At 38.2% G+C, this 72,089-nt stretch overlaps 3 protein-coding genes and 2 pseudogenes across 3 annotated transcripts; 2 read left to right on the forward strand and 3 right to left on the reverse strand.

Moving 5' to 3' along the window:
- On the reverse strand, positions 866–1,801 carry LOC102177871 (olfactory receptor 6C68-like). The gene has a single exon (XM_005680448.2). It carries the CDS (start codon positions 1,799–1,801, stop codon positions 866–868), a length of 936 nt encoding a protein of 311 aa, XP_005680505.2.
- Positions 26,434–27,365, forward strand: LOC102182950 (annotated as a pseudogene).
- LOC102174815 lies at positions 43,256–44,036 on the forward strand (annotated as a pseudogene).
- Positions 55,812–56,750, reverse strand: LOC102183214 (olfactory receptor 6C2-like). Its single transcript, XM_005680408.2, has one exon. It carries the CDS (start codon positions 56,748–56,750, stop codon positions 55,812–55,814), a length of 939 nt encoding a protein of 312 aa, XP_005680465.2.
- Positions 65,570–66,508, reverse strand: LOC102175099 (olfactory receptor 6C2-like). The gene has a single exon (XM_005680444.2). The coding sequence runs from the start codon at positions 66,506–66,508 to the stop codon at positions 65,570–65,572; it is 939 nt and encodes a 312-aa protein (XP_005680501.2).

A 72,089-nucleotide genomic window follows, 5' to 3' on the forward strand; every position in this document is an offset into this window, starting at 1 on the left:
TTTTATTTCTTTGAGCTTTGGTAATAAATTGTTAAGGATGTTTGCATGTGTGATCATGAAGGGTGTTGGCCTACAATTTTATTCTTATAATTTCTTTGCCTAGTATTTGTATCAGGTTTATATCAACTTCACAAAAGACTAAAAATGTATAATTTCTTCATGTGTTCTGAAACAATATTCATAGAATGCATTATTTATCCTTTTGATGGATTTCATCAACATCATTTTGAGGCAATATGGTTTTGATGTTTTCTTTGGGAAAAGATTTTTAGATATTAATTCAATTTCTAAAACTGAAAAGTACCCATATTTTCTGTTTCCTTTTGGGTCACTTCTCAAATTTTATCTTTTAACTAACTATTCTATTTCATCTAAGTTTTTGACTATATTGGTTTAACATTCCTTATAATCTTCCCTTATTAATATGTTGATATCTGGAGAATCAACAGATGGATTGTAGCTAGACATAATGTGGTGATCATTTTAGCGTGTATAAAAATATCAAATCATTCTGTTGTACACTTAAAAGTAATAAATACTGTACATCAATTATAATTCAATAAAAATGGCTTCCCTATACCAATATTATGAAATATCTGGGAAAATCACTTAAAGAAGTAAAAGGAATGACTTGATGATGGTAGGTTCTCATTAAAGAATTATGAGTGATGTATTTTGTTCCTCATAAAGCAATATTCAATAGTTAGTTGTTTAGTATATGAATGGAAGGGAAAATTAAAGATTAAATGGTTCTGAAGTCAATCTGCTTGGTTACAAGCTAAGAAGTTACAATATAGTTTCTTGGCTTTATGTAAATGATTAGATAGATGTGTATCCTTTCAGTTGATTTATCAACATGTTTATTTTACTTTCTTAAGAGAAATGCAGTTTTTTTCAGTGAGTCTTTAAAGGCTTGTTTAACTTGCTTATTCCTCAAAGTATATATAAAAGGATTCAGCATTGGTGATATGGAAGAAATGAGCAGTGACACCCCTTTGTTAACATTTCCCTCTTTTGCAGATGGTTTGACATAGATGAAGATGCAACTGCCATAAGAGATGGAAAGTACAATCATGTGGGAAGAACAGGTAGAAAAGGCTTTTTTTCTTTGCTGAAGAGAAGGGAATTTTAAAATTGTCCTTATGATGTATATATAGGAGAAAACTACACATATGAGAGTGATGATGAAGATCAGTACAGAACAGGCTATTACCATCTGCTCAATTAACCATGTGTCTGAGCATGAGATCTTCAGGAGAGGTGATGCATCACAGCCAAAATGATCAATGACGTTAGAGTCACAGAATTCCAGATGAAAACCTAAGCTGAGTGGTGGGAGGATAGTCATAAGTGCCGCCATCCAGCAGCAGATGATCATTGTTTTGCACAGTTTGTTGCTCATGATCGTCATATAATGCAAGGGTTTGCAGATGGCCACGTAGCGATCATATGACATGGTTGCCAAGAGAAAAAATTCAGTTACCCCAAAAAGATATGTAAAAAATAATTGAATCCCGCATGCATTATAAGTAATGGTTCTGTCCCCAGTTGATATACTGTATAGGAATCTTGGAATACAGGAGGTTGTAAATGAGATTTCTAAGAAAGAGAAATTTTGGAGGAAAAAATACATGGGTGTTTTAAGGTGAGGATCTACCAATGTTAGGGTAATGATGGTCAGATTTCCCATTATACTCAAAATGTAGGTGAGAAATAGAAAAATAAAAAGCAAAACTTGCAACTGAGGATCTTCTGTTAGTCCTAGAAGAATGAATACTGTTACAGTGGTGTGATTTCTCATTATTGACTCCTGGATTTTGCCAAACCTACCTGTAAATGTCAGAGAGATTTGAATTGCAGAATTCAATGACATCAGCCAATAATGAACACTCTCTTGCTTATTTGGCTCATCCAGCATCCATGGTTTTTACTTACTGAGTGAGCTGAGCCACCCAGTCTATTTATACATAATGACCAAAGGAAATTATTTTATAAATGTTAATTTGGAGATCCAACCAGTCCATCCTAAAGGAGATCAGTCCTGGGTATTCATTGCAAAGGCTGATGTTGAAGCTGAAACTCCAATACTTAGGTCACCTGATGCGAAGAGCTGACTCATTGGAAAAGACCCTGATGCTGGGAAAGATTGAGGGCAGGAGGAGAACTGGATGACAGAGGATGAAATGGTTGGATGGCATCACAGACTCAATGGACATGAGGGTGGGTAAACTCTGGGAGTTGGTGATGGACAGGGAGGCCTGGAGTGCTGTGGTTCATGGGGTCACAAAGAGTTGGACACGACTGAACTACTGAACTGAACTGAATTTTTGAATTACAGTCCAATTTTATATTTTTAGAAGTTTTTTTTATTTTAGATTCCACATATAGTTGATACCATAGGGTGTTTTTCTTTCTCTGTTTAACTTATTTTACAAAGCTTTGAACAATGTCTTTCCCTCTTTTCTCTAAGCAAGTAAATCCTGTCTTTTTCTACTATTGGTCTAGTCGACTGGGTGAAATGTCCACAGCTGACAGACCCCCATCACAGACAAGAATATTAATTGAGGCTCAGGGTAGATAAAATTTGATGGAAGACTGATACCCTCTTGGACAGTGCATTGTCATCTGTTGGTGACCATAACTCACAATGAGAATCTCTGCCTTTTTAAAGTCCTTTTTCACCACCAGTAGTTCCCTTCATATTTGATTCAGTTTTGCTTGGGTCTTAAAACAATTTCATCTTTAAAAATCAATCTTTTGCTTTTATCTGCATTCAGTCTAACATAAGTATTAAATGTTTATTAATGATCATGTATTCAAATTAACTAAAATCTGCTTTAAGAATTTAACTTTCACAAAATATTTTAATTTTGCAAAAGATCAAAAATGTATAAAATCTCTGCTGTTGATCTGCACAGGTGTGCAATGGATTTTATTTTTTGTGTGTCTGTGTTTTTTTTTTGGGGATTTTATTTCTGAATATTCAACAAAACTCCTATTAATGGTTTCTAAGAGCCATCATTCTAGCAAAATGACTGGGTTATTCCTGTCAAATGCTAATATTAGTGTTCATTGCAGTGTTTGGCTATTTGAGTATTACATGGAAGAGAGGGGTAAATTGGAAGATTGGGACTGACATAAATATACCACTATATATAAAATAGATGATGAGCTTGTGCTTGGTTGTGTCCAACTCTTTGCAACCCCATGGACTGTAGCCTGCCAGGGTCCTCTGTCTATGGGGATTATCCAGGCAAGAATACTGGAGTGGGTTGCCATGCCTTCCTCCAGGGGATCTGCCCAACCCAGGGATCAAAGTCAGATTTCCCGCACTGCAGGCAGATTCTTTACCAACTGAGCCACTAGGGAAGCCCAAGAATACTGGAGTTATACTGGAGTTGGTAGACTATCTCTTCTCCAGGTGATCTTCCTGACCCAGGAACTGACCTGGGGTCTTTTTCATTGCAGGTGGATTCTTTACCAGCTGAGCTACCAGGGAAGCCCAGATAAGTAGTCAGGATTTATTGTATAGCACAGGACTCTACTAAATACTCTGCAATGGCCTATAAAGAGAAAATAATCTTAAAAAGTGTGGATATATGTATATGTATAACTGATTCACCTTGCTGTACAGCAGGAACTAACACAACAATGTAAATCAACTATACTCTAATAAAAGTTTTTAAAAAATGAATTAAAAATTCTAACACTTTGCTTAGAGAAATCTATCATAACATTCCTCATCCACCTTCCACTTTCTGCCAGAGTATACATGTACATACTGTGTATATAAAGGAAGCAGCAAACAATTTCATACTTACCCTTTAAGCAATAAATTATTTCATGGCACCTGTTGGTAGTTTATTTGAAGATACACACGCTGAACAGGAATATGCTAGAGGAGATGTGTGACTGCTAAGTTTTCTCAGGGAACCACATTCAGCTAGAAAATCTCTGAAAATACTCAGAGCCCTCCTATACCACACAGAGCATCCTCTGTGAGAGGCCCTATGCCATTTTACTCCAAGAATATACGTTCTTCTCTTGCTAGCTAAAAGGAAAGAATGTCTTGTTTACAGGGCTACGTGTACCATAGGTGACTAAATAATTAGGGGTAATTGATCTGCTGAACTTATTAATCAGGAAAATGTATTTGGCACCAAATATTATGGCTAGTTAATTTATGTATCCCACTTATAGCAATAGTCAATAGAATCAACAAACAAAAGAGTCCTTAGAGACCCAGGTTTAAAAGTCACTAAGGGATAAAAATTTTGGCATCCAACCTCACACAGGCAGCAGTGAGGGCAGTGTCTTTGAGAACAAAAAAATGCAACAATTGCATTAGACACACCAAGATGGTGCAGGATAATAGAAGTCAAGTGATATAATATTTGATGTTTTCCTTGCAGTAGTAAGGCAATGCAATTAGCATAAGAAGCCTTTTGCCACTTTCTTAAGTATCTCATGGATATTATGAAAAATATGAAGGTAGAAAGGAAAAAAGAGTGACATAGAGATTACCATCACAGATAATTTTATAAAAGTAATGTCAGAGATATTCCAACTCAAGCAAAAGTACATAAGTAAATTTGTGAAAATTATTGTGATTTACCATTTACATGCAATCTATCTTTAATTATCCTCATATAGATATTTTATAGTAATTTTTCATGACAGAATTTATGTAATTTTAATGTTTTTGATAATAAGTACCATGAGTTTGGAAACTTCTATTGTTTCTATTTCTTCTTTTTATAATAAAAATGTTGCTCTAAGTTTTTATATATCTTTATACATGTGATTGCTTATGTATCCAAGACCAAAGGAAGCATTCTTAGTTTTAGGTAGAAAAGCTTTTATATTTGCATAGTTTTTGATGTATATTTCACACTAGATGTATTAAAAATATACTTGATCTCAACCTAGGAGAAGAAATCATTAGAATTAATGTGATTGGATAGATGATCTTCATAGTCTTTTTTTTTTTTTAAGTCTTAGCATCTTTGTACTAGAAAGAGTTCTCTGCAACTACACAAAAATAGATGACTGATAGAGAGTTCAGTTCATAATTTTGTTTTCCTTAGTCTAATTAGACTTCCTTAGTCTAATATCTATAGAGGACCGTGGGAAGAATTGCTTCCAACAATGATTATAGGAATCAGAGAATCAAAAACCAATACTGCTATAGCAATAGACTATTGAGAGGGTGTGTGACTTTAAGAAAAAAGCTAGCAATGTGCACTTATCTCATTGAATGCTTTCTTATTTGTATACTCCAGCTACTATCACTTCTTCTTCCTTTTCTTTTTTTTACATTTTGTAAAACACACTGTTAATTTATTATCAATATTTATTGAGAAGCTACTCTATATTCTCGGAGAAGGCAATGGCACCCCACTTCAGTACTCTTGCCTGGAAAATCCACGGATGGAGGAGCCTGGTAGGCTGCAGTCCATGGGGTAGCTAAGAGTTGGACACGACTGAGAGACTTCACTTTCACTTTTTACTTTCATGCATTGGAAAAGGAAATGGCAACCCACTCTAGTGTTCTTGCCTGGAGAATCCCAGGGACGGGGAAGCCTAGTGGGCTGCCATCTATGGGGTCGCACAGAGTCGGACACGACTGAAGCGACTTAGCAGCAGCAGCAGCACGCTATATTCTGTGCCCTGTGTCTCTTCAGTTTGAGGTGACTTTGGCTGAAAATGAAAGGCTACTTTTATGCAAATGCAGGGCATACTGCATTGTGATGACTCAGCTAAATGGCACCGGCGAGACATTGTCCAGCTGTGGGGACAACAGCTTACATTTATGGCACATGAAAGAATTTAGTCAAATGATGGGCAGATGATGCAGGTGCCTTAACTAGGAATAGTGGACATAGGGTGTATACTCCTGTGACTTGACTCTGAATTACACATATATAACCATGAGAGTTGTAAATAAATCCATTTTTCTCAGGAAAGGTTGAAGTGAAATTCAATATTTATAGGAATTTATGTGCTAAACAAAATTTTCTATTAAGTGGCAAAGCAATTTAGTTCTCCATATGTGATAAAACATGGAAGTGGTTCTAACTTTAGATGCCAGGGGGAGTGTGTAATTTCCTCAGTTCTGTCTCATCACAACAAAAATTTGAAGCGATGGACCAGCCTTACAGCCCTTGGACAGACTGTCACAACTCTCAGACAGATCAGTGTTACAGCTCCGTGTTACAGCTCAGTTTAATTTAGAAAATGAAGGAAAATACATCCTCAAGGCATTAGGGCATGCCGACCCAAAAGATGTGAAGAAGAGAGGGAGAGCACTCCCCTGTAATAGAGTGTGTGAGAGAGAGAGAGCGCCCACGTGGGAAAGAGCAGAAGAGAGCGGGAGAGAGACCCCTGGCCCTTTGGCTCCTCTTTTTATATGTTTTTTCCTCCTCCCCTGGGCCTGCCCTATGTAAATTGTGCTAGCCAGGAGTGCTGTTTGTTCTACCTGAGGTCCTCACTCCAGTCCTCAGATCTTCTTTTTTTCTATTTTGGTGGTCTTTTCCCTTCCTTGTCTTTTAGCCACTGCCATTCTGGACTGTTTTTTTCCTATTCTCACTAGCTAACATTCCCCCCTCAAGAGATGAGAGGCCCAATTCTTTGGGATTAGGGGTGTCGAGGTCTTTCTGGCTACTTCCTGCTGAACTGGTATGGTGAGGGGCATTGGGCCTCCCCCTCTTGCTAGTCTCAGGCCTCAGAGTCCTTGTAGCAGTGTCTTTCTAAGGGTGAGTGATATTTTATGTGGTCAGCTGTAGTTTTATATTTCCTTGTTAAGTGACACTGCATGTTGTAGCCTGTTGACCTGGGCAGAAACAAAACAGGTTAGACAATTGATAGTACATGGAGCAATCATTAGCAGCATCAATATGATGGTAACAAGGACTAGTAGGGGAATTGGCCAACTCCAAATTTCCATCACCAGGAGGATCCCCCAAAGAGAGCTTGTAGCCACCCTGAGAACTCTCCAGCTCATTCTTTGAGGTCCTGAGGGTCTGAATGTTTTTCTTGAGGACTGTGAGACTTTCTTTAACTTAGCTGGAGGTATTTACCCAGAAACAACATGTCTCATTCAAGATGGCTTAAGTTCCTCCTAGTTCAGGGATCAGAAGATTTATCTCCTGTCTGTTTCAGAGTGCAACCCCTGCCAAGCTGCGTTGGCTCTTTAGAGCTGCCCTGAGAAATCTTATCGCCAGAAACTTGATTTTGGGTGTGTTCATTAAAATGGCACTCATCTGTAGTTCTGAATAGGTATCTGAGATCTCCCAGGGGCTCACAGGTGTATTGAGTGTCCTCTTCTGTTTTCTTCCACAGCTTGACTTGTGAGTACTGAATCCAGGAGTCATGTCCTGGTACATTGACTCCTGTGGGGGTAGAAAGTATTACAGAGTAGGGGCCCTTCCATGTGGGCTGGAGTTGAGCCTTTGGGGACCCATCTTTCCAGACTTTAATTCGGACTTGGGTCCCTGGAGCATATAGTGGTGACTCTTTAGAATCTTTTGGGTCCTGGTTGACACTCCACAAGCGTATATCCTGTTGGAATTGCCCAATGGCCATGGTATAAGACTAGAAGGTCTGAGCCTCTGTATCTAGGAAGAGGTCATTGACATAAACAAAAGGTCTCCCATATAGCATCTATAAGGACTAAGACCAACCTGTTCCTTAGGGGCTATATGGGTGTGGAGGACAGCTATTGGTAAAGCCTCCTTCCATCCCAGGGAGGTCTCCTGAGTTATCTTTTTTATTTACTGATTTCAAAGAATTGGTTGTCTCTTTCTACTTTTCCTGAATACTGAGGCCTCTGGCACAATGGAGATAATAAGTAATGCCTAATGCTTTAGAAATAAAGCAGAAATAGATGTTTTTCTGGAACTGTCTTGCTTTTTCCATGATCAGTGGATGTTGGCAATTTGATCTCTGGTTCCTCTGCTTTTTCTAAATCCAACTTGAACATCTGGAAGTTCATGGTTCACATATTGCTGAAGCCTGGCTTGGAGAGTTTTGAGCATTACTTTACTAGCATGTGAGATGAGTGCAATTGTGCAGTAGTTTGAGAATTCTTTGGCATTGCCTTTCTTTGGGATTGGAATGAAAACTAACCTTTTCCAGTCCTGTGGCCACTGCTGAGTTTTCCAAATTTGCTGGCATATTGAGTGCACCACTTTCACAGCATCATCTTTCAGGGTTTGAAATAGCTCAACTGGAATGCCATCACCTCCACTAGCTTTGTTCATAGTGATGCTTTCTATGGTGCACTTGACTTCACATTCCAGGATGTCTGGCCCTAGGTGAGTGATCACCCTGTCGTAATTATCTGGGTCATGAAGATCTTTTTTGTACAATTCTTCCGTGTATTCTTGCTACCTGTTCTTAATATCTTCTGCTTCTGTAAGGTCCATACCATTTCTGTCCTTTATCAAGCCCATCTTGCCATGAAATGTTCCCTTGGTATCTCTAATTTTCTTGAAGAGATCTCTAGTCTTTCCCATTCTGTTGTTTTCCTCTATTTCTTTGCATTGATCACTGAAGAAGGCTTTCTTATCTCTTCTTGCTATTTTTTGGAACTCTGCATTCAGATGCTTATATCTTTCCTTTTCTCCTTTGCTTTTCACTTCTCTTCTTTTCACAGCTATTTGTAAGACCTCCCCAGACAGCCATTTTGCTTTCTTGCATTTCTTTTCCATGCTTTATTGACTATGCCAAAGACTTTGACTGTGTGGATCACAGTAAACTGTGGAAGATTCTGAGAGAGATGGGAATACCACACCACTTCACCTGCCTCTTGAGAAATCTGTATGCAGGTCAGGAAGCAACAGTTAGAACCGAACATGGAACAACAGACTGGTTCCAAATAGGAAAAGGAGTACATCAAGGCTGTATATTGTCACCCTGCTCATTTAACTTCTATGCAGAGTACATCATGAGAAACGCTGGAATGGAAGAAACACAAGCTGGAATCAAGATTGCCGGGAGAAATATCAATAACCTCAGATATGCAGATGACACCACCCTTCTGGCAGAAAGTGAAGAGGAACTAAAAAGCCTCTTGATGAAAGTGAAAGAGGAGAGTGAAAAAGTTGGCTTAAAGCTGAACATTCAGAAAATGAAGATCATGGCATCCAGTCTCATCACTTCATGGGAAATAGATGTGGAAACAGTGGAAACAGTGTCAGACTTTATTTTTTTGGGCTCCAAAATCATTGCATATGGTGACTACAGCCAAGAAATTAAAAGACACTTACTCCTTGGAAGAAAAGTTATGACTAACCTAGATAACATATTCAAAAGCAGAGACATTACTTTGCCGACTAAGGTCCGTCTAGTCAAGGTTATGGTTTTTCCGGTAGTCATGTATGGATGTGAGAGTTGGACTGTGAAGAAGGCTGAGTGCCGAAGAATTGATGCTTTTGAAGTGTGGTGTTGGAGAAGACTCTTGAGAGTCCCTTGGACTGCAAGGAGATCCAACCAATCCATTCTGAAGGAGATCAGCCCTGGGATTTCTTTGGAAGGAATGATGCTAAAGATTTGATCCAGTACTTTGACCACCTCATGTGAAAAGTTGACTCATTGGAAAAGAGTCTGATGCTGGGAGGGACTGGGGGCAGGAGGAGAAGGGGATGACAGGAGATGAGATGGCTGGATGGCATCACTGACTCAATGGACGCGAGTCTGAGAGAACTCCGGGATTTGGTGATGGACAGGGAGACCTGGTGTGCTGCGATTCATGGGGTCACAGAGTCGAACACAACTGAGTGACTGAACTGAACTGAACTGAATGCTTTAGAGACCCCTTGGGTGAACTTAGAAGTAAATGATGTCCCATTATCACTAGGTAATGACCTGGGCAGGCCAAATATCAGAATGATTTCTTGGATCACCTTTTTTTTTTTTTTTTTTTTACCATCTCCTCAGCTTTCTCAGTCTGGGTGGGAAAGTCTTCAATCCATCCTGTGAAAGTATTTATCATGACTAACAGGTATTTATACACTTGAGAAACTGGCATCTGGGTGAAGTCCATCTGCCAGTCCTCTCCTGTGTAGGTCCCACGTTGTTGGATAGGCTGGGTTAGATGGGGTCTTCGAGCTCCTTGGGGGTTGTTGAACTGGCAAGTGGGACAAGAGGAGACCATTTGCCTTATAGTCATTTGGAGGCCTGTTCCTTTGAAGGATCTTTCTAGTAATCTTTGGAGGGCTTTTTCCCCTAAATGAGTGATGACATGTAAGGAGTTAACCAACTTCCATTGGATGTTCTCAGGTAGAAAAGGAGTCCCTCCTTTTGGAACCACCCCGTATGATCTTGAAAGCCTTCACTCTTAGTTTGAGGCTCACCTTCAATATATGAAGGAGTTTCTGGCAAATTAGTCTGTGGAACTAAGTTGTCAACGCCTATTAGGTCATTGTTCTGTAATGCAGCTCTCTTAGCTGCCTAATTGGCTGCCTGGTTCCCTTGTGCCACTTCCATGATCCCTTTTTGTTGTCCTTTACAGTGGGAGACTGAAACCTCAGTGGGTAGATGAACTGCCTCCAAGAGTCTAAGGATCTGATCATATTTGATTGGGGAACCTCAGGTTGTCAAGTGGCCTCTTTATTTCCAAATAGCAGCATATGCATGTAGCACCAGAAGGGCATACTTGAAGTCAGTGTAAATGGCTACTCTTTTTTCTCTTCCCAGCTCTAAAGCTCAAGTCAGGGATAAGAGCTCAGCTAACTGGGCTGAAGTACCTGGTGGCAAAGGTTTAGCCTCTGAGGTCTCAAAATTGGAGACTACTGTATATTTGTCTTTTCTTTTTCCATCCAAGACAAAGCTTCTTTCATCAGTGTACCATATTTCCTCAGAATTGGTCAGAGGATCTTCTGACAATCCCTCTCAGGGTTTTGTTCAGTGGCCTAAGGTTTTTAGGCAAGAGTGAAAGGGGAGCAGAGACATTACTTAGCCGACTAAGGTCCATCTAGTCAAGGCTATGGTTTTTCCTGTGGTCATGTATGGATGTGAAAGTTGGACTGTGAAGAAGGCTGAGCGCTGAAGAATTGGTGCTTTTGAACTGTGGTGTTGGAGAAGACTCTTGAGAGTCCCTTCGACTGCAAGGAGATCCAACCAGTCCATTCTGAAGGAGATTAACCCTGGGATTTCTTTGGAAGGAGTGATGCTAAAGCTGAAACTCCAGTACTTTGGCCACCTCATGCGAAGAGTTGACTCATTGGAAAAGACTTTGATGCTGGGAGGGATTGGGGGCAGGAGAAGAAGGGGATGACCGAGAATGAGATGGCTGGATGGCATCACTGACTCGATGGACGCGAGTCTGAGTGAACTCCGGGAGTTGGTGATGGACAGGGAGGCCTGGCGTGCTGCCGTTCATGGGGTTGCAAAGAGTCAGACACGACTGAGAGACTGAACTGAACTGAACTGAAAGGGGAGAGAGCCCTCGGGTGCATGCAGGAGGGTGGTTGGGTTAAGTATCTCACAACGGGATATACTGAGGCCTGGATATTCCATCAGCACTACTTAATATCTGAGGATTCTTTGATCAGACATCCATAAATGGCTTCTCCCATTTAGGAGTGGTTTCACTTGGTGACTAGTAAAAGTAGTTTGCCCTAAAAGAGAGTTTTAAAGCATCTTCCATCAGGACTGCAATAGCTGCAACATTTCAAAGGCAGGGAGAGATTTCTTCCCAATAAGGGAGGACAGTCAGGGACCGCTAGAAACTGGTGGGAAAATATTTGTCCATCCCAGCAACAAGTGCTCAGGTGGATCTTTCTTTTTTTTTTTTATCAAAAATATTTTATTTTATTTTATTTTTAAATTTTTTTAATTTTAAAATCTTTAATTCTTACATGCGTTCCCAAACATGAACCCCTCTCCCACCTCCCTCCCCATAACATTTCTCTGGGTCATCCCCATGCACCAGCCCCAAGCATGCTGTATCCTGCGTCAGACAGAGACTGGCGATTCAATTCTTACATGATAGTATACATGTTAGAATGCCATTCTCCCAAATCATCCCACCCTCTCCCTCTCCCTCTGAGTCCAAAAGTCCGTTATACACATCTGTGTCTTTTTTCCTGTCTTGCATACAGGGTCGTCATTGCCATCTTTCTAAATTCCCTATATATGTGTTAGTATACTGTATTGGTGTTTTTCTTTCTGGCTTACTTCACTCTGTATAATCGGCTCCAGTTTCATCCATCTCATCAGAACTGATTCAAATGAATTCTTTTTAACGGCTGAGTAATACTCCATTGTGTATATGTACCACAGCTTTCTTATCCATTCATCTGCTGATGGACATCTAGGTTGTTTCCATGTCCTAGCTATTATAAACAGTGCTGCGATGAACATTGGGGTATATGTGTCTCTTTCAATTCTGGTTTCCTCGGTGTGTATGTGCACCATTGGGATTGCTGGGTCATAAGGTAGTTCTATTTGCAATTTTTTAAGGAATCTCCACACTGTTCTCCATAGTGGCTGTACTAGTATGCATTCCCACCAACAGTGTAGGAGGGTTCCCTTTTCTCCACACCCTCTCCAGCATTTACTGCTTGCAGATTTTTGGATCGCAGCCATTCTGACTGGTGTGAAGTGGTACCTCACTGTGGTTTTGATTTGCATTTCTGTAATAATGAGTGATGTTGAGCATCTTTTCATGTGTTTGTTAGCCATCTGTATGTCTTCTTTGGAGAAATGTCTATTTAGTTCTTTGGCCCATTTTTTGATTGGGTCGTTTATTTTTCTGGAATTGAGCTGCAGAAGTTGCTTGTATATTTTTGAGATTAGTTGTTTGTCAGTTGGTTGATTTGCTATTATTTTCTCCCATTCAGAAGGCTGTCTTTTCACCTTGCTTATATTTTCCTTTGTTGTGCAGAAGCTTTTAATTTTAATTAGATCCCATTTGTTTATTTTTGCTTTTATTTCCAGAATTCTGGGAGGTGGATCATAGAGGATCCTGCTGTGATTTATGTCTGAGAGTGTTTTGCCTATGTTCTCCTCTAGGAGTTTTATAGTTTCTGGTCTTACAGTTAGATCTTTAATCCATTTTGAGTTTATTTTTGTGTGCCATGTTAGAAAGTGATCTAGTTTCATTCTTTTACAAGTGGTTGACCAGTTTTCCCAGCACCACTTGTTAAAGAGATTGTCTTTACTCCATTGTATATTCTTGCCTCCTTTGTCAAAGATTAGGTGTCCATAGGTGTGTGGATTTATCTCTGGGCTTTCTATTTTGTTCCATTGATCTATATGTCTGTCTTTGTGCCAGTACCATACTGTCTTGATGACTGTGGCTTTGTAGTAGAGCCTGAAGTCAGGCAAGTTGATTCCTCCTAACTGGAGGTCTTCTAGACTGAGCTGTGTGAGCTTTCTGCTGAGTTCGTTTTTCCCTGTCCTGTTTTTCAGCATGCTGGGCCTCTTGTCACTTCCCCTGCACTGGGTTTTCTTCACGTTCAGCTTCCACTGTGGGAGATTTCATCAAGTTGGTCTCCTGCTGTGCTTGGCCTCCTCCTTGTGGGGCCCATGCCAAGGCTGTTTCAGCCAGGATAAATCAGAGTCAGGACACCATAGATGTCGGGGGAGTGTGTAATTTCCTTGTTTCTGTCTCATCACAACAAAAATTTGAGGCGACACGCCAGCATTACAGCCCCCAGACAGACCGTGTCACAGCTCTCGGACAGATCAGTGTTACAGCTCCGTGTTATAGCTGAGTTTAATTTAGAAAATAAAGGAAAATACATTCTCAAGGTGTGAGAGCATGCTGACCCAAAAGACATGAACAGAAGAAAGAGTGAGAGAGCGAGGGAGAGAGCAGGAAGAGTGGGACAGAGCAGGAGAGAGCAGGAGAGAGACCCCTGTCCCTTTGGCTCCTTTTCAACATGTTTTTCTCCTCCCCGTGGGCCTGCCCTATGTAAACTGGGCTAGCCAGGAGTGCTGATGGTTCTACTGAGGTCCTCACTCCAGTCCTCGGATCTTCCTTTGTTCTATTTTTATAGGCTTTTCCCTTCCTTGTCTTTTAGCCACCGCCATTCTGGACTCCTTTTTCCTATTCTAACTACCTAACATAGTTGTTCAGAGAAAGCAATGGCACCCCACTCCAGTACTCTTGCCTGGAAAATCCATGGACGGAGGAGCCTGGTACGCGGCAGTCTATGGGGTCGCTAAGAGTCGGACACAACGGAGTAACTTCACTTTCACTTTTCACTTTCATGCACTGGAGAAGGAAATGGCAACACACTCCTGTTCTTGCTTGGAAAATCCCAGGGATGGTGGATCCTGGTGGGCTGCCATCTATGGGGTCACACAGAGTCGGACACGACTGAAGTGACTTGGTAGCAGTAGCAGCAGCAGCAGCAGCATAGTTGTTAGTGTGAGCTCTAGGTGGACAGAATAAACAGTCTTCCCCAAATTCTCATCCTTCAAAGTGTTGAGGAGCAAAGGGGAAGTTTATAGAGGGATGGGATAATTGGATTCTTCTAGCTGGTCCATGAGTTTGGTTGGTAAAAAATCCACCTGCAAGTCAGGAGAGACAGGAGATACCAGGAGTTTGATTCCTGGGTCAGGAAGATCCTCTAAAGGAGGGTATGGCAACAGCTGAGCAAAGCAATGAAAAAAAAAGTGTAAGAATTAGCCCCCAGAAAAAATCTGGGGAGATGAAAGAACATTAGCTGCTTAGAAACCTACCTCTCATTATTGCTTCCCAAATAATGCCAAATGCAAAAGTAAATTCTATACTGTGTGCGTGATAAGTCACTTCAGTCATGTTTGACTTTGTGTGGCCCTATGGACTGTAGCCCACCAGACTCCTCTGTCCATGGTATTCTCCAGGTAAGAACACTTGAGTGGGCTGCCATGACCTCCTCCAGTAGATCTTCTCCACCCAGGAATCAAACCACTCTCCTGAACTGCAGGTGGAATCTTAACTGATGAGCTGCTAGGGAAGCCCCTATGACCACACCAGAGGTGGGCAAACATTTTCTGTAAAAAGCCAGAAAGTAAACAGTTTTGGCTTTTGGGGCCATGAGGTCTCTGTCAAAATTGCTCAACTTTATTGTTAAAAGGAGTCTTAGATATTAAGCAAATGAGCTGGAGTGGACATGATCCAAAAAATCTTTTCTTATGAGAAGAAGTGTGGATTGATTCTACCCTTAGGCTTTAATATTTTTGACACTTGCCCCAGAATGTAGTCCTGACTCTTAAGTGGCTCTCCCAGTGTTCAGCTGGAAGCCTGTGGTTGAGAAGATATTCATAAGTTGTCTTTACTTTGGCTGGGCCAAAACACCAAGCCCACTGAATATTCAGCCCCTACTATCTCTGTCAAACTTTCAGCCTAACACTGGCGAACACAGACTACAATTGCTCTGCATGTGTTCAGTCAGTCAGTTAGCCAAAGATACATGGGGAACTTTTGTTCAGATTCCAGCTGTCCTGATTTAGATTCTAGCAGCCCTTACTGGAGGATACTAACCACTTCAGCAGACCTGATCTTTTTTTTTTTAATTTATTTTTTATATCAAGTATAATTGCTTTAAAATGTTGTGTTAGTTTCTACTGTACAACAGCTTGCATAGATATCTCCTCCCTCCTAAGCCTCTTTCCACACCCCCATCCTCACCTACTGTCCAACAGAGCACTGAGGTGAGCTCCTTGTGCTGTATGGCAGCTTCCCACTAGTTACCTGTTTTATACATAGTAGGGGATACATGTTAATGCTACTGTCTCACCCTCTCTTTCCTTCATTGTGTCCACATGTTCATTCTTCATATCTGTGTCTCTAGTTCTCTCCTACAAATAGATTCATCAGTACCATTTTTTCTAGATTCCACATATATGCATTAATATTAGTTTTTCTCTTCCTGACTTGTTTCACTTTGACAGAGTCTAGGTTCTTCCACATCACTAAATGACCCAAGTTCATTCTTTTCCATGGTTGAGTATTATTTCATTGTATATATGTACACAACTTCTTTATTCATTCATCTTTCAATGGACATATAGGTTGCCTCCATGTCCTGGCTATTGTAAATAGTATGGCAATGAACAGTCGTGTACAAGTGTCTTTTTGAATTTCGGTTTTCTTAGGGTATAAGCCTAGTAGTGGAATTTGTTGGTAATATGGCAGTTTTGTTCATAGTTTCTTAAGAAGCATCCATACTATTCTCCATAATGGTTGTATCAACTTATATTCCCACCAACAGAGCAAAGTTTTCCCTTTTCCCTACATTCTCTCCAGCATTTATTGTCTGTAGATTTTTTTGATGATGGCCATTTGACTGGTGTGATGTGACACCTCACTGTGGTTTTGATTTGCATTTCTCTCATAATGAGTGATGTCAAGCATCTTTTCATGTGTTTGTTTGCCATCTGTGTGTTGTCTTTGAAGAAATGTCTGTCTAGGTCTTCTGCTCTTTTTGTGTGTGTGTGTGTGTGTGTGTGTGTGTGTGTGTTTTGATATTGAGCTGCATAAACTGCTTGAGTGTTTTGGAGGTCAGTCCTTTGTGATGGTTCATTTGCAAATATTTTCTCCCATTCTAAGGGTTGTCTTTTCTTCTTACTTGTGGTTTTCTTTTCTGGGCAAAAGCTCTAAGTTTAATTAGGTCCCATTTGTTTATATTTGTTTTTGTTTTAATTACCCCAGGAGACAGGTCTAAAAGATCTTGTTGTGATTTATGTCAGAGTATTCTGCCTATGTTTTCCTCTAGGAGTTTCATAGTATCCAGTTTTACACTTAGGTGTTTAATCCATTGCAATACAACTTTGTGTGTGGTATTAGAGAATGTTATAATTTCATTCTTTACATGCAGTTGTTTCTCTGTTATATATTTTGCCTCTTTTGTCCTAGATTAATGTCAATAGGTACATGGGCTAATGTGACACTTTCTTACTTGAATTCTTTAAATATTTTCGCAAATGCAGTATCAGTTTGGTTTACTCCCACACCAAATTTATCTTTCTTCTTGCAGTTGGACTCTGGATCGATACATTGGATTGAAGTGGATGTGGAAACAATATCTAGAATTCAGCACAGGATATAGTTTCAAACTTCTTGAGCTTATTAAATTATTTTTTAAATGATGGAAGCTTATCAAAAAGACAGAGCACAGGCTTAAAGGGTTTCTTGTTGAACACATCTAGAACAAAATGAGAATCATATGAGAAACAAAGCTTTATATCTCATAGAATAAGATAAAAATATGATGTGAAATGAAGAAATATATAAAAACTACAAAAACTTTTCTTATAGTCACATGTGAACCAACAAGCATAGATGTAATGATGGAATTAGAAAGTCTCTATAGGTGAAAACCAATATAAAAAATAATTTAATGAGGAACAACTTATTCTTCATTCTCAAATTATTGCTTACATTTAAAATAAGGAGAATCCATAGCAATACCTGGAAGACCTCCTAGGTTTCAGGATGACTAATCTTCAAAAAAATCCAAAAATGATGAGTATTGGCAAGGATGTATAGAAATACAAACTTAAAAATGTTTAAAGCTTGTGTTTCAAGATGGCAAAGTAGGAAGCCATGGAACTCACCTTCCCAACTAGGATCACATTGAAAACACAACATATAGAATGATTCTCATTCTGAAGGTTAACTGGAGACTGGCAGGAGTCATGTACAACCAAGGTTGCAAGACAGATCCATGCAGAACAGGGTAGGAATGGAAGATAAACCAGACCAAACTTATAGCGAATGAACCAGCTAAGACCCAATCCTTGGGCCTTCTGCGTTAGGAACCTGGGACCTGACCCAACTCCCAATAAGCAATGATGGCCTCTGAGCAGAAGAGAAACCCTATCTCATACCTGGCTCTGGCCCTAGCTCCTTTTCTCCAGCCCTACCTTCTACCAAGTTAAGATGAGGTCATTAGCCTGGGCTCTGTTCCAGTATCACAAGTGGTCTTATTAAAAGGGTAAATTTGGATGCAAGACAGACACAAATAATGAGAAGATATAAGTCAGAGACATGGAGGAAGAAGATGGCCAGGTGATAATGGAGGCAGAAACTAGAGATATGCAGTGAGGGAACACCAAGGATACTGACCGCACCAGTAGCTCAGAGAGAGGCATGGAAGAGCTACTTGCTCAGCTTCCTCTTCTTCAGAAGAAACTGATAACTTGATTTGCAAATTCTAGCATCCAGAACTGTTAGACAATGTATTTCTGTTGTCTTATTCTACCAATATGTTATGTTGCTATGAAAGCAAACTAATGAGTGTGAAGTGTGCCAAGTCTCTCCAATTGTATCCAACTCCGTGTGACCCCATGGACTGTAGTCCTTTAGGGTTCTTTGTCCATGGGATTCTCCAGGCAAGAATACTGGAGTGGGTTGCCACGCCTTCCTCCAGGGAGCAAACTAATAAAGCATCTAAAAACAGAACTTCAAAGGACATGTAGCAAAAAAATAACATAATAAATGAAAAATTAAAAAATCTACATTTACAGTTGGAAAATTAAGTACTGCTACTGGTAAATCATTTCAGTCGTGTCCGACTCTGTGTGACCCCATAGACGGCAGCCCACCAGACTCCCCCGTTCCTGGGATTCTCCAGGCAAGAACACTGGAGTGGGTTGCATTTTCTTCTCCCATGCATGAAAGTGAAAAGTGAAGTCGCTCAGCCGTGTCCGACTCTTCACGACCCCATGGACTGCAGCCTACCAGGCTCCTCCACCCATGGGATTTTCCAGGCAAGAGTACTGGAGTGGGGTGCCATTGTCTTCTCTGAAGTTACTACTCAGTAGCAGATAGAAATACTAGACAGATAGTCAACAAGGATATAAAATGTCCCAATAACCCATCAACCAACTGAAACTAAATGTCATTAGCAGAATATGCTCTACAATAACAGGATACGTGGAAAGGTCTCTGGGCAGGTCTGACACTAATGCAGGAATTCATGAGAGAGTTAGAGAAGAGCAGACCTTAATAACATATATAAGCATACTCATTTCAAGATGAACCCTGAACCAGAGGCCCATGGCTCAAACAACAACAACAACAAAGAAAAACAGTTTTAGCAAAGGGTTAAATTACTAAACTGAGTGTTCAGCCATATAACATAAGACAAGACTAAGCTTGTAGTTTGAGTCTCAAAGAGTTTATTGCTAGCTTAAAAAAAATTATTCACATTTTCCAGGTGAATAAAATAGAATTCAGAGTTTATGTGGTATAACATTCAAAATGTGAGGATAGAATCCAAAATCATGGACTATATAAAGAATGGGTAAAATGTGACCCATTCAAAAAAAAAAATGATTTACTGAAGTACATCTTGCAGGTTCCAAGTCCTGAGGACTCAGATATTGATAGAATTACACAGATTTTAAATCAATCTATACAACTGTGCTATGAGATAAAGGAAGATAACAAAAAGCAAAGATTTCTCAGAAGAGAAAGAGAAAACATGTAGTTTTAAAAGGAAAATGTTAGAAATGAAAAATGCAGTATGTTTCTGAAAAAAGTCACACTTTGAGCTTAATTATTGGATAAAGATTTCAGAAGAAAAAAGCGATGAATTGAAAATTACAACAATAGAAACTGTAATCCTTATAAAAGGGAGAAGTGAACTTTTTAATTTACAAAGATACTGGGGCCAATGGTCAATGTTGAAGTCTATCAGATGTGTAACTTGGATCCAAGAGGGAGAGAAAGAGAGACTGGGACAGAAAAAAATGTAAAAATAATTTATGGCTGGAAACTTTCCAAAATGTTAGGAAAGAAGTAAATGTATACACTTAAGAAGTTTAATCAACTCATAAAAGTGATGTTCAAAGAAAATTACACACAGACATATTAAAATCAAAGCACTAGGGACTTCTCTGGTGGATTGATGGTTAAGACTCTGAGCTGCCAATGCAGGGGCCACGGGCTTGATCCCTGGTCAGGGAACTAAGATCCCACATGCCTTGCAGTGTGACCAAATGATTAAAATTTAGCTCTTCCTAGGTGGCGCTAGTGGTAAAGGACCCGCCTGCCTATGCAGGAGACATAAGAGATGTGGGTTCTGTCCTTGGGTCAGGAAGATCCCCTGGAGAAGAAAATGGAAATCCACTCCAATATTCTTGCCTGGAGAGTCCCCATGGACAGTGGAGCCTGGTGGGCTACAGTCTAAATAGAGTTGGAAAGAGTCAGACACAACTGAAGCGACTTAGCATGCACATACAGACGGTATTGACCAGATTTAGAACACTGGGCTTCCCTGGTGGCTCAGATGGTAAAGAATCTGCCCACAACGCGGGAGACCTGGGTTTGATCCCTGGGTTGGGAAGAGCCCCTGGAGAAGGGAACAGCTACCCACTCCAATATTCTTGCCTGGAGAATTTCATGGACGGAGGAGCTTGGCAATCCATGGGGTCACAAAGAGTCGGATACGACTGAGTGACTCACTTTTCATAGGGAAAGAAACATTTTTAAATGTTTCTATAAAACAAATAAAAATATATGAACATGAATAAATACAAAAAAATATATAAATGTAAATGTAAAAATATGTATTAAAATGTTAATGAAATAGAATAAGATCATAAATAAATATAGAAGTAAAAAGGCCCATGAGAAACAACCTAAATGTTCACTGACAGATGAATGGATAAATAAGCTGCAGCATATATACACAATTAAATTTTAGTCATAAAAAATGAAATAATGCCAGCTGCAGCAACATGGATGTAGATGGAGATTATCATACTAAGTAAGTTAGAAAGAGAAAGACAAATACCATATGATAGCACTTATATGTGGAATTAAAAATATAACATCTATCAACTAATCTACCGTATAAAAACAGACATACACAGAGAACAGACTTATGGTTTTCAAGTGGGGAGAAGAGTGGGAGAGGAATAGTACAAGAGTCTGGGATTAGCAGACACAAGCTAGTACATACACAGAATGGATAAACAACAAGGTCCTACTTATAGCACAGGGAACTATATCCTATGATAAACCATAATGGAAAAAATATGAAAAAGATTGCATATGTGTGTATAATTTAACCACTTTATAGCAGAAATTAATACAACAGTAAATCACCTATACTTCAGTTTTTTAAAAAGGCCCATGAAATGTATAAACAGAAGAATTATAAAGATCTGGAAGGTATATCTGAAAACTATCAACAGTACATTTTCACTTTGCCTTTTCTTTTGATAAAATATTTTTTCTCTATTATTATGTGAATTGTTACACTGACACTTAATTGAGCTTCCCTGATAGTTAAGTCGGTAAAGAATTCGCCTGCAATTCAGGAGACCTCGGTTCGATTCCTGGGTAGGGAAGATTCGCTGGCGAAGGGATAGGCTACCCACTCCAGTATTCTTGGGCTTCCCCTGAGGCTCAGTTGGCTCAGCTGGTAAAGAATCCGCCTGCAATGCAGGACACCTGGGTTTGATCCCTGGGTTGGGAAGATCCCCTGGAGAAGGGAAAGGCTACTTGCTCCAGCATTGCGGCCTGGAGAATTCCTTGGACTGTATAGTCCATGGGGAGCAAAGAGTCTGATACAACTGAGTGACTTTCACTTTCACTTTCAACCATTGGTTGTGGTTTAGTTGTTAAGTCGTGTCTGACTCTTGCAACCCTATGGACAGAGGAGCCTGGCAGCCTATGTCCATGGGATTCTCTAGGCAAGAATACTGGTGTGGGTTGCCATTTCCTTCTTCAGGGGATTCACCCAACCGAGGAATCGAACCTGGGTCTCCTGCATTGTAGGCGGATTCTTTACCAACTGAGCTGTAAGGGAAGCCCACATTCAACCATTAATTACAAATATTGCAAGTTTAGTAAATTGGAAACATTGTCTTTATCATAAATGCCTCACAAATTTTAAAATAAAATAACAGATGGTTACCTTTTGTCTTGTAATCTGATACTAATTATTGCATACCTGGCTTCTTCTGATGCTAATGTTGTTTACAGGCACGTCTCTGAGGACATTTTCCCTAGGTCTGTGTTCCCTTATCTGTCCCCAAAGTCTATTACACAAGAGACTCATTAGTAACATTTAAGACATGTTTGCTTGTTTCACTTAATTGAAAACTGGGTCAATTTTAAAAAATATAAATTTATTTATTTTAATTGGAGGCTAATTACTTTACAATGTTATATTGGTTTTAATTCTGTCAGTTTAGAAATATGTTCCTCTGCCAGAAATATCAGAATATCAACTTTCCTAAGAACAGAGAGAGATCCCTACCTAGCCATTTAAGTTACTGTTAGCTCTTCAGTTCCAGAGTAAAGACTTCCTGGACTCAGTGGGAGGCAGGCTTTCTGTTGAGAAAAATCTTCATCTCCTGTGGGTAGAGGACGCCTTACTGAAAACTATCAACTGCAGAGCCTTCTGTGAGTAGGAGTCTGTGCTCCTAAGAATGGGCAGAGACCACCCTCCTCTCTCTCCACCATAAGACCTTCCTGGGTGACTTCTTTTTTCACCCTTTGCAACTTTGGGGTTCAGGGAACATCAGAGGTTATGACTATCAAATAAATATTTAAAAAATCATTTCCTGTCCCTTTTCTGAACTCTAGAATGATGCTTTCCTCTGAGGAAAGTATCTGTTCCAAAATAACTCATATGACTTGTCATTTTAATATTTTATGAAAGGTTTCAGCAACTACTTATAAAGTGTAGCCTCTTAATATGTTTGGCAAATATAGGGCAATCATTGATAAGCTGTTTTCATGTATCAATATGGTGAAGTTAGTCTAAATACAATGGAAGTTTAGAGAAATGCACCTACATGTTCTCTGCCATAAGCTTTCCCTCATTTTAAACAAAAACTGTGTGTAATATATGCGAATTGAGTGACTTATTTGCTTTCAAGTCAGTGACTCCATCCCCTAATAGTCTTTCATATTGTAAAAAATTCAGTATTTTAACATCTATATCAGTATCAGTGTCAATTAGTTTCATTGAAGTGTTAAGAAGGTGGAATATGAAGGACTGAAAAAAATAGTGATAAATTTGGAATAAAAGATTAGTCTCTTTCCTCAGGACACACAGGTTAGATCCTTGAGAGAGTCAGCTATCTGGAGTTGGGATGACAGCACTGAGGGGAGGCATCTAGGCTGCAGAGAGAATTCATTCTTGTTCTACCACTGGAAATGCTGTGGTGTCTCTGTATGACCTTTAAACTCCTGTTGAGGTAGGGAGGCTAACTTTTAGCAAAACTTTTTCTTTTTTTCTATAAACACTTTAGGCTAAATGGGAGTAGGTAGCAAGCAAGAGCTTAAATTTACCTTTCTTAATGATAAGAAAGGGAATTCTGTAAGGCAACCAAGTAAAACTCCAGGTAATCATTTAAGTGAAGCCTCTGTGTCAAATGCCTTTTGATTCAGTAATATAGGAAAGTGATGAGGTATCTAGATAATAACTGAAGGATAGGAAACATTTCATTTAGCTGTTATGTAAGTAATCAGTGTGTGTGTGTGTGTGTGTGTGTGTGTGTGTGTGTGTGTGTGTGTATGTGTTATGTGCTCAGTTTTGTTGGACTCTTTGTTACCCCATAGAATGTAGCTGCCAGATTCTTCTGTCAATGGAATTTTCCAGGCAAGAATACTGGAGTGGTTGCCATTTCCTACCTCAGGAAATCTTCCTGACCCAAGGATCAAACCTGATTCTCTTGAGTTTCTTTCATTGGAGGCAGATTCTTTACCAATGAGCCACCTGCGAAGCCCTAAGTAATCAGAGAATGCAACATATATTTTTTGATCAAAAATTTTTTTAAATAACTTTTTTTTAGTCTAGGACTAAATATGACAGGTAGCATTTTGTGTACTAATATCTTAAAGATCTCATTTTTAAAATGAAGTGGAATTGACAACAGAGATTATATATGGCATATAAAATGAATGTACATTTTTATATCATTTATAAATGAAGCTAAAACAGAAGAATTCAATTGGTTGTTTTTAGGAAAAAATTGGGGAACCCTCTTGGGATTACATACTTCTATTAAAAAATGGGTCAAAAAGAGAATGGAAATTTCTCTAACTAAGCAAACTGCTTGTTCTGAGTCAGAAGTGTACATATAAAATTTATTAATTTTACAATAAATATATTTATTGAGCTCTTGACAAACTTTAAATAGGGCTGCTGCTGCTGCTGCTGCTGCTGCTGCTGCTGTCACTTCAGTCATGTCCAACTTTGTGTGACCCCACAGACAGCAGCCCACCAGGCTCCTCTGTCCCTGGGATTTTGCAGGCAAGAACACTGGAGTGGGTTGCCATTTCCTTCTCCTAAATAGGGCTAGCTGCTGTGGATTGTCAATGAACAAGACATAGCCCAATCTCAATAAAATTACATTCACATATTTAGTGGTAACAAAGAGTTAAGCATAGTGATCTAGAGGGGCAAAAAAAGAGAGTCAAATAACTTACACAATGAATTTTCAAGAATTTTTTTTGCAGGAAGTGATTCTAAGCCAAAAGCTGTAAAACCTGTAAGTTCCATATCAGTCTAGTGAAGGAAAGACTAAGGGTGGGAAGCTGGTAATGAACAGAGTCGTATCATGACACAGACTCCACTCAAACTTGTAGATGTTTTTTTGGTGTGTAATGTCCCCCTATGGTGAAAGCACTTTGAAGAGCTGTTTCATAGGTAACATTTCTTTCTAAAGGAGGACTTCCTCATCACGAGAGTGTACTATTAGGGGGGTCAAAATCTCCAAGTTTTGGGTCTTATTAGTTGACGTTATAAGTTTGGCTTTTAGGTATAGACAGAATCCATGCAATTCAGATATTGCTGATTAATATTAATCCATAATTTTAACTGTCAAAATTCATTTCAAATGATATCCTATATATTTATAGATAAAATAAAATGGACATCAGCCAGAATATGGCTAAAGAAGAACAAAGGATTGGAAGAGAGGATGTATTATTCCAGACAAACAATCCATGGAAAGACTTTCCTCAGCCTACTGTCTGGCAAATGGAAAGTGCTCAATAATTGCTGGTGCTTTTCCCATTTTCTTTCTTTTTTATTTCCGTTTGGTCAATTTTTCATTATGAAATAATTTTGTACTTACAGAAGAACTGAAGATAGAGCACAGACAGTTCCCAGATATCCTTCACCCATCTCTCCCTAATAGGAGCAACTTGCATAATCTTAGTGGAATTATTAATACTGAGGAATTAACACTGTATACAAATACTAATAACTAATAAAATACAGATGTAAGGACAGGTCCAGGTCATGAGCAGAGAGCAAAGATTCCACCACCTCCACAGCAAGTCTCTCGTTCTCTAGGTGCCCGGACCAGGGCTGTAGCAACAGAGCCACACTCTAGATCCCTACCAGAGAAACTGACGCCTGTGGACTGAGCATGTGCAACCTGCTGGCCAACCTCATTGCTCACTGAGAGTCCCTAAGGCACTGGAAAGAGAAGCTTTGTGGCTCTGGCTTGAAGGGTCTGAGTGGAGAGGAGGGTAAATTGAAAAAATAAAATAATAATATTAAAATAATTAAATACAAATTTGATTCAGATTTTCCCACTTTATCCACTAATGTCAATTTTCTGTTGCAGGATTCAAGATACTACTTGAAACAGAGTTGTCATGTGTCCTTGGTCTCCTCCAACCTGTGTTTCATCCTGTCTCCCATGTCCTTCGTGACTTTGGAAGTACAATCAATTGAGGTTAAATTCTTCAGGGTTTTTTCACTGATACTAATTTACTCAATATTGAGGCAGGTAACTTGTTTAGGTAGTACTTATCAAACATTGTGTTCTATTACAGTGAAATGCAGGGAAAGTCTGATATTGATGTAGAAGCTTCAAGATAAATAGCAAAACTGGAAAGGAATGTAGGTTATTTGCATGATAATCCTGATATCAAAAGTAAAATGAAATAACTTTTATCATTGGAGTAATCGCAAACGTACAAATACTGCATACATGGCCTCCAGGCTCTGTATAAAATATCAGTCTCGGCCATTGATATGCATTTAACAGGGACCCACACTTTAAGCAGCTTGCAAGCTCATTTGAACCTGTGAGTAGTGAAGAATTATTTGGAGGAAAAGATCATTAGAAAACCCACAAAATCATATCATATGGATGATCTTTTCTAATTATATAGCTAAATACATTTCAGATAATAGAGCACAGTGTTTAGATTAATTGAAAAATACAGATTAGAGAGCATATGGGGGGTATGAAAATATGGACTCTAGTGCAAACTTATTCCAGAAAAACATAACCTGGAGGATTTCTTTAATGCACATCAAAACAAAACAAAACAAAACTGAGAATTCCAGACTTTTGGCAGGTCACTGTCATGTCAAAGAAGAAAATGACTATTCATTGATTTGATTGGATTTTATTTTAACCAGTGGCCATGGCCTCATGATTTTATATAGGTTTTCTCAGTTCAATGTCACTTGAATTTCTGAGGAGTTTGAGAAGAAGCACAAGTCAGCAATGAGAAACTGTACATTATCTACATTCATACTCCTGGGACTGACAGATGATCCTCCAATGCAGGTTCTGATTTTTATGTTTCTGTTTGTTTCCTATACTTTGAGTATACTGGGAATCTGACCATCCTTATACTCACTTTAGTAGATTCTCACCTTAAAACTTCCATGTAGTTTTTCCTCAAATGCTTATTCTTTTTAGAAATCTTATTAACTACAGCCTCATTCACAGATTCTTATACAGCTTATCAAATGGGGACAAGACTATTTCTTATAATGCTTGTGCGGCTCAACTACTTTTTGTCATTCTTTTTGGAGCAACAGAATTGTTTCTCCTGGCCATCATATCCTATGACCACTATGTGGCCATCTGCAAACCTTTACATTATGCAGCCATTATGAGCAGTAGAGTCTGTGGAAGATTTGTTTTTTGCTGTTGGATAGCAGGTTGTCTGGTCATATTTCTACCACTCTGCCTGGGCTTAAATCTGGAATTCTGTGACTATCATGTCATTGATCATTTTATCTGCGATGCTTCTCCTGTGCTAAAGATTTCTTGTTCAGACACATGGTTCATAGAACAGAAGGCTGTTGTCCTTGCTGTGTTGACTGACATCTTGAGATTTCTGTATGTAGTTATATCTTCTATGCACATCACCAGGACCATCATAAACTTCCCTTCCACCCAGCAAAAGATGAAGGCCTTTTCTACCTATTCTTCTCACATGACTGTGGTTTTTATCACCTATGGCAGTTGTATCTTCATCTATGTCAAACCTTCAGCAAAGGATGAAGTGACAATTAATAAGTGTGTGTCAGCGCTTACTACTTCAGTTGCCCCCATTAAACCCATTCATTTATACACTGAGGAACAAGCAAGTGAAACAAGCTTTTACAGATTTAATAAACAGAATTTCATTGATGTCAAAGAAGTAAACAAATGTTGAAGCAAAGCATAAAATATAAATTTAAAAAGAGCAGTGGGCCTTAAGGTCACAATTTTCATTTCTTAACTATTGTACTCTGGTCTATTGTCTGGAAATGTTAACATGCTTTTATAGTTATTACTGAATCTCAGACCCCAAATAATCGTTTCAAAGCTTGTTGAAATAAGCATGTTAGGTCATTTCAGCCCTTGTTGAAAATAACCTTTCTTCAAGATGATAGATCATATCAAGAGAACATAAAATTAGATTTTTAGGAATATGGGCTTTCCTAAACTCTATCTTGGTTTTGATCAATTAGAGAACTATTAAATCTTATGTGAAAAAAATAGTGAATTCTTGAATTGATAGGAAAATAATAGAGTGATAGTATTCATTGTTTTTTTCTAGTACAGACATTCAAAAGACATATATATGATTTCAATCACTCTTCTTAAGCAGGGATTAATTATTGAAAACAATAATGAGTTAATTTGAGCAAAAAGGAATGGGTTTTAACACAGAAGGGGAAAATATATGAGTTTAGAAACCTGAAGATTCACATCTACCCTGTAAAAGAAACATGAAAGCCCAAAGATTTAAAGTTTAGACTCACTAAATTCTCTCTAAAGTGAAAAGCACGGCTTCTACATTAATTCATCATCCAGGTAGCAATGATCTGATAAACTCGGCTGAGGCAATAAAGTCATCTTTATGCTCATAAAGAAAGTCTGATGCTGAATACATAATACAATGCAAGTCATAAATATGGTTAAATTAAACCAACAGGAGCCAATAAATCTCAGCAAAATAAAGTTCTAGACTTAAAGAAAATTAAACCAGCAAAATACAAGGAAGTCTTGGGCTATAGACAAGGAATCCAATATGAAGGCATATTGTCTCCTCAAAGATCATCTTTAACATTGAAAAAACGGAAGGTATAATCTTCACTATTATTTCTCAAAGAAAGATGCTCTACATTTGGTTATTTTTTGTTTGTTTGTTTTTTGTTTTTATTATTTTATTTTTTAGTTTTCTTTTTTTTAAATTTTAATTTTTACTTTATTTTGCTTTACAATACTGTATTGGTTTTGCCATACATTGACATGAATCAGCCATGGGTGTACATGAATTCCCAATCCTGAACCCCCCCTCCCACCCCATAATTTTTGCATTTCTCACCAAAAACTTCAATGGTCCAGACTGGAATGTTTTTGACTTTCATTTCTAGACCTGTGTTCTAGGTGTCTCCTCTTACAAAGATTTCCTCCCTGCACCCTTTCCTAGCTGTCTGTTTGGAGTCCCTCACATGTGCCCCTGTCACATTCTGCAGTTATTTACTATGAAATAACAAATCATTCCCAGATCAGTGGTTTTAAACTTGAATTTCTGTGTCACTGGGTGTTTCTGCCGATTTTAGCAGACATCAGCTGATCTTGGCTGGGTTCATAGGATTGTCGGTAAGGATGCCTGAGTCTTCATACCTAGTTTGGCTTCTTTCACAATTTTAGTAGTTTAATGACTCCTTACTAGGATAACTGAGATCTCTTCTAGGTGGTGCTTTATTCTCTAGATAGTGTTTTGGGAAGATCATGGGGCTGCAAGGAAGAGAATAGAATCATGCAAGAATCCAGAGTCTGAGACTCAATGTCTTTCTACCACATTCTATTCACCAGACTAGTCACAGGACCAACCAAGATTCAAGGGAGAGAAATGGAAAGCCCAAGTTTAAAAGGGTTCCAGTTGAATACATCTAGGAATGAATACATACAATTCAGATGAATTGAGAATCATATGATAAATAGAGCAGTGTTTTATTATTCACAGAATAAGATAAAAATACTTGATGTAAAAGTGAATGACTAATCATAAATATAAAAAAGTGAATGAATATATAAAGGAAAACTAGTTCATAGTCACATATGAACTAAAAAGCATAGACATAATGATGGAGTTAGAAAATCTCAATAGATGTGACAGCTAACAGGTAAATGCTTAATGAGGGACAAGATATTTATATATTTATATATTCTTATATATATTCACTATCAAATTACTACTTTAACTTTAATCCTATCAGTTAGTCTCTTTTGGCCTCATCATAAAATTTAAGTGTATGAGAATCTTTCTGATATTTCCAGTAGCAAATCATACAATTTACCTAACTTCTTGCCCTATCCCACCACCAGTATAATGATTCTGGACGCTATCAAGAGATAATACACCTTAATGATAAACAGGTCAGTCTACAGCATCAGGCAGCTAATTTATGTCTCCTTTTTTTTCCATCCAACTTATCTAGTTGTAGGTTTTCACAAAAGGCTATGCTTAAATTCCCTGTGGAAATTCCCTTGTGCTAGTCCTTCTCTCCTTAACGATATCTCTATTTGAACTCTCTCCAGTCTCCTCATCTTTTCTGAATTTTTATTTAGAGATCATTTCTACCAGGAATCCATGTCTAATACTTCAAGATGGAGTTAACTGTTCCTGTAACTCTTCCTACTGTATCCTATGATTATCTTACAGCAGCTTTTATGACTAGATTTCCAGCCATGTTGGTAAATTTTATTTTAAACTTTGTGTCCTCATCAGCATCGTATTGCCAAGGGCACAGTCACTGTTCATCCAAAGCTGATAGAAATAATCAAAGAGTGAATTTTATTTTTGCCGTATAGACCAAGAAAAAGTTATAATTTTAAAACTATTTTAAATAATATGTCAACATAAGTTTAATAAGTAAACAACAAAACTGTTTTAAATAGCATTTAGAAAGAAGTTTTTTTTTTCCTTTTTATTAAACTTAATCAGAAAAAATTGCACTGACATTTGAGACTAACTTTAATGTTATGGAAACATGACCCCAAATCCCTATATTGCTTTCCTGTGGACTAGTTAGAACTGGACATGGAACAACAGACTGGTTCCAAATAGGAAAAGGAGTATGTCAAGGCTGTATTGTCACCCTGCTTATTTAACTTATATGCAGAGTACATCGTGAGAAACGCTGGGCTGGAAGAAGCACAAGCTGGAATCAAGATTGCCGGGAGAAATATCAATAACCACAGATATGCAGATGACGCCACCCTTATGGCAGAAAGTGAAGAAGAACTAAAAAGCCTCTTGATGAAAGTGAAAGAGGAGAGTGAAAAAGTTGGCTTAAAGCTCACCATTCAGAAAACGAAGATCATGGCATCTGGTCCCATCACTTCATGGCAAATAGATGGGGAAACAGTGGAAACAGTATAAGACTTTATTTTTGGGGGCTCCAATCACTGCAGCCATGAAATTAAAAGATGCTTACTCCTTGGAAGGAAAGTTATGACCAACCTAGATAGCATATTCAAAAGCAGAGACATTACTTTGCCAACAAAGGTCCACCGAGTCAAGGCTACGGTTTTTCCTGTGGTCATGTATGGATGTGAGAGTTGGACTGTGAAGAAAGCTGAGTGCCGAAGAATTGATGCTTTTAAACTGCGGTGTTGGAGAAAACTCTTGAGAGTCCCTTGGACTGCAAGGAGATCCAACCAGTCCATTCTGAAGGAGATCAGCCCTGGGATTTCTTTGGAAGGAATGATGCTAAAGCTGAAGCTCCAGTACTTTGGCCACCTCATGCGAAGAGTTGATTCATTGGAAAAGACTCTGATGCTGGGAGGCATTGGGGGCAGGAGGAGAAGGGGATGACAGAGAATGAGATGGCTGGATGGCATCACTGACTCAAGGGACATGAGTCTGAGTGAACTCTGGGAGTTGGTGATGGACAGGGAGGCCTGGCATGCTGTGATTCACGGGGTCGCAAAGAGTCAGACACGACTGAGGGACTGAACTGAACTGAACGTCTTTTTCAAAGTAAACTTCCTGCGCTTTTTGCAGTTTCTAGAATTAGACTGTCTGAATTCTTATTCCACTTTGTTCCTTTTAGTCTCAGTTTACTTAATAACCTCTAGTTCAAAAAATTATTTTGAGCATTCATTCTACAATCCACACAGAAACTTTGGCAGACAGCAAATGAAAGCCTCAACCTCTAACTCTTTCTCTTTTTGATGTTCCTGTCTGTTCTCATATTCTTTTATTTGACCCCCAAATTACTCAGAAGTTCTGTTAATGCATCTGAGTGCTAAGTAATGGCCACTGTGATAAATGGATTTTCTTTTCTGCATTCTCCACGAAGCAGGTGAATTTTGGTGACTGGGTATGTGCAATGTTCTGTTAACAAGTAATTAATGCCAGAGTTACCATCTCTGCAGTTCTGATAGGATGCACTAGGTGTTCTACATTTCTTTCTCAGCTGCAATTTATTAATAGCATAGGAAGATATTTCCATTTGTAAATATCACAAGCTTTCTTACTTTCTTCCATGCTGAGGTAGAAAAGGATTTCCCATGGAGGACATCATTAGTTATATAAATGGCTTTCACTTATTTGCTATAAATTACACCCATAAAAAAATTGAACATTTTTTCTGGTGTTTTGTTAATTTAGGTAATTTTGTCCATTGAGACCAAAACAACTGACAGCATCTATCTTCTATATTTAGGAAAGTACCTATAGGTGTATTGGTACCATCAAAAGAAAGAGGTACTGATCCAGGCTCTGGAGAAATACTCATCTGATATTCTGATACCCTTTTAGATAAGATCCCATAGAAAGCGACACTTCTGAAACAAAGCTAGAAAATTCTTAAGCCCTTGAGATTTCACTGAAACTCAAAATTTGCAGTGAAACTCAAAGCAGTATCCAATTTTTAAAACTCTCCCATTCTAATTAATTATTATCACATCCACAATTCTCTTCTGTCATATCTAGATGTTAATGAATGTTGATGAAGTGTTTTAATTCAGGTGTATTTCCTATTTAATAGGAAATTGATATTTCCTATTTACTTCCATGATTATTTACATGTAATAGCTCAGTAATCACTGATGACAACATTGCAGATATCTGGCATTCTAATGAAGAATAAAATAGTTATATCTTGGTATAAGTATTGATTAGTGACAATAACATTATCGAGCACATCACTTCTGATTGTCCCTTCAATTATTCTGTTCCAATGAGTACACATTAATCATTCAAGATAGATTTCTTGAAAACTTATTATGTGATTGGTACAAATCTACTCCTGAATTTAAAAATACTAAAGAAGAATGAACCCATGTCTCAATTGATGGGTGTAATAAATATCTCCAGTGAGTCTAATCCCTTCACATTTTAATTTTCTAGAAAAAAAATCAGACAGAATTATTTTCTTTTCTGAAGATATCCAAATTAATTATTGCCTTATTTTAAACATAAATGTGATATTTTATAGAGATGAAGTAAATAGAACGGGAAGGAAGAGAAAAACTGATATTACCAAAAAAGAAAATACTTACTTGTATGAAAGACAATCATAGCTTTAGTTGAATATGAAATTCTTCTAGTCCCAAGATGAAACTGAATGTATAAGTGAAGTCAGTACATTCACAAGTAACTCTTTCATGAACCCATCCACATTCTCACAACATTTTGGGGGACAGAGATGATCTATCTGAGTTTTCAGTTGATTTCAGCAGACATGGATGCTCTTTAGGCTTCCCTGGTGGCTCAGACAGTAAAGCATCTGCCTGCAATGCAGGAGATTCAGGTTCAGTACCTGGATTGGGAAGAGCCTCTGGAAAAGGGACTATCTACTCACACCAGTATTCTTGCCTAGAGAATTTCAGGACAGAGGAGCCTGGTGGGCTCCAGTCCATGGGGTCACAAAGAGTCAGACATGACTCTGCCACTAACACTGACTAACACTGGATGCTCTTCAGAGACCCTATTCCACTTTAAGTCTAGGGAAAAAACTTACATCACAATCCTGAAAGAAAAACACATTTACTTTAAGTTTCTGAGAAATGTAAGATTATTTTTAGAAGATTTTGAAAGAGATAATTTCTGATTTCTCTGGACAAAGAAAGATTTTTCACAATGAAGTAAAATGAATGTTTTATTGTCCCAATGTCTTCTAGATGAGCAGAAGTCCTCTGTGTGAATAAACAAAGGGCCCTTGTGACCAAAGTTTGAACATGACTAATGAATCTAATATGAACTGAATATTGGCAGAAGCTAACAGTGGCATCACTGGAAATCATGTCCTTGGTGATAGTAAGATGCAACAACCTTACTGGACATATTCCAAGAACATAACAATTGCCTGATGAAAAGACATAATTCTGGCTCCTCTCCAACTCTTAGATAGTAAAGTATGAACAAATGATAAAAAACTGTTTTCCGTGAGAAAAATGGGTAAGTATACGTGAAAGTAATATACATAGTTACAAGTAAAAAAAGTGACTATTTTCCATGTTAATGAATACAGACTTGCATTGTAATTTTTCTTCATAGGATAGTATTCAGCACTATGGGGAAAAGATAGAGTTTAAAAAGGTTAGAAATACTACACAAATTAAACATTGGGAAAATATTTTATAATCTTGGAACTGAAGCAGGAGAATGAATGCATGTCCTCACAATGTTGGACTTGGCAAGTTGAAGAAGCATTTAATTAAATTGGAAAATATACTTCCATTTGACTTTGCTTTTCACCATTTGCTTAGTTTTGAAACCAGATTACATGTTATCTTGTAGATTTTTGTCCCAAGAAAAGATCATACAAAGATTACTCTGTTATAGCTCTATGTGACTTAACCAGTTCAGTATCCATTAGAAAAAAAGTTCAGGAGTCAGAAGTCTTTATCTTATGAATGCTTCTTTGAAGCAGCTTTACCATTCTACTTGTTCCATTGTCCAGTTGATTATAACCTTCCGTTTGTGTTCATTTACTAATTGTATGAGTCATATTTCTTATTTTTTTGAAAATTATACATGAATAAGCTGTACCTCTTCATGGATAGAGTATCAGGAGTAGAGGATATCTATTTTTATAGTAATCATCAAATACCCTAGCTTAACCAAACAGGCTGAAGCATTCTAAGGTTAATGATGGGTGTGGCTCTCATGTTCTGTTGCGAGCGAAATGATGCAGAGACAAAACACGAGACAAACAAGAGACAGACAATACACACTCCGGCGGAGGAACAGAACTGCGCAAAACTAATTGCGGTTTATTATTAGAAAAGCCCCCTAGGCAGAATTCCAGACTGCATGAATAAGCCTTTTCAGCACAGCGCAGGTGCATACATGTTATCGTACAGCAAAGGGGAGTGAAATCCATGTCTACTGCAGAGTCTGTCCAAGCCCTCATTTCCTTCTTATCACAAGAAGGGAATGCTCCCTCGTTTGCAGGGGACCATTAAACTCAAGGCTGTGTCCAGACTCTTTGGCAGAACGCCTCATTTGCAAGGATATTCAGCCCGAGCAGAGAGACTCATTTGCAGGCACATCTCTGCTACCCTATTAACCCTTCATGTTCAAGGGAGAATATTTTCTTCTATAAGAGAGACTGTTTTCACCTTCCCAATTTTAGCTTCTGAGTAGCATATTCTTTTCAAAATTCAAAAGATATTCTTTTGAATATCTTTTCTGGTACTTATGTAGAGCATTTTAGAATTTCCTTCAAATTAGAATATTTGCCTGGCTTATGCCATGGGGTTGCAAAGAGTTGGACATGACTGAGCAACTACCACTTTGACTTTTCACTTTTTTTATACCATGAGAAACAAGCAACTGAAACGAGCTTTTACAGCCTTATTTAAAAGAATTTTATTGATCTCAGAGAAGTAAAGGAATGTCAAAACTGAGAATTAATCTTATCATGATACAGCAGGCCTTACATTTATTAATTCTTTTATCTCTTCCTTGCACTCAGTGTATTCCTACTATAATACTTATTGCATCATTATTCATGAATAAAGAATACAATTTTATCATTAATTTCTTTCTCATTGCAAATATACTTTTTCCAAAGTGACATTTCTCCAAATTGAGACTTTGCCTTAACTCAGACCAGTCTCACAAGAGTGTAAAAACTATTATAGATTAAGAACACAACAACAAAAGAAGCTGAATTATTGGCTTTACATGAAAGCAAACTGCAATACCTCAGACCTTCTTGCAATTAAACTATCCAAATGACAACATGAAAGAAGCATAAATATTAGTTTTATTGTTAATCAGAAGCAAGATAATTTTTTAAAAATTAAGAGAGCCAGAGTAATCTAGTACAAAAATAAGTGTATTTTAACACTGAAGGAAACATACAAGCTTTGAAACCTGGAAAAAACTAGCTTGGAAAATAAAGCTTTAAATTTCCCAAATTCAGAATTTAGATTCACTAGATTTCCTCCAAAATGAAAGAGCACAATCTTTCACAAACTGACAATCTAGACTGCAATGATCTGAGAAACTGTCAAGACAACAAAGTCATCTTTAGGATGACAAATCAGGACAAGTACTGAAATGTACAATATAATCCAATTCCTTAATGTAGCTAAATTTAGCCAACAAGGAGTGAGACAGTCTCAGCTAAATGAAAATCATAAACACACATCACCAAAACTAAACCAGCAAAATATACAGAAGTTTCTGTTTATAGAAGAAGAGCCCATTAGAAATTTTCAATGAGATTATTAGGGGAAAGACTCTGTGGGAGAGGGAGAGGGTGGGATGATTTGGGAGAATGGCATTGAAACATGTATAATATCATATATGAAACGAATCGCCAGTACAGGTTTGATGCATAATACTAGATGCTTGGGGCTGGTGCACTGAGATGACCCAGAGGGATGGTACAGGGAGGGAGGAGGGAGGGGGTTTCAGGATGGGGAACATGTGTATACCTGTGGCGGATTCATATTGATGTATGGCAACACCAATACAATATTGTCAAGTAATTAACCTCAAATTAAAATAAATAAATTTATATTAAAAAAAACCCTCAACATTCAAAAAACTAAAAAAAAAAAAAGGAATGAAATGTGTGACCTTCACAGATATTTCTTAGAGGGTTTTTTTTTTTTTTACATTTGGTTAATTTTGTTTTATAATCTTTCACATTTCTCCCTCTAGACCTCAGCCCTCCGTGGTGCAGACTAGAATATTCTCAACTTTTATATCTTTCACTTTGACATCTATGCTCATGGTGTCAGTTCTTAAAATGATTCTCTTCCTTGTGTGCCTCTCTAGACTTCTTATGTACTCTAGGACTGTGTTTTGAACCCCTCATATGTGCCCCTGTTAGCTAGTGTGAGATAATATAGCTCTCCAAAAATCAGTAGTTCAACTGACCATTTTCTGTGTAAGCTGAGTGTCTCTGCTGCTCTGGGGAGAGATTAGTTGATCTTGGTTGGATTTATTCATAGGATTCTCATTATGCATGACTGGGTTTTGCCAGACAGGTTAGGCTTCATTCACAAGTTTAGTACTTTAATGAGTCATTACTAAGATAACTGAGCTCTCTTCCAGATGGTGCTTTATCCTCTAGACAATGTTTGATCACATGATAAGGTCATGGGCCTCCAAGGAAGAGAATGGAAACATCCAAAGCTCCAGAGTCTTAGACTCAGTATCCCATCTACCACATTCTATTCATCAGACTAGTCACAGGACCAGCCAGGACCCAAGGGAAAGAAATTGAATCACTTACTGATGAAACGAGCTAAAGAGACAGTGCAGTGACTAGACAGAGGGAGGATCAGTCGTTTTTGCTATCTCCTTTTCATAGGTACGATATCTTCCAGTCAACTGATGTTATATTTTACAATACCTTGTCTATTTTGTCTGCAATATGCTATTTTGTTCCTAGTATTCAGGTGGATCCTAGGTAGTAACTGGCACCTGGGGCTGCTCTTCAAATTGGTTTTCAATAAGTTATGGTTGAATAAATTCCCTGCTGCTGCTACTGCTAAGTCATTTCAGTCATGTCCAACTCTGTGCGACCCCATAGATGGCAGCCCACCAGGCTTCTCCATCCCTGGGATTCTCCAAGCAAGAACACTGGAGTGGGTTGCCATTTCCTTCTCCAGTGCATGAAAGTGAAAAGTGAAAGTGAAGTCGCTCAGTTGTGTCTTGACCCCATGGACTGCAGCCCACCAGGCTCCTCTGTCCATGGGATTTTCCAGGCAAGAGTACTGGAGTGGGATGCCATTGCCTTCTCCAGAATAAATTCCCTAGAAAACAATAAAGAACAGATTTTAGAAAAAGAAAAGAGTACTATGACTCTGACTTTGATCAATGACAATACATAAGTGAATAATATGGGTGTTATTTACTTGAATTTAAAACTGGAATTGATTCATAACTAAAGTGCTGTGCAAAACTTTCTTAGAAAGAAATAAAGTGCTTTAATTCTCAATATTTGTAATGTTTTAAGAATTACTTTTATTATTCTTTCATTTTTTAATATTTTATTATAGCAATAAGGTCATTTTAATCTTTTGACAAATTTTTCAAACTAGCAATATAGATTTATTACCACACAGCTCCATTTTCAATATTTATTCCAATTTTAGATACTTTGATATTATCTTGTTTGAAATAACTTGCATAAAAGCCCAATATAAAAATCTTTATTTATTTATTTCCTTACTGGGATTAAAAAATGCATAACATAAAATTTGCCCTCCTGACCATTTATAAATGTATGGTTAGGTACTATTAAGTATTATCATACTGTTATGAGACGGATCTCCAGAAATTTACATTTTTCAGATTTGAAACTCTGTTCTCATTAAACTCTCGAGAGTCCCTTGAACTGCAAGGAGATCAAACCAGTCAATCCTAAAGGACTTCAACCCTGAATATTCATTGGAAGGACTGATGCTAAAGCTGAAGATTCAATACTTTGGCCAGCTTATTCTAAAAGCCAATTCATTGTAAAAGATCCTGATGCTGAGAAAGACTGAGGGCAGAAGAAGAGGGCAACAGAGGATGAGATGGTTGGATGGCATTACTGATTCAATGGACATGAGTTTGAGCAAACTCCCAGAGATAGTGAAGGACAGGGAAGCCTGGTGTGCTGCAGTTCATGGGGTTGCAAAGAGTAGGGCATGACTTAGCAACTGAACAGCAGCTCTCATTAAACAACTGTCCTTTACTCCCTTTCATCAGGCCCTGGTAAACATCATCCTATTTTTCTGTTGCTATGAATTTGACTCCTTTAGATACCTCATATAAGTGAAATCATACAGTAGCTGTGGTTCTGCGGCTCACTTATTTCACTAAGCATAAGGTACTCAAGGTTTCTTCACTCTGTAACATGACACAGGATTTCCTCACTTTTTAAGTTTGAATAATAATCCATTGTATGTATTAATATATACCACATTTTGTTTGCCCATTCATTGATGAACATTTTGGTTGTTCCAACCTTTGGGCTATTGAATATGTAAGTATGGTGTACAAATATCTCTTTGAGACCCTGCTTTCAATTCTTTTGGATACCTGTCCAGAAGTAGGACTGTTCACCACTTGGTAGTCCTGTTTTTTTTTTTTTTGAGTTTAATTACTACAAATTAGTTACACAAGCTCAATTTATAAAAATTTAAAAAATTAAACCTTATACCCAGTCCCCCAGGCCCAACGCATAGTGAGATGGACAAACCTCCAGGGATGGAAAGCAGATCCAGAGGAGGAGGGGTAGAGTAAACTGAGGGGTCTCCATGGCATCGTGACAGTCACCCATTCCACAGCACCTTGCCTCCCACCTGCCACCCATTGTCAGAAGGAAGTCCTGCCGTGGCCAGTATGTCACCAGGTCCTTAAAGCCCTGGGCTTTATGCTAGCTGCCTTGCTCTGCTGCCTATTTCCTACTTTAGTTTGTTCGTTCTCAGTTTACTGGGGAATGGGACAGATGGAAACAGACAAACCCAGTATGGGCAACATCTAGGCCATATCCAAGGTTGGCCAAAGTAAAAAGACTGGCCTCCCAGCAGGGTAGGAAGTTGAGCAGTGGTTCCAAGTCTATATCTTCCTTGGTTGTTGCTTTTTAAAATTCTGCAATTGTTTTAAGCAACACAGTTTTTTAGACCAACCTGTTATTAAACTTTAAATTTTTCTTTACTGATTTTTAAAAGTTAAACAAACAAAAAAATTAAACAAAAAACCTACCACTCTTATTTTCCCCAACTTGTTCCATGAGAGTCCCCCTGCACTCCCCTCTGCTTTTGCATTTGATCATTTCTCCCTTTTCCCTCAGCTTGAAGCATCTATGTCCAGTGTCTGTGAAGTGATGTTTTATCAGTGTCTCAGGGTAAGAAATGGCAATCATTTCACCAGGTGCTGGAAACTGGTTAGCCTCGAGACAAGGGTTTCTAGGGCCACAGCTCAGGATGTGTATTTAATTACAGGGTCCCCAGAAACCCCTCTCCTGGCTACCACAAGCAATGGCTTCTTTTCTGGTCTAAGGAGCCAGACCTGGACTGTTTCCTCAGAGGCAGGGGCCCCATAGACTATGCTGGGGCTTCCTCTTTGACCAGAGCTGGGCTCCCTTGAAACTTGAAGACTTCAGGCTGTCCTGTAAGATGAGCCACCATGATCCTGCCTCTACCAACTCACATGATGCCCATTCTCTCTGCCTAATTCAGTACCACATCTGGCCTCCCTTCTCTGGGCCTGCACCCCTCAATGGGCTACAACCTGCACAGGGATCAGTTGCAGGCTTAAAGGGAAGCTATGAATCAGGCCAGAGTTTGCTTCAAGTCCAAGAAAAAAGTTGTCTTACTGTTGGAGGCTAGTTTTTCAAATCCTGGAGCCAGCCCTGCCAGTCAAAGGATGATTTTGTCCTTTGGTGACCATTGTTTTCTTTCTCTGAAATGTCTTAGATGATAATGTTGTTGACTCAGATTTCCATGAAAAAGAAAAACCAAACCAAACAAAAACTACCTCTTGAGCGACAGACATCCTGGTCTATTCCTCTCTGAGGAATCTTGTGGGGAAAGAATACTGTAGCTCCTGCCCTGTTTACATGTCTCTGGGGAGAAAGAAATCCTGCCTGCCCTGGGGTGTTGTGTGTTTTTGTCTGTTGCCATCCCAGGCCTGTGATAGGGGCTGGTGGCTACATTGTAATATCTGGGCCATATCTGGGAGTCCTTCCCGCCTGCACAGCCAGGGACCAGCCACCCCCTTGAAGAGGCTATTTCCTTCTTATGATGAAAGGCACAGGGAGCATCACCTCCCATGACACCATCTTCAGGAGCTCTGGCGACATGCGCATCCATGGGCCTCCCCCGGGGCGACCTACCTGTGGCCCACCTCTACCCACAGTCCTGTACAGGAGTCGAGTAAACAGGATGTCTCTGAGCCCATGTCCCCAAAGGGCCAGCCAAGGGCTGCCCTTCAACCTGACTCCATCAGTCCTGCATGACCAAGCGATAGTTGGCAGACTCTGCTACCCGGGACTTCTACTACCTCCCACCCTACCATCTGGCAAGGAATGGGCCCTTTTCTGTGAATTGAGTACCTGTGGAAAGGTGACCAATTAGTGTGAAATGCCTGTTTAAGAAATGTTAGATACTGTATTTGAACCAATAAATGTGAACCCTTCTGCAAATAAATAAATAAACTTAATTTCTATTTCTTTCTTGCTTCATGGTGGTGGTTTAGTCATTAAGTTGTGTCCAACTCTTGCAACCCTATACCTGTAGCCCACCAGACTCTTCATCTATGAGATTTCCCATGCAAGAATGGTGGAATGGGCTGCCATTTCCTTTTCCAGGGGATTTCCTGACCCAGGGAATGAACCTGCCTCTCCTGTACTGCAAGTGAAGTGAAGTGAAAGTCGCTCAGCCATGTTCGACTCTTTGTGACTGCCTGGACAATACAGTCCATGGAATTCTCCAGGCAAGAATACTGGAGTGGGTATTCACTCCCTTCTCCAGAGGATCGTCCCAACAAAGGGATTGATCCCAGGTCTCCTGCACTGCAGGCAGATTGTTTACCAGCTGAGCCACCAGGGAAGCCCTTCCTGTACTGCAGGGAGATTCTTAACTGACTGAGCAATCAGGGGATGTGTTACTGAAATTCATTATAGGGCGTTATCTCAGTATATCTGTGTTGCTGTTCTCTGTCCAGATTTGTATTAATTCTACTGCATTTATAGCTTTGATGTGATTGGAGTAGAGGGATGCCTGTATACATTAGATACAGAGACATCCATCGTATCTTCTGGTTCTCAGTTACCTATTTGCATGCATCACTCTGTGACGCCTCTTGTTCCTCTTGTGCATTTTCCTCTTCAAGTTCAGTTGTTCTCTGTGTAAGTTTCAAGACATTTTCATATTCCTGTGACATACTGTGAAAAATTGTGAGATATCTGAGATTCTTTACCTCCATGTCACTGCTTCAGTTCAGTTCAGTTCAGTTCAGTCACTCAGTCATGTCCGACTCTGCAGCTCCATGAGCCGCAGCATGCCAGTCCTCCCTGTCCATCACCAACTCCTGGAGTTCACTCAGACTCATCTCCATTGAGTCAGTGATGACATCCAACCATCTCATCCTCAATTGCCCCCTTCTCCTCCCACCTTCATTCTTTCCCAGCATCAGGGTCTTTTCAAATGAGTCACCTCTTTGAATCAGGTGGCCAAAGTACTGGTATTTCAGCTTCAACATCAGTCCCTCCAATGAACACCCATGACTGATCTCTCTTAGGATGGACTGTTGGATCTCCTTGCAGTCCAAGAGACTTTCAAGAGCCTTCTCCAACACCACAATTCAAAAGCATCAATTCTTCGCTAGGAATGAAAAAAGTCATTTATTTATTAATATATTGATGTCAATCTTAGGGCTTCCCCGGTGGTGCTAGTGGTAAAGAACCTGCCTCCTCATGCAGGAGATGTAAGCAATGCTGATCCAGTCCCTGGGTCTGGAAGATCCCCTAGAGAAAAAAATGACAAACCACTCCAGCATTCTTACCTGGAGAATCCCATGGACAGAGGAGCCTGGCAGGCTACAGTCAACGGGGTCACAAAGAGCTGGACATGACTGAAGCGACTTAGCACATGCACATGTCAATCTTAAGAGCAGGAAAGTGTGATTAGGCTTTCCAAGTTTTTTTAATCTGTGTTCAAGAAACAGCTAAGTATTGCCTATTGATATTCTACTTAGATATCTATATGGGAAAGAAATCCAGATATCTGTCAAGTTTTCTTCTTTGCTTGTGTTAATATCTGTGGAGGCTGGCACAGAACCCCCAACCTTATTTAGAACCACTAAAATCTCACAATTATTCTCCAGTTCTCTTATCCTCTGTTAAAGAGATTTAATAAAATCTCTGAGGATGAATAAGCATTCTGCCCACAGAATAAAATGCATATTGATCAAAAATATTTCATTAATCTTAGTTTCATACACTTGAAATACAAATTCCAAGAGTGTGCTCTATCATCACAACTCTTGGTTAAAGCTGAAGTTTAGCTCTGTCTAAATAAGAGATGATATAAGTGGTTCAAGAAAAGATCTAGCATGGAAAGAAGGTCATTTATAAGCACTTTAAAAGCTTCATCCTCCAAGAAAACATTGGGATCTATTCATCATATCTGGGTTTTCTTGAAAATAATTTTGATTGTATTGGTTTTAAAAGACTGGATAGGGGTCACAAAATATATATTTTGAGTATGTCAATATTCTTCTGAAATATTTCAACACTGATATAAGGCAACCTAAGTGAATTAATGTAAGTGAGAGAAGAAAAGGAATAAATGAGAAAGGTATTAAGGGCACACATATAATAAGACCAGGTAACAAACTAAAGGGGAGAGAAAAAAAAAGAAATATAGTATGCTACTCTAAGAAATTTAGGACTGACAGGGAAGGAGTGAAAACAGTGAGTATCACATTTAAAATCTTGAAATATGCATTATGAGCACAACATAAAATTCACTGGTTTTGCCACCAGAAATCCATCTCAAAAGAATATTTTCCCCTCTTCTGAGTTTCTTCTCTCTCAGATTTCCACACAGTTTGGGAGGAAGTGTGGAGCCAGGAATGAGAAACCATACAGCAGTCACCATGTTCATCCTCCTGGGACTGACAGATGACCCACAGCTGCAGATTCTGACTTTCATATTCCTACTCATCATCTACATGTTGAGTGTAATTGGAAGCCTGGCCATCCTCATCCTCATATTGGTCGATTCCCACCTTAAAACCGCAATGTACTTTTTCCTCCAAAATCTTCCCTACTTAAAAGTCTCATTCACTTCTACCTGCATTCCTAGATTCTTGTACAGTATATCATCAGGTGATAGGACCATTACCTATAAGGCTTGTATGCCAAGTATTTTTTAAAGACCTGTTTGGAATAACAGAATTTTTTTCTCTTGGCTGCCATGTCTTACGGTTGCTATGTAGCCATCTGCAAACCCCTGCATTACATGACCATCATGAACCAAAGGGTCTGCAAAAGACTCATCTTCCGCTGTTGGATGACCACTGTGTTGATCATGATCCCACCATTTAGCTTGGAACTGAGCCTGGATTCTGTGACTCTAGTGCTCTTGACCACTTTTTCTGTGATGCTAAACCTGTCCTGAAGATCACATGCTCAGATACATGGTTCATGGAGAAGATGGTTATCATCTGTTCTGCATTAATCCTCATAATGACTCTCATGTTTGTGGTTTGGTCCTATGTAAGTATTATCCAAACAATTCTAAGATTCCCCTCTGCCCAGCAATGGAAAAAGGCATTTTCCATCTGTTCTTCCCAAGCTGTATATTTATCTATATCAAGAATTCAGGAAAAGATGAAATGGAAATTAATTTAGCATCTCCCCCATGCTAAATCCATTTATCCAAACAAGTGAAACAAGACTTTAATGAATTAGTCAGAAAAATTACATTCTTCTCAAGGAGTTATGGGAAGCAACAGTTAGAACTGGACATGGAACAACAGACTGGTTCCAAATAGGAAAAGGAGTATGTCAAGACTGTATATTGTCACCCTACTTATTTAACTAGTATGCAGAGTACATCATGAGAAATGCTGGGCTGGAAGAAGCACAAGCTGGAATCAAGATTACCGGGGGGAAATACCAATCACCTCAGATATACAGATGACACCACCCTTATGGCAGAAAGTGAAGAAGAATTAAAGGGTCTCTTGATGAAAATGAAAGAGGAGAGTGAAAAAGTTGGCTTAAAGCTCAACATTCAGAAAAGGAAGATCATGGCATCCGGTCCAATAACTTCATGGCAATTAGATAGGAAAACAGTGGAAACAGTGGCTGACTTGATTTGTTGGGGCTCCAAAATCACTGCAGATGGTGATTGCAGCCATGAAATTAAAAGACGCTTACTCCTTGGAAGGAAAGTTATGACCAATCTAGACAGCATATTAAAAAGCAGAGACATTACTTTGTCAACAAAGGTCCGTCAACAAGGCTATGGTTTTTCCAGTGGTCATGTATGGATGTGAGAGTTGGGCTATAAAGAAAGCTGAGCACTGAAGAATTGATGCTTTTGAACTGTGGTGTTGGGGAAGACTCTTGAGAGTCCCTTGGATTGCAAGGAGATCCAACCAGTCCATCCTAAAAGAGATCAGGCCTGGGTGTTCATTGAAAGGATTGATGTTGAAGCTGAAACTCCAGTACTTGGCCACCTGATGCGGACAGTTGACTCATTTGAAAAGACCCTGATGCTGGGAAAGATTGAGGGCAGGAGGAGAAGGGCATGACAGAGGATGAGATGGTTGGATGGCATCACCGACTCAAGGGACATGGGTTTGGGTGGACTCCGGGAGTTGGTGATGGACAGGGAGGCCTGGTGTGCTGCAGTTCATAGGGTCGCAAAGAGTCAGACACAACTGAGTGACTGAACTGAACTGAACTGAAAGATTGTTTCAATATACAAAGTCTAACACAAGAAAAGCAGTAGCTCAAAACTCAATTTATTAATAAATTAATAATTTAGCAATGCTGCTGCTGCTAAGTCACTTCAGTTGTGTCCAACTCTGTGTGACCCCATAGATGGCAGCCCACCAGGCTTCCTATCCCTGGGATTCTCCAGGCAAGAACACTGGAGTGGGTTGCCATTTCCTTCTCCAATGCATGAAAGTGAAAAGTGAAAATGAAGTTTCTCAGTCATGTCTGACTCTTCGCGACCCCATGGACTGCAGCCTACCAGGCTCCTCCATCCATGGGATTTTCCAGGCAAAAGTACTGGAGTGGGGTGCCATTGCCTTCTCCTAATTTAGCAATAATAACATATTATTAAATTACTAGTAAATATTAATAAAACAAGGTGTAGCTTAATGCTTATTAGGGAGTTATGCCCTTGGATTATAACATTTAGGAGACTTGCACTGGTACCAAAAAAAAAAAAAGACAATTTGATATTAGTAATTTTAAGGTCTATCATATAAGTTGTAACAAATAAAAAAGAAGGTGTCATAGTTTTATGTGTCAACTTGACAGAACTAATGAACACCCATATAGCTGATAAAATATTTCAGAGTGTGTCTGTAAAGGTGTTTCTGGGAAGGATTAGTATTTGAATCTGTAGACTGGCTAAAGAAAATGGCCCTCAAAAAAGCAGGTGGGCATCCTCAAATTTGCTGAAGGCCTGACTAGAACAAAAAGGCAGAAGAAAGGTGAATATGGTCTCCACTTGAAACTGGGCAACATCTTATCTTGCTTTGGCGCTGACAGTTCTGGTTCATGGGGCTTCAATCTTGGACCAGGATTTCCAAGATTGGCACCCTGGTTTTGTTTATTTGTATTTTTTGCCTTGCTGTGTGTCATGGAGGGATTGAACCATCACCCTCTGCATTGGCAGTGCAGAATCTTAACCATTGGACCACCAGAGATGTCCAGGCCCCCAGATTTTAAAGCCTTCAAACTTGTTTCCCTTGGGCTTAGCTGGTAAGAATCCACCTGCAATGCAGGAGACCTGGGTTTGATCCCTGTGTTGGGAAGTTCCCCTGTAGAAGGGAAAGACTACCCACTCTACTATTCTTGCCTAGAATTCCATGGACTATATAGTCCGCAGGGTCACAAGAGTTGGGCACGACTGAGTGATGTTCACATTCACTTTTTCAAACTTGAAATAGAACTGAAACCATGAATTTCCCTGGTTCTTCAGTTTGCAGATGGCAGCTTGTTGGATTTCTCAGACTCCATGATTATGTGTTTCAATTACCATGATAAATCTCACCCTATGTCTATCAATTCAGTTCAGTTACTCAGTGGTGTCTGGCTCTTTGAGACTCAATGGACTGCAGCATGCCAGGCTTCCCTGTCCATCACAGACTGTTGGAGCTTGCTCAAACTCAAGTCCATTGAGTTGGTGATGCCATCCAACCATCTCAACCTCTGTGATCCCCTTCTCCTCCCATCATCAATCATTCCCAGTATCAGAGTCTTTTCAAATAAGTCAGTTCTTTGCATCAGGTGGCCACAGTATTGCAGTTTCAGCTTCACATCAGTCCTTCCAATGGATATTCAGGACTGATTTCCTTTAGGATGGACTGTTGGACCTCCTTGCAGTCCAAGGGACTCTCAAGAGTCTTCTCCAACACCACAGTTTAAAACCATCAATTCTTCAGTGATCAGCTTTCTTTATAGTCCAACTCTCACATCCATACATGACTAATGGAAAAACCATAGCTTTGACTAGATGGGCCTTTGTTGGCAGAGTAATGTCTGCTTTCTAATATGCTGTATAGGTTGGTCATAACTTTCCTTCCAAGGAGTAAGCGTCTTTTATTTTCATGGCTGCAATCACAATCTGCAGTGACTTTGGAGCCCTCCCAAATAAAGTCTGTCATTGTTTCCATTGTCTCCCCATCTATTTCCCATGAAGTGATAGGACCAGATGCCATGATGTTAGTTTTTTGAATGTTGAGTTTTAAGTCAACTTTTTAACTCTCCTCTTTCACTTTCATCAAGAGGCTCTTTAGTTCTTCTCTGCTTTCTGCCATAAGGCTGGTGTCATCTGCATATCTGAGGTTATTGATATTTCTCCTGGCAATCTTGATTCCAGCTTGTGCTTCCTCTAGCCCAGTGTTTCTCATGATGCACTCTGCATATAAGTAAAATAAGCAGGGTGACAATATACAACCTTGGTGTACTCTTTTCCTGATTTGGAACCAGTCTGTTGTTCCATGTCCAGTTCTAACTGTTGCTTTCTGACCTGCATACAGATTTCTCAGAAGGCAGGTCAGGTGGTCTGGTATTCCCATCTCTCTCAGAATTTTCCAGTTTATTGTGATCCATACTGTCAAAGGCTTTGGCATAGTCAATAAAACAGAAATGGATGTTTTTTCTGGAGTTCTCTTGCTTTTTCCATGATCCAAGGGATGTTAGCAATTTGTTCTCTGGTTCCTCTGCCTTTTCTAAATCCAGCTTGAACTTCTGGAGTTTATGGTTCATGTACCGTTGAAGCTTGGCTTGGAGAATTTTGAGCATTTCCTTACTAGCATGTGAGATGAGTGCAATTGTGCAGTAGTTTGAGCATTCTTTAGCATTGCCTTTCTTTGGGATTGGAATGAAAACTGACCTTTTCGTTAAGAAAAAAAAAAAAAAAAAAAGAAAACTGACCTTTTGCAGGCCTGTGGCCACTGCTGAGTTTTTCAAATTTGCTGACATATTGAGTGCAGCACTTTCACAGCATCATCTTTCAGGATTTGAAAGAGCTCAAGTGGAATTCCATCACCTCCACTATCCTTTTTTGTAGTGATGTTTCCTAAGGCCCACTTGACTTCACATTCCAGGATGTCTGGCTCTAGATTAGTGACCACACCATCGTGATTATCTGGGTCATGAAGATCTTTTTTGTATAGTTCTTCTGTGTATTCTTGCCATCTTTTCTTAATATCTTCTCAATATCTTCTCCTTCTGTTAGATCCATGCCATTTCTGTCCTTTATTGAGCCCATCTTTGCATGAAATATTCCCTTGGTATCTCTAATTTTCTTGAAGAGATCTCTAATCTTTCCCATTCTATGTTTTCCTTTATTTCTTTGCATTGATCGCTAAGGAAGGCTTTCTTATCTCTCCTTGCTATTCTTTGGAACTCTGCATTCAAGTGGGTATATCTTTCTTTCTCTCTTCTGCCTTTCACTTCTCTTCTTTTCACAGTTATTTGTAAGGCCTCCTCAGACTACTTTTTTTTTTTTCTTTTTGTATTTCTTCTTCTTGGGGATGGTCTTGATCACTGCTTCCAGTACAATGTCACGAACCTCCATCCATAGTTCTCAGGCACTCTGTCTATCAGATCTAATCACTTGAATCTATTTGCCACTTCTACTGTATAATCATTAGGGATTTGATTGAGGTCATATCTGAATGGTCTAATGGTTTCCTCTGCTTTCTTCAATTTAAGTCTGAATTTGGCAATAAGGAGTTCATGACCTAAGCTACAGTCAGCTCCCAGTCTTGTTTTTGCTGACTGTGTAGAGCTTCTCCATATTTGGATGTAAAGAATATAATCATTCTGATTTCAGTATTGAACATCTGGTGATGTCCATGGGTAGAGTCTTCTCTTGTGTTGTTGGAAGGTGTTTGCTATGACCAGTGCATTCTCTTGGAAAAACTCTATTTGCCTTTGCCCTGCTTCATTTTGTAGTTCAAGGTCCAATTTGCTTGTTACTCCAGGTGTTTTCAACTTCCTACTTTTGCATTCCAGTCCCTATAATGAAATGGACATCTGTTTTGGGTGTTAGTTCTAAGAGGTCTTGTAGGTCTTCATAGAACCATTCAACTTCAACTTCCTCAGCATTATTGGCTGGGGCATAGACTTGGATTATTGTGATATTGCATGGTTTGCCTTGGAAATGAACAGAGATCATCTACATCTATATCTAATTTATAGCTCCTATTTGTTATGGTTATGTACAGTTTACTGTTTATACAGATTACATATATCCTATTCATTCATTTTCTCCAGAAAACTCTGATTAATATAAATATTGCTACCAAGAATGATTCCAGATGAACAGAATTTTAAGGATGAGTTTGATGAATTGATTCTGGGGTTTCTGGAATGGCTCTCCAAGCTGATTAGGTTTAAAGATGCTAACAACTTTATTTCCCATAATAAAGAGAGCCCTGATAGTCTATGGCCTGCACTATCATGTAATATATCTACATGGGCTACTCTATAATAAATCTCATCCTGTATCTATACCTATTTCTAATTTGTATCTCCCATTTGTTATGGCTATGTCCAGTTTACTCTTCAGGAGATAATTGGAAACTTCAAGTGAGCATTCCACCCAAAGATGAGCAAATGGTAGAAACCAGTAAATGCTGAATGGATCAAGAAGAGATGGAAAGAATATACGGAAGGACTGTATAAAAATGATTTTAATGAGCCGGATTATGATGATGGTGTGGATAGTCACCCAGAGCCCCAGACATTCTGGAGTGTGAAGTCAAGTGGGCCTTAAGAAGCATAGCTGTTAGTAAAGCTAGTGGATGCAATGAAATTCCATCAGAACTGTTCAAATTTCTAAAGGAAGATGCTATCAAGGTTTTGCATTCAGTATGCCAGCAAATCTGGAAGACCCAGCAGTGGCACAGGACTGGAAAAGATCAATCCTTACCCCAATTCCCAAGAAGGGTAATACCAAGGAATGTGCTAACCATTGGACAATTGCACTCATCCCCCAGGCTAGTAAGGTCATGCTTAAAATCTTACATGCTAGGCTTCAGTATTCTGTGAACCAAGAACTTCCAGATGTCCTAGCTGTGTTTAGAAAAGAAAGACAAGCTAGAGATCAAATGCCAACATTTGCTGGATAATAGAGAAAGCAAGGGAATCTCAGAATTTCTATCTCTGTTTCATCAACTATGCTAAAGCTTCTGACTGTGTGGATCATGAAAAACTGTGGAAAGCTCTTAGGGAGATAGGACTACCAGGCCATCTTACCTGTCTCCTGAGAAACCTGTATTCGAATCAAGAAACAACAGTTAGAACCCTGTGTGGAACTACCGATTGGTTCAAGATCAAGAAAGGAGTAGGACAGGGCTGTCTGCTCTCACCTTGTTTGTTTATATGCTGAGCACATCATGAGAAATGCCCTGCTGGATGAGTTAGAAGCCCAAATCAAGATAGGCTGGAGAAACATCAACAATCTCAGATATGCAGATGATACCACTGTAATGGCAGAAGGTGAAGAGGAACTGAAGAACCTCTTGAGGGTGAATGAGGAGAGTGAAAGAGCCATCTTCAGGCTAAATATTAAAAAAACTAAGATCATGGCATTCGGCCCTATTACTGCATTGCAAGTGGAAGGGGAAAAGGTGGAAGTAGTGACAGACTTACATTTCTTGGGCTCCAAAATCACCGTGAATGGTGACTGGAGACTTGAAATCAGAAGACGATTGCTTCTTGGCAGGATAAATGATGACAAATGTAGACAGTGTGTTGAAAAGCAGAGACATTACTCTGCTGACAAAGATCTGTTTAGTCAAGGCTATGGTCTTGCCACTGATCATGTATGGTTGTGAGAGCTGGAGCGTAAAGATGGCAGAATGCCAAAGAATTGATGCCTTTGAACTGTGGTGCTGGAGAAGACTCCTGAAAATCCCTTGGACAGCAAAGAGATCAAATCTGTCAATCCTAGGGAGATGAACCCTGAATATTCACTGAAAGGACTGATGCTGAAGCTGAAGCTCCAGTATTTTGATCATCTGATGTGCACAGATGACTCATTGGAAAATTTTCTGATGCTGGTAAAGATTGGGGGCAGAAGGAGAAGAGGGCAACAGAGGATGAGATGGCTGGACAGCACCAGCGATGCAATGAACATGAACTTGGGCAAACTCTGGGAGATGGTGAGGGACAGAGAGGCCTGGCATGCTGCAGTCCATGGGGTCACAAAGAGTAAGACACGACTGGGTGACTGAACAACAACAACTCTTAATAAGCCACTAAAAAGAAACAATAAGCTAAGTGACTCTGTGTTGGATATTTTTGAACATATTTTTAAAACTAAGGGACACAATGACTTTGGGTGGTTGTTCCTTAAGTCATTAATAAAAGTAGTGAGGGAAAGGATGAGTTAGGGGATTCAAATTCCCAGCTTAGGTACTGCATGTATGACCTGAGGTTTCATTTTGCTCTATAGCTTCAGGGCTGAAATTGCTGAAGGTTAACTGCAGAATCTGATCCAGCAAAAGCTGCCTCTCTTCCCCCAGTGGCAGTGGCATCTCCAGCCCCAGAGGTACTGGCCTCTCTACTCACTTTCATTTGAAGTCATAAAACAAGTCTCAACAAACTTAATAAACTGACATCACATAAAGTATCTTCTCTGACTACAATGAGATGAAGCTAGATATCAATGAAAAGGAAAATGAAAAATTTACAAATATGTGAATATTTTAAACAATGCAAAACAGGCAACCAATAAGCCACAGAAGAAATCACAATGGAAATTAGAAAATACTTAGAGATGAATGTAAACCAAAACATAACTTCCAAAACTGGCTCAAGAGGCAAGATAGGCAGTGCTTAAAGGAAATTTAGGTATGTAAATACACATCAATAAAGAAGAAAGATCTGATCAGGAGCCTAAACTTAACAAACTGAGAAACTAGACAAAGGAAAAATTAAACCTAAAGCATGGAGAAGTAAGATCATATAGAAGTATAAGAAAATGATAAAGATTACAACAGAGACAAATGAAATAGAGAATAAAGTGTAGAGAAATTAGTTTACTCAATCTGTGCTTGGGTCAAAGTGGAGTGGAAAATGAAATAAACAAGCAATTACAAAAACTTAAGAACCAGTTAAAAGACTGTATGGCAAGTTAGCTCAAGGAGATACCACAAAGTTCTGCAATCATTAGAATCAGTCACCTACTATTGATTTTTTAACTTTTTCCCTTTCTAAGTAAAGAATTTATAGATTGTGCTTGGGAAAAACATAACCTTGAAATGAATGTATATATTTCTTCAATCAATTTTTAGTTCATTCCAATTTGACATAAAACTTAAGAGTGTCACTTAAGTTATGAGACCTTCCTACAAAAACCCCACCCATGTGCTATGTCTACATTTTGTCTGTAGAAAAAAATTAGTCAAAGAACAAATTGAATCAGAGCAGTGAATAAATGCAGAATGAAAGAAAAACAGTCAGCAAGATGAAATAATGATACTTTACCCATTAAGCAAAGTCAAGGACCTTTAGTTCTTCCTGAAGGACTATAGATAGTAGTCTTGAACCATGTCCTTTGACCTGTTGTTCAGATACTGAAACCCCCACCATGTGGAAGAATTTAACTGTGTGCTGCTCACAAGCACATTGATCTCACATGACTCCTTAGGACCAGAAGGTTGGCAATGCTAACTCCCCATTACCCTACCACCATCCAATCGGAAGAAAGTCCACAAGCTGATCATTCCTTGCTCTTTGAACCTTTACTATAAAACTCCTTACTACCCTCTTCAGGTGGGGACACCCACTTTTGAGGACAGTAATCCCCTTTACCTGAAAAAGCAATGAGCTATTTCTTTCTACTTCATCCAAAACTTTGTCTCTAAATATTTTTTTAAAATCCATCTTTGTACAGATTTTTTTTAATTTTTTTTTATTGAAGGATAATTGGTTTACAGAATTTTGTTGCTTCTGTCAAATCTCAATGTGAGTCAGCCATAGGTATACATATATCCCCTCCCACCAGTGTAGAGAAGATAAGTTTTGGTGTTAAGAGAGTGGTGATATATGGCTGTCTTAACTCTCTCCTCTCTCAATTTGTATTGTTTTATTTCTATTATGAAGCATTCTTCAGTGTTTTAAAATTTCATAGCTTCAAAAGTGTGAAGTGTATATGTTCGCACTGTAATCACATTGCTAAATAATACATTTGTATTTGAGTATGTGCATGGGTGTGTTTGTGTGTGTGTGCACTCAGTCATGTCCAATTCTTTGTGACCCCATGGACTGTAGTCTGCCAGGCTCCTCTGTCCATGGAATTTTTCCGGCAAGAATATTGGAGCAGGCTGCCATTTTCTACTCCAGGGGATCTACCAGATCCAGGGATTGAACATGCATTTCTTGTGTCTCCTGCATTGGCAGGCAGATTCTTTACCACTTTGCTACCTGGGAAGCCCAAATAATACATTTTACACTTTTTTTTTAGAATGGCCATCATTTTATTTTGTTTATTTATTTGTAATATAAATTTATTTATTTTAATTGGAGGCTAATTAGTTTACAATATTGTATTGGTTTTGCCATACATTGACATGAATCCACTATGGGTGTATATGTGTTCCCCATCCTGAACCCCTCTCCCACCTCCTTCCCCATCCCATCCCTCTGGGTCATCCCAGTGCACCAGCCCTGAGCATCCTGTATCATGCATCAAACCTGGATTGGTGATTTGTTTCACATATGATAATATGCATGTTTCAATGCTATTCTCCCAAATCATTCCACCCTCTCCCTCTCCCTCTGAGTCCAAAAGACTGTTCTACACATCTGTGTCCCTTTTGCTTCTCGCATACAGGGTTATCATTACCATCTTTCTAAATTCCATATATATGTGTTATTATACTGTATTGGTGGTTTTCTTTCTGGCTTACTTCACTCTGTATAACAGGCTCCAGTTTCATCCACATCATCAGAACTGATTCAAATGTATTCTTTCAATTAAAACAGCCCACTATATATTTTTATAGTTATGTTGACATTTAAAAAAATGATTTATCACTATTGCTGAAGACTATTTTATGCATTAGTGTCTTAAGTGATGTTTATTAAAAAGTTATACATGTATACTTTTAAAGAGTTTTTTTGAAGTTACACTTCTATTATACTGGAGAGGCTGTGCCATATAGTTGAATAGACATATACATTGGAGGTGAATGCTACTGGGTGCAAATAATATTCTCCAGCAATTACTAGTAATACATAACTTTGCTAGCTCTATTCAAACATATTTTGTAGAAAAACACATGTAAATAAAAATTAAACTTTAAAAATAATAAAGATGGTTGCCAGTGGAGGAATGGGAATGAGAAATGGACATACAAGAGAAAAATTAAAAAAACAAAATAAGGGAATGGCAATACCTAAAGATAATTATTATACAGAAAGGCTCAAGAGAAACGACTTTCAATTGTCTACACAGAAGAAAGAAATGGGAGTCATTAAACTTCAATTTTGCCATTCCTCAAAAATTTACCTAGGAGACATGGTTTGAGAATTAGCAAACATATCTTATGTGAAAAAGTTTATTACTCTCATTGTATGCTTAGCATTGCTTTCAGTGAAAAATGTGAAAAGATTTTAAAATTAAAAGATATGTGGAACACTGTTATGAATAATTTTTTTGATTTCACAAAATTACACTCATCTTATTCTCTGTATATGATTCTTATTCAAAGTTAGGATTTTTATAAAAGTCATCTCTCTGAAAGTTTAGTCCTTCATGTTTTGTATAGGATTTATTCAACTAATATTTCTTTAAAAAACAATACTGATCATATTTGTCTTCACAGGGATTCATATGCACACTAAACACATAATAGTAATACTTGAGACAAAATGGATGGGAAATTCATGACATTTAGGGGAAGCATAGTGTCTGTGGAAATTAGATAGCAAAGATGGCTTGCTTTCTCTGTATCCACACCCTCTGCATTGTGTGTCCCAGCTCCTTCCATGCACAAGTGATTCTGTATTTCTCCCTTGAATGTTGGTTGGTCCTGTGACTTGCTTGACTAATAGAATGTGTGAGGTAGAAGGGATATTGTGCCGAGGACTCCAGAGGCCTTGCCTGCTTCTACTCTCTCCCTTGGAGCCTCAAGATCTTACCATATGAACAACTGTTAGCTGGAAGATAAAGCATCATCTGGAAGAGCGTTCATTTATCTTAGTAAGGAGTCATTCAACTTTTAAAGTTGTGAGTGAGGCCCTACCTGACAACAAGACCTAGTCATCCTTAGTGACATTCATATAAAGAAATCCTGTGCTAAAGGTCGCTTGTTCAGACACATGGTTCATAGAACAGATGGTTGTTGCCCTTGCTGTGCTGACTGATATTGGGACATTTCTGTGTGTAGTTCTGTCATATATATACATCATCAAGACCATCATAAAGTTCCCTTCTGCCCAGCAAAAGATAAAGGCCTGTTCTACCTGTTCTTCTCAGTATATATCCAAAAGTACATATACTTTTTGGATGTTTACATTTAAAGCAAGACAATGGATGCTATGACTCCATTAATATTCCCATCAGTTCAAAAATTCAATTTTTTTTTCCCACACAAGATTTAATAGTTATTTTATTGCTCATAGCCAGATTAGAGTTTAGGTAAATCCCTTCTCCTAGAAATCTAATTTCATATTTTTTTGATATGAGATGTCATCTTGCAGAAAGTTTATTATCAACAGGAGTTGAAATGGTGCAACTTGCTTATTTCAATAGGCATTGAAAAGATGGTTTTGGATCAGAGATTAAATAATAACAGTGGTATAAGAAAGTTAATATAAACAGACAATAGACCAGGGTACATTAGTTAAGTAATGAGAGTATGACATTAAGGACAAATGCTCTTTTTAAATTCATATTTTATGCTTAATTTCAACATTCTTTTACTTCTTTGAAATCAATGAAATTCTTTTGATTAAGTCAGTAAAAGCTTCTTTCACTTGCTTGTTCCTCAGGCTATATATAAATGGGTTTAACATGGGGGCAACTGAAGTAGTAAGCACTAACACACCCTTATTAATTGCCACTTCATCTTTTGCTGAAGGTTTGACATAGATAAAGATACAACTGCCATAGGTAATAGAAACCACAATCAGGTGAGAAGAGCAGGTAGAAAAGGCCTTCATCTTTTGCTGGGTGGAAGGGAAATTTATGATGGTCTTGATGATGCAAATATATGACAGAACTACACACAGAAATGTCCCAATATCAGTCAGCACAGCAAGGGCAACAACCATCTGTTCTATGAACCATGTGTCTGAACAAGAGATCTTCAGCACAGGAGAGGCATCACAGAGAAAATGATCAATGACATGATAGTCACAGAATTCCAGATTTAAGCCCAGGCAAAGTGGTGGAAATATAACCAGCCCACCTGCTATCCAACAGCAAATAACAAGTCTTCCACAGATTCTACTGTTCATGATGGTTGCATAATGTAAAGGTTTACAAATGGCCACATAGCGGTCATAGGACATGATGGCCAGGAGAAAAAATTCTGTTGCTGCAAAAAGGAAGATAAAAAATAGTTGACTGATGCAGGCATTATAGGAAATAGTTTTGTCCCCAGTTGATAAGCTGTATAAGAATCTGGGAATGCAGACTGTGGTGAATAAGGTTTCTAAAAAGGAGAAGTGTTTGAGGAAAAAGTACATGGGAGTTTTAAGGCGAGAGTCTACTAAAGTGAGTATAATGATGGTCAGATTCCCAGTGACACTCAATAAGTAGGACACAAGCAGAAATGTAAAGATCAGAACCTGCATTGGAGGGTCATCTGTCAGTCCCAGGAGTACGAATGTAGGTAATGATGTATGGTTTCCCATTGCTGACTTGTACTTCTTCTCAAACTCCTCACAAAGTCAAGTGACATTGGACTGAGAAAACTTGTATGAAATTAAGAAGCCATGGACATTGGGTAAAAAAGAAAATCCAATCAATGCAATGAATATTCATTTTATTCTTTTACTTGACAATGACAGATCACAACTCTGGGATTATCAAGTCTTTTAATGTGTGTTATGTTTATAAGTATCTTCAATATCATGGTTTTCTGAAATGTTTGTTCTACTGTCCATATGTTTAGATCTCCTTGCATGCTCTCGAATCTCTATTTCTCAATTCACCTAAACCTTCTCTTCTACTGTCTGAAATGTATTTAGCTATAGAAATAGAACGGATCATCTATGTGACATGATTTTTTGTTTATTATAGTGTTATTTTTCTCCTATTAATTCTTTACTACTCTCAAGTTTGAATGAACTCACAAGCTGCTTAAAATTTTGGTTCCTGTTAAAAGCAAATAAGTGGATGAGTTTGACATTTTATACGGAGTCTGTATGCCATGTGTTCAGTATTTGAATGTTTTCTGTTACTGCAAAGACCAAAAAAGTTATTTCATTTTATATATTTTGGTATCAGATATGTCATCCAAATAACACTGATACTTTTCCATTTTGCTGTTTATCTTGAAGTTTCTATATCAATACCCAATTTCACCTTCATTTTAACTCTGGTAGAATTAGCGTTTAATGAGTACCACATAAACAAGTAGTCATATACATATACAGTCAGAAAAAAAAAGACTGGGAGTTGACTGCAGCTTAGATCACAAACTCCTTATTGCCATATTCAGATTTAAATTGAAGAAAGTGGGGAAAACCACTAGACCATGCAGGTATGACTTAAATAAAATCCCTTATGACTATACAGTGGAAGTGAGAAACAGATTTAAGGAACTAGACCTGATAGACAGAGTGCCTGATGAACTATGGACGGAGGTTCATGACATTGTACAGGAGACAGAAATCAAGATCATCCCCCCAAAAAAAGAAATGCAAAAAAGGAAAATGGCTGTCTGAGGAGGCCTTACAAATAGCTGTGATAAGAAGAGAAGTGAAAAGCAAAGGAGAAAAGGAAATATATACCCATTTGAATACAGAGTTCCAAAGAATAGCAAGGAGAGATTAAAAAAAGCCTTCCTCAGGGATCAGTGCAAAGAAATAGAGGAAAATAATAGAATGGGAAAGACTGGAGATCTCTTCAAGAAAATTAGAGATACCAAGGGAACATTTCATGCAAAGATGGGCTCCATAAAGGACAGAAATGGCATGGACCTAACAGAAGCAGAAGATATTAAGAGGTGGCAAGAATATAAAAAAAAGATCTTCATGACCCAGATAATCACGATGGTGATATCACTCACACTCACCTAGAGCCAGACATCCTGGAATGTGAAGTCAAGTGGGCCTTAGGAAGCATCTGAACAAAGCTAGTGGAGGTGATGGAATTCCAGTTGAGCTATTTCAAATTCTAAAAGATGATGCTGTGAAAGTGCTGCACTCAATATGTCAGCAAATTTGGAAAACTCAACAGTAGCCACAGGACTGGAAAAGGTCAGTTTTCATTCCAATCTCAAAGAAAGGCAATGCCAAAGAATGCTCAAACTACCACACAATTGCACTCATCTCACATGCTAATAAAGTAATGCTCAAAATTCTCCAAGCCAGGCTTCAGCAATACATGAAACATGAACTTCCAGATGTTCAAGCTGGTTTTAGAAAAGGTAGAGGAACCAGAGATCAAATTGCCAACATCTGCTGGATCATGGAAAAAGCAAGAGAGTTCCAGAAAAAAACATCTATTTCTGCTTTATTGACTATGTCAAAGCCTTTGACTGTGTGGATCACAATAAACTGTGGAAAATTCTGAAAGAGATGGGAATACCAGACCACCTGACCTGCCTCTTGAGAAACCTATTTGCAGGTCAGGAAGCAACAGTTAGAACTGGACATGGGACAACAGACTGGTTCCAAATAGGAAAAGGAGTACGTCAAGGCTGTATATTGTCACCATGCTTATTTAACTTCTATGCAGAGTACATCATGAGAAATGCTGGACTGGATGAAGCACATGCTAGAATCAAGATTGCCAGGAGAAGTGTCAATAACCTCAGTTATGAAGATGACACCACCATTATGCCAGAAAGTGAAGAACTAAAGAGCCTCTTGATAAGAGTGAAAGAGGAGAGTGAAAAAGTTGGCTTATAGCTCAACATTCAGAAAATGAAGATCATGGCATCTGGTCCTATCACTTCATGGGAAATAGATGGGGAAACAGTGGAAACAGTGGCTGACTTTTTTTTGGGGGGGGCTCCAAAATCACTGCAGATGGTGATTGCAGCCATGAAATTACAAGATGCTTACTCCTTGGAAGGAAAGTTATGACCAACCTAGACAGCATATTAAAAAGCAGAGACATTACTCTGCCAACAAAGGTCATCTGGTTAAGGCTATGGCTTTTCCAGTAGTCATTTATGGATGTGAGAGTTGGACTATAAAGAAAGCTGAGCGCTGAAGAATTGATGCTTTTGAGCTGTGTTGTTGGAGAAGACTCTTGAGAATCCCTTGGACTGCAAGGAGGTCCAACCAGTCCATCCTAAAGGAGATCAAGTCTGGGTATTCATTGGAAGGACTGATGTTGAAGCTGAAACTCTGATACTTTGGCCACCTGATGCGAAGAGCTGACTCATTTGAAAAGACCCTGACACTGGGAAAGATTGACGGCAGGAGAAGGGGACGACAGAGGATAAGATGGTTGGATGGCATCACTGACTCAATGGACATGGACTGGGGTGAACTCTGGGTGTTTATGACGCACAGGGAGGCCTGGCGAGCTGGGGTCGCAAAGAGTTGGAAATGACTGAGTGACTGAACTGAACATAAATAAGTTACCTGCTGCTGTATGAGGTTAAGAAATTATTATAAGCAACTGAACAAACCCATCCTGAGTAATTTAACCTCATTTGTTTGTATTATCATGGTCACGAAGGACGAGGGGATACAGGATGAGACACAAGTTGGAGACCAAGGATAAATGAGAATTCCTTTTCAATTATTTACCTTGAATTGGATCCTGCAACAGAGAAATGACATCAGAGGAAAAACTGGGAAAATCCGAGTAAAATCTGTACTTAATCTAATGAATTTATTTTAATTTTACTTAATTATCTTTTTCGAGAATCTTTGTCTCTTCTGAGACTCTCTCATCTCTGTGCTTCTGTGGACTTGCCTGCCAAAGTTGGGTCATCTGGTGCTCCATTCAGGCTGAGTCCATGGGCACTGGGAACTCTTGGGAGCAGACAGTGGGACGCAGAGCGTGCATGCAGACTCAAGACAGCGATGGAGGAGGCACCCTCACTGCCTGCCTGGCCTTGCCATGACCGAGACCCATCGTTAAATCTGTATTTTAGTTCTTAGTATTTGCATACAGTATAAATTCTTTAGTGATAATAATTATACTGTGATTATGCAGGATGCTTCCAATAGGGAGAGCTGGGTGAAGGATATCTGGGAACTGGCTCCACTATTTTGTCAACACTTCTCTAAGTACAAAAGTTTTCATAATTAAAAAATTTACCAAATAGAAATAAAAAAGAAAACTGAAAAGCGAACAGCAGTTGCAGAGCACTTTTTATCATTCTGACAGTATGTTGGGGGCAGTTCTTCACATGCATCATTTGCCTGGTACAATAGCTACCAATCCTTTGTGCTTCTTCAGCAATATTTTTGTGGTGATGTTCATTTTATGCCATCTATGAATATATAGGATATTCATTGAAATTAATTTTATAGTTAAATTATGGCTTAATGTTAATCATAAATGTGTGAATTGCATGGATTTTGTCTATACCTTATAAGGCAAAATTATAATATCTACTAATAGGACCTGAAGTGCTTGCAGTTTTTGACCCATTGATAACACACTCCTGTGATGAGGATGTTCGTGTTTAGAAAGGAATGTTACCTATGAAGCAACTCTTCAGAGTGCTTCCACCAAAGAACGACCTTTGCTTTCCACAAACCAAAATGACATCTCTCAACAAGTTGAAGTGAAGTCTGTTTCCTGATACAGCTCTGTTCATTACCAGCTTTCCAACCCTGCTTTTCCCTTCACTAAACTGATACTGATACCTGCAAGTTTAGCAAGTTTTAGCTAGTGTACTTCCTACAAAAACATTTCTTGAAACTTCGTTGTGTAAATTCTCTGCTTCTCTTTTTCCCCTCTAGCCCACTATACTTCTCTATTACAATTAAACATGTGAATGTAATTTTATTGAGACTAGGCTCTGTCTTGCTCGTTGAGATTTCACAGCAGTTAACCCCATTCAACATTTATTGAAAGCTCAATAAATACATTATTGTAAAATTCATAAATTTTTATGTACTCTTCTGACTCAGATCAAGAAGCCTGTTTTTTCATATAGTGAAATTTCCATTCTTTTTTATGATACATTCTTTAAGTATGTAATTCCATTTGAGGTTCCCCAATTTTTTTCTAACAAAGAGTTGATTAGATTCTTTTGTATTTTAGCTTGAGTTATAAATGATCTAAAAATGCACATATTTAATACACACCATATATAATCACAGTTGTCCATTCTCTTTCATTTTAAAAATGATGTTGTTAAATATAAAAATCATTCTTTGCTACTTGGCAGCATAATAAAAGACTTCTGTCATATTTAGTCCTGGACTAAATGAAAAAGTTATTTAGAAAAGTTTGCTTTGACCAGAAAGTACTATATATTTGGCCTTCTCTCTGATAACTTACATAGCAGCTAAGTCAAATATTTCCTATCCTTCAGTCATTGTCAGGATACCTTGTCACTTTCCTATGTTGCTAAATCAAAAGATAACATTTGTCTTAGAAGCTTCAATTAAATGGTAACTTGGAGCTTCACCTAGTTGTTTTAAAAAGTTCTTTCCTAATCACTAAGAAAGTTGGATATAAGCTCCCACTTGGTGCCTAGTCCCGCAGTTCAGCCTAAACTAGGCTTCCATTACAAGGAAGTACTGGGCACGTTTTGCCTAAAAGTGAACCTCCTTGCCTCAACACCAGGTTAAAGGTCATAAAGGGGCCACCAGAGCATTTCTGGTGGTGGGACAGGAATGAACTGTCTCTGCAGCCCAGGTACCTCCCATCAGTCCTGTCAGCACAACTCCAGTTTATCTGACTCCATACCAACCACCACAGTCAGCCCGTGTGTACTGAGGACAGAGACTAATTTTTTCTTCAAAAAATACCACTATTTTCTTCTGCTACTCATAGTCAGCCTTTTTAACAATACTCTCATGAAATTAATTGACACTGATATTGATACAGATATTAAAAAACTGGGTTCCCATTAATATGTCTAAGACTATTAGAGAATTTGGTCACCAACTGATGAAACATAAGCATATAAATCACTCAGTGGGGATACAGTTCACATAATTTATACACAGTTTTTGTTTAAAATGAGAGTGAGTATCCTTCTAAAATTCCCCTTCATTTAGATGAAATTCATCATATTGATACATAAAAACAGCTAATCAATGACTCTCCTATAATTACTACTCATATTGAGAAGCCACACTTCATAAGGGTGGTTGAAACCTTTCATAAAATATTAAAATGACAAATCTTATCAGTTATTTTTGTAGAAATACTTTCCTCAGAGGAAACTATTATTCTAGTGTTCAGAAAAGGGAAAGAAAATGATTAAAAAAATAGTTCTCTGATAGTCATAACTTCAGATGTCCACTGAATCCAAGAGTTGCAAAGGGTGAAAAAAGTTATCCAGGAAGATCTTATGGTGGGGAGAGAGGTGGGGAGAGATATAGGTGGTCTCTGACCATTCTTAGGAGCACAGACTCCTACTCACAGAGGGCTCTGAAGTTGGAGAGTTTTCACTAAGTCATCCTCCATCCACACAAGATTATTTTCTCAATAGAAAACCTACCTCCCAATGAGCCCTGGAAGTCTACTCTGGAACTGCAAAACTAACAATTGTTTAAATGGCTAAGTAGGGATCTCCTTCTGTTGTTGGGAAAGTTGATATTCTGTTATTTCTGGCAGAGGACATATTTCTAACCTGGCAGAATTTCTTCTTTAAAAAAATTGACCTAATCTTTAATTAAGTGAAACAAAGAAACATATTCTTGGTGGTCCTGTCTTAAACATTACTAATGAATCTCTTGTGTAATAGATTCTGGGGACTGAGCAGGAAACACAGACCTGGGGAAAATGTCCTCAGAGAGGTACCTGTAAATAACATTAACATTGGAAGAGTCCAGGTTCATGCCATGATTAGTATCAGATTACAAGACCAAAGGCAGACTTCTGTTACTTTATTTCAATATTATGCCAGGAATTTATAAGATGATAAAGACAAGTTTTTCAATTTGTTAATCCTGTAAAAATGTGATTGGTGGTTAGCATCAGTATAAGTAGAGAATGGCAACACACTCCACTTTCTTTTTTTTAAAATATAAATTATTTATTTTAATTGGAGGTTAATTACTTTACAATATTGTATTGGTTTTGTCATACATCAACATGAATCCACCACAGGTATACACGGGTTCCCCATACTGAACCTCCCTCCCTTCTCCCTCCCAGGAGCATCCCTCTTTCTTGGAAAATTCGATGGACAGAGGAGCCTGGTGGGCTACAGTCCATGGGGTCACTAAGAGTCAGACATGACTGAGTGACTAACACTTTCACTTTCAAGTATTCTGGTAATAATAGAGAAAAAAATCTGTTATCAAAAGAAAAGGAAATGTGATAACTTATTGTTGATAGTTTTAAAATTACTTCCCAGATCTTTATAATTCTTTTGTTTTTACATTTCATGGGGCTTTTTGTTTTAAACTGAAGTAGAGTTGATTTGTGGCCCATTGAGTTCAGTCTCAAGATCCTGTGGAGAAGGGAACGGCTGCCCATTCCAGTATTCTTGCCTGGAGAATCCCATGGACAGAGGAGCCTGGCAGGGTCACATGAAAGGCAGACGTGACTGAGCAACTAAGCACGCACACATAGGAGCTCCAGGTAAACAAAATAGACAGACTTTCCCAAATTCTCATCTTTTCAAAATGTATTTTGAAGTGAATTCACTGGCAAAATGGAAGATATAGGGGTATGGACTAGTTGGATTCTTTTAGCTGGTCAAGTTTAAGAGTTACTCCTGGAAGACATCTGGGAAGATGAAGAGAAAAACAGCTGCTGAGAAAACTGCCTCTCATTATTTCTTCCCAAATAACACAAAAATGGCAAAGTGAATTCTACAACATAAGTGGACAAACATTTTCTGCAAAAGGTCAGATAGTAAACATTTTCACCTTTTTGGGCCCTGAAGGAGTCTGTTAAATACTCAACTCTGCCATTAAAAATAGCCATAGATATTATGCAAATAGTGAGAATATACGATCTTTTTTTATAAGAACCAGTGTGGATAGATTCTACTCTCAGGACTTAAGTTTCTGTCTCTTGCTCCAGAATGTGGACCTTACTTCTAAGCAGCTTTCCCAGTGTCCAACTGGAATCCTATCATTGAGGAGATATTTATTTACAAGGGCTGTTTACTTTGGCTGGGCCAAAACTCCAAGCCCAATGACTGCTTGGCCTCTGCTATCTCTGTCGAACACTCAGCATTATCACTGGTGAACATGGATTACACTTTCCTTACATGCATTTAGTCAGTTTCTCAGACAAGGACACAAACGGAACTCGTGTCCAGATTCCAGTTCAATGCAGCCCTGACTGGAGGATACTGACCATTTCTTTTCTTTTTTTTAATATTGATAATTTTTTTTAACCATTTCAATTGACCCGATCTTTGCCAGCTAAACTCAGAGAGACAGTCATGCTGAGCTTAGTCTCTGTCTCATAGTGTGGACTGAACTAGGCTAATTGTGGACTTCATTTACATAATTTCCATTTTCTAGAGGGAAATTTGAGCTGCTCGCCAAAAATTTTCTCATATACTCGATTCAGTTTCATGATTATTTAAGAAAGAAAATATGATCTCAAACTCCTTTTCTGACAGAGATGGAAGCAAAAGTACTAATTTTTGTTTTATTCTTTTTGTTTTTATGTGTGCATGTGTGTATGAGTGCTAACATGCTATTGTTATGCAGGTGTGGGCTAACATTTTCACCTGTTTCTTGAAGTAAACTCTCTTGTATCTTTTTTGGATCATTTTTGTTTTCAGATGCTTGATATTTATTTTCATGTTTGGTTTACAATATGATTTAGTTGACAAGCCTATTTTGAGTTCTTTTATTTTAATGTTTGTCTTGTTAGTACTTTAAACAAAGACGAGATATTTCTTCCTATATGTCACATGTTTCTTTCAATATATTTATTGAGTGTGATTGTGAAAATTCCTCAGTTGTGTCTGCCTCTTTCTGATCTTATGGACTGCAGAGCCCAGCAGGCTCCTCTGTTCATGGAATGTTTCCAGCAAGAATATTGGAGTGGGTTGCCATTTCCTTCTCCAGAGTATATTAATGATACATATGCAAATTAAAGAAGTCCAGCAAAACTATTGTTCTGAAAATTTCCCAGGAATCATAGATACTATATTTAACAAGGCATGCAATTCTTTTTTTGAATAATGTTAGAAAAACAGTGAGAAATGAAGGAAGATTTTGCTTCTGAGAAATAAATTCTCATGTTCTTTTAAGGACAAATCATTTTGATTGAGATTAAAGAGAGGGATAAATGATTTGTTCTAAGTAGTTTCACAATTAGGATTTCCAGAGAAAAATGTTTAAGCAAGCAATACATTATTTTTATCTGATGGTTTAAGTCCAGTATCCTCTTAATTGTGTAAGAAAAGTGCAGTTTTTTTGATTATGTCACTGACAGCTTGTTTCACCTGCTTGTTCCTCAAAGTATAAATAAAAGGGTTCAACAGCGGGGCAACAGATGTAGTGAGCACAGACACCCCTTTGTTAATGTCCACCTCTTCTTTGGCTGAAGGCTTGATGTAGATAAAAATACAGCTGCCATAGGTAATGGAAACAACAATCATGTGAGAAGAACAAGTGGAAAAAGCTTTTCTTCTCTGTGATGCAGAGGGAAATCTTAGAATAGTCCTGATGATATACACGTAAGAAAGAACAACCCCTATCAATGTAATGATGAATGTCACCACTGCACAAATTATAACCATCTGTTCAATGAACCATGTATCTGAGCATGAGATCTTAAAAAGAGGAGCTGCATCGCAGCCAAAATGATCAATGGCATTGGAGTCACAGAATTCTAGCTGGAGGCCCATACTGAGTGGTGTGATGATGATCATCAGCCCAGAGATCCAGCAGCAGAGCACAAGGATGGTGCAGACTCTGCCATTCATGATGGTCATGTAATGAAGGGGTTTACAGATGGCCACGTATCGGTCATAGGACATGGCTGCCAGGAGAAAAAACTCTGTGGCCCCAAAAAGTCCAATGAAAAATATTTGACTAGCACAGGCGTTGTAAGTAATGGTATTGTCCCCACTTGATATGCTATACAGGAATCTGGGAATACAGACCGTTGTGAATGAGATTTCTAAGAAGGAGAAGTTTCTGAGAAAAAAATACATAGGTGTTTTAAGATGAGAATCTAGGAATGTTAGAATGATGATAGTCAGGTTTCCAGTAATGCTCAGCACGTAAGTAAGAAACAAGAAGACAAAAATCAGAACTTGCAGCTGTGGGTCCTCTGTAAATCCCAACAAGATGAATGTTGTTATGACTGTGTGATTTCTCATTACCACTTTTGATGTTTTAGGTAATCTACATGTAAAAAGTTAAAGAGAAGGTATCCAAATAGATTAAAAAAATAATTTAAAAACATCAATGGAATGGAAAACAGAAACAAGAGACAAATGAATATAATCAAAAGCTGATTCTTGGAGAGGTAATAACATTGATAAAATTGTCATTGAGACTGATCTTGAAAGAAAAAAAAGATGGAATTTATCAGAAATGTTAGGTATAGCATCATTATAAATTATACAGCTATTGAAAAGATAAAAATGTCATGTTTTGAAAAAATCTGCTAAATGGATTCAGCAACTTGAATGAACGAATGAATTCTATGAAAAATACAATCTACTAAAGTTAATGCAAGATTAAATACCTAACCTATATAGTTCTATTTTTAACATTAAAGTAAACAAGTGAAAAGTAAAAGTGTTAGTCACACAATCGTGTCAACTCTTTGCAATCCCATGGACTGTAACCCACCAGCCTTCTCTGTTCATGAAAGTCTCCAGGTAAGAATACTGGAGTGAGTAGCCATTCTCTTCTCCAGGGAATATTCCCAACCCAGGGATAGAACCCAGATCTCCTGCTTTGCAGGCAGATTCTTTAACATCTGAGTCACTAGAGAAGCCCAAAGTAACCAAATACATATTTAAATTATTCTGCAAAGAGAACTGCAGCCTCAGATGGCTTAATTGTAGATTCCTACCAAACATTTAAAAACAAACAGGAAAATACCATACTATACAAATCCTTTGAAACATTTGTTGAAAGCAAAATCCATAACATATACTGATGGAATTGACACTGTATAGAGACAAAATATGATAACCATAATGAAAAGGAGAAGAGCAAAGGGTAACAATTTTCTTCTGTTGCATTCTACCTCAGTGGCAAAATATTATATCAAAATGGTTTGTGAAATGTTCAATGTGTAGATTATAATTTACAGATCACACACAAACTTTTAAGAAATGATATGGTAAAAAACATTCTATAAATTAAAATGGAACACTAAACTAGTGTAGTAGAAACAAAAGAATGAACAGCAATGGGAACAAAGAACAATCAACTAACAAAATGATAGAAGTCCAAACATAAATGATGATACACTGCCTATAAGTGATCAAAACATATCATGGTAATCAAAAGAGATTATAAGAACAATTAAAAAATTATTTTTTTAGATGCTATATACAAGCACTCCACTTTAAATATAATAACATAGATAGATTAAAAATAAAAGAATAGAAAAAGTATATCATAGAAAGGATAATCAAGAGAATGCTGGAGTGCATATTGCCACCAAAGAAAATTAACAAGCATACAAAAGAAAATTACATACTGAGAACTGAGTCAAATAACCAAGAACATAGATTCTAATTATTTATGTATCTAATAATGCATAAAAATATATGAAGGATAAACTGGCATAAGAGCTTCTAAAGTGGCACCAGTGGTAAAGAGCCTGCCTGACAATGCAGGAGATTTTAGAGATACAGGTTTGATCCCTGGGTCAGGAGGATCCCCTGGAGGAGCGCATAGTAACCCACTCCTGTATTCTCACCTGGAGAATCCCCATGGATGAGGAGCCTGGTGGTCTATAGTCCATAGGGTCGCAAAGAGTCAGACACTACTGAAGCGACAGAAGAGCACAAACTGCCATAAATAAAAGATGAAACAAATAAATTAGCAATTATAGTTGGAGATTCTCCTACTAATTAATTGATAGAATTGACTGAAAATCCACAGACATATACAAGAAGTAAACAGCATCTTCAGTCAATTCCATATAACTGGCATAAAAATGAACACAACAAAAAAATGAACTTGAGATAGATAATAGACCTAAGAAAAAGTTCTCTGCCTTTAGAAAGACATTTTTTAAAAAGTGAAAATGAAAGCCACATAGACTTGTCCAAGGAAAAGTCTAATTTTAAACCCTCTAAGTCTGATCTAGATGTCCAAAAAATTGACTATTGAATTCACAATACTATAGGATGCACTCTTTGTGCAGATGTAAATTTGGGGATTATCAGCCTAAGTGAAGTCACCTTATTTATGAGAACCTCTTAGAGAGAGGGTGAAATGAAAGAAAGGATTGCCTGGAAAAGACATCAACACTCTCTGTGACCCCATGGACTGTAGCACACCAGGCTCCTTTGTCCTCCATCATTTGCTGGAGTTTGCTTAATGTCCATTGAGATGGTGATGCTATTTAACCATCTCATTCTCTGCCACCCTCTTCTCCTTTTGCCTTCAGTCTTTCTCATCATCAGGATCTTTTCCAATGAGTCATCTCTTTGCACAAGGAGTCCAAAGTATTGGAGCTTCAACTTCAGCATCAGTCCTTCCAAGAAATATTCAGGGTTTATTTCCTTTAGCATTGACTGGTTTGATCTCCTTGCAGGCCAAGGGATTCTGAAGAGTGTTTTCCAGCACCACAATTCAAATATGACATATCAACTCTGTCCCTAAGAATTTACTATGAGGAGAAAAATATATGTATTTCATAGAAAAACTTTACAATTGGATCTTTATTCAAAATAACTAGAAGTGGAATCCAATATAAGGAAGCATCAAGAGATTATAAATAAACAAATTGTGATATTTATAAACATGAAATGCTACATAGCATTATATATCTTGATTTCAGTAGTGGTTATGAGGAAGTATGTATATATTTTTCATAATTCACTAGAATGTTATATATATAAGTTTTATATACAATACATACAATTGATTAAAGAAGACTAAGAGAAGATATTTGCAAAAACTCTCAAAGACAGAACCCAGCATTTATAAAACTCCACTATAAATCAATAAGACAAAACCAAGCCTAGTAAAAATTAGACAAATTTCTTCACAAAAGAGGACATCTAAATACAAGTGAACATATGAAATGTAATCTTGTTAGGGTTTAGGGAAAAGGAAATTAAATTCACAACTAGTGTACAACCATGAGGATAACTAACATTAAATGGATGGACCATACCAAGTATCCATTCATGTTGATGTATGGCAAAACCAATACAATATTGTAAAGTAATTAACCTCCAATTAAAATAAATAAATTTATATTAAAAAATAAAAAATAAAAACTTTCATGGTAGAAAAAAAATCCAGTGTAATAAAATAAAATTTAATCAGATAAAATTACCCATACATCTACATTTTAAAATAGTCAATCTTAACACTGTGTTTCCACTGTTAAAATTACTTAGCATATCTGTATGCATTTAATTTTAATAAAATTAAAATCATGCTTCAAAAAAAAGAATGTATTGTAATCTTAGTTGGTGTGTACATTTTTAAAGGCACTATTAAAACTTTTTGAATATGTTTATTAAATTGAATGTCCAGGTATATATGAAACAGGATATTATTATTATAGGTATTTGCCCAATAGAAATGCATACATATGTACTCCAAATGAATGAATGTTTAACAAAATTAAAAGTGGCATTATTTTAATAATCAAAAAACTCAAAACACTAAAATGACTTCCAATGACAGAATCAATTTGTATATTGAAATTATATTCACAAAATGGAAGAGTAAAACAATGACAGTTAATAATACTCCTACATGCAATAGCATGGAGAGCTCTAACAAAATTTTGAGTGAAGAAGCAAGACATAAAAGAATTCCATTCACAGAAATTTCAAAGATAAGCACAGCAAATCTATGGAGTTAGAAACCAGGACATTATGGAGAAGGAAATGGCAACCCACTCCAGTATTCTTGGCTGGGAAATTCCATGGACAGGGGACCCTGGCGGGCTATGGGGTTGCAAAGAGTAGGACACAACCGAGGGCCTGAGCACACGTTGTTAGAAGCAGATATGAGAACTCATTGTCCTGTGTTAAGGTAAACATTGTGGTTTGCAAAAGTGGAAAACAATGCCACTCCTCACCTTTTTCATTTTGGGAAATATAAAAAATTTACATTAAAAAAGAAGAACTCAGGACACGTAACTCTATTCAGGTAGCAGCATAAAGGTCTAGGTATATCTACAGCTTATAATGTACTCAATAAAATAGAGCTATTTCTATCCACAGCAGTGAGCCCATGCCATTTGTTAACTCTTCTCTAAATGTTAAACTATGGTAAATCTTTATAATTTTTAGAAAATTAAGGTGAACTCTGATATTTGGCCATATTACCTGACACTGTAGTATTCTATAACACTGCTTTATTTCTACACTTTTCCCCAATGTCTAAATCAGAAAACCTTTAAAAAAATACATCTGGACTATTGTACTATGATTTGGCACAGGTTATATTCACACAGATGGGGTTAACATCCACTCAATCACTAAATGTCAAAGATCATACTATTCAAATGAAGCTAAAGGGAATGGCTACCCACTCCAGTATGCTTGCCTGCGAAATCCCTTGGACAGAGGAGCCTGGTGGGCTACAGTCCATGGGATCACAAAGAGTCGGACAGGACTGAGTGAACACACACACCATTTAAACGAAGCTTTAAAATAATAAAGTCTCCTGGTCAGCATGTATGTGTGTGTATTTTATATATATATATATATATATGTGTGTGTGTGTGTGTATTATATATATGTGTGTATGTGTATATATATATATGTGGGTGTGTGTGTGTATACATATATATATATATATATATAAATAAAACACTGAAAGTGTTAAGAGTGTTAGTTGTTCAGTTGTGTCCAACTCTTTGTGACCCTGTGAACTATATAGCCTGCCAGGCTCCTCTGTCCATGGGATTCTCCAGGCAAGCGTATTGGAATGGGTTGCCATTCCCTCCTCCAGGGGATTTTCCCAAACCAGAGATTGAACCAGTATCTCCTGCATTGGCAGGCAGATTCTTTACCACTGAGCCACCAGGGAAGCCTAGGGACTTCCTTAGATCTACAGAATTTGTCATCTGATGGGCTCAGGCCCCGGCCAGCATTTTTTCCCTCCAGAGCCACATTCTGCTCCACTGGTAAAAGGTCATCGAGCAAATTAAAAACAGAGATGCTTTAACCTACTTTGGACAGGACTCATGTCACTGATTTCTAAAGCATGGCAAGTTTTATGAAGAAAGAAAACAAAGTTCAGAGAGGGAGAGTGAATTCTTCAAGGTCATACAAATGACTAGTGGACATCTTTCTATGAAATAGAGGAAAATATACTCTCTCCTAAAACCAAGGCACATTCTATGCCCTCAGGCCAAATAACCAGATCTTTTCCATCACAGAAGTAGCATTCCCTTCTCCAGAAAAGGAACTGTTTTAATTTTTCTCCAAATTTTGAATAGAAAAAAATACTGATTTGAAAAATATGCAAGTACTTACACTTCAGTCTGTCATTCAGGCTTCAGATTTTTTTTCTCCCCACATAGTCTCACAATTAAACCAGTTATTAGTAGTGACATGAATGTAGTCTAGTGATTCTTTTCCACTTAACACTCACTCAAAGATAGTAATGGAAATGCATGAACAAGTTATATCCATTTTTATATCCCTGTGCCTAACATTTACCGTGACTGATAAAAATCAGTCAAAATTTAAAAATGACCTATTTCCACAAAATACAGATAGAAGGAAAGACTAGCAAACA

This window comes from Capra hircus, chromosome 5, assembly GCF_001704415.2.
Source record: "Capra hircus breed San Clemente chromosome 5, ASM170441v1, whole genome shotgun sequence".
Classification (NCBI taxonomy): domain Eukaryota; kingdom Metazoa; phylum Chordata; class Mammalia; order Artiodactyla; family Bovidae; genus Capra; species Capra hircus.

Bases quoted from the DNA above. Each gene is read 5' to 3' on its own strand.
- LOC102175099 (XM_005680444.2), bottom strand. From the start codon at position 66,508: ATGAGAAATCACACAGTCATAACAACATTCATCTTGTTGGGATTTACA.
- LOC102183214 (XM_005680408.2), bottom strand. From the start codon at position 56,750: ATGGGAAACCATACATCATTACCTACATTCGTACTCCTGGGACTGACA.
- LOC102177871 (XM_005680448.2), bottom strand. From the start codon at position 1,801: ATGAGAAATCACACCACTGTAACAGTATTCATTCTTCTAGGACTAACA.